The sequence below is a fragment of the Herpailurus yagouaroundi genome, unplaced genomic scaffold, assembly GCF_014898765.1.
Source record: "Herpailurus yagouaroundi ecotype Mexico unplaced genomic scaffold, PumYag 252, whole genome shotgun sequence".
Lineage (NCBI taxonomy): Eukaryota > Metazoa > Chordata > Mammalia > Carnivora > Felidae > Herpailurus > Herpailurus yagouaroundi.
In genome coordinates, this window is record NW_024412469.1 from 299,526 (window position 1) to 371,614 (window position 72,089).

Consider the following 72,089-nt stretch of genomic DNA (forward strand, 5'->3'; position numbering starts at 1 on the left):
CACCAAACTCCACACCTGAAAAACAAATAATCCAGTGAAGAAATGGGAAGAAGACATGAATAGACACTTCTCTAAAGAAGACATCCAGGTGGCCAAGAGGCACATAAAAAGATGCTCAACGTCGCTCCCCATCAGGGAAATACAAATCAACACCACACTCAGATACCACCTCACGCCAGTGAGAGTCACAAAAATGAACAAATCAGGAGACTATAGATGCTGGAGAGGATGTGGAGAAACGGGAACCCTCTTGTACTGTTGGTGGGAATGTAAACTGGTGCAGCTGCTCTGGAAAACACTGTGGAGGTTCCTCAAAAAATTAAAAATAGATCTATCCTATGATTCAGCAATAGCACTGCTAGGAATTTACCGAAGGGATATAGGAGTGCTGATGCATAGGGGCACTTGTACCTCAATGTTTATAGCAGCACTCTCAACAATAGCCAAATTATGGAAAGAGCCTAAATGTCCATCAACTGATGAATGGATAAATAAATTGTGGTTTATATACACAATGGAGTAGTACATGGCCGTGAGAAAGAATGAAATATGGCCTTTTGTAGCAATGTGGATGGAACTGGAGAGTGTTATGTTAAGTGAAATAAGTCATACAGAGAAAGACAGATACCATATGTTTTCACTCTTTAGTGGATTTTGAGAAATGTAACAGAAGATTCCATGGGGGAGGGAAAGGGAAAAGAAAAAGTTAGAGAGGGTGGGAGCCAAACCATGAGAAACTCTTAAAAAACTGAGAACAATCTGAGGGTTGATGGGGGTGTGGGAGGGAGGGAAGGGTGGGTGATGGGTATTGAGGAGGGCACCTGTTGGAATAAGCACTGGGTGTTATATGGAAACCAATTTGACAATAAATTTCATATTAAAATAAAAAAAAGAATGAATGGGCTAAAGAAGAAATTAAAAAGGAAACTAAAAGTACATGGAAGCCAATGTAAATAATAACAGCACAGCCCAAAACCTCTGGGAAACAGCAAAGGTGGTCATAAGAGGGAAGTATATAGCAATCCTGGCCTTCCTAAACAAGGAAGAAAGGTCTCAGATACACAACCTACTTTACACCTTAAAGAGCTGGGAAAAGTACAGTAAATAAAACCCCAAACCAGCAGAAGACAGGAAATAATAGAGATTAGAGTAGAAATCAATGCTATCGAAATGAAAACAAAAACAAAGCAACAACAAAAAAGTAGAACAGATTAATGAAACCGGGAGCTGGTTCTTCGAAAGAATTAACAAAATTGATAACCCCCTAGCCAGTTAGGCACAAAATAAAAAGGACCCAAATAAATAAAATCACGAATTAAAGAGGAGAGATCACAACCAACAGTGCAGAAATACAAACAGTATAAGATAATATTATGAGCAATTATATGCCAATAAATTGGGCAATCTGGGAGATATGAACAAATTCCTAGAAACATAGAAAACTACGAAAACTGAAATAAGAAGAAACAGAAAATTTGAACAGGCACAAAACCTATAAAGAAATAGAATTAGTAATTTAAAAATCTCCCAAAAAACAAGAGTCCAGGGCCAGATGGCTTTCCAGGGGCATCCTACGAAACATTTAATGAAGAATTAACGCCTATTCTTTTGAAGCTGTCCCAAAAAATAGAAATGGAAAGAAAATTTCCAAACTCATTCCATGAAGCCAACCGGATCCAACAATACATTAAAAGAATTATTCACCATGATCAAATGAGATTTATACCTAAGATACAGGACTTGATACTTGCAAAACAATCAATGTGATACATCACACCAATAAAAAAAAAAAAAAAAGGACAAGAACCACATGACCCTCTCAATAGATGCAGAGAAAGCATTTGATGACATAGCTTGACAACAAGCAACCTTTCTTGATAAAAACCCTGAAGAAAGTAGGGATAGAAGGATCATACCTCAAGATCATAAAGGCTGTATATGAAAGACCCATCGCTAATATACATCCTGAATGGGGAAAACTGAGAGCTTTCCCCCTAAGGTCAGGAACATGACAGGATGTTCACTCTCACCACTGTTTTTCAACACAGTATTGGAAGTCTTAGCCTCAGCAATCAGACAACACAAAGGAATAAAAGCATCCAGATTGGCAAAGAGGAAGTCAAACTTTCACTCTTTGCAGATGACATGATATTCTATATGGAAAACCCAAAATATTCCACCAAAGAACTGCTAGAAATGATCCATGAATTCAGTAAAGTCACAGGATATAAAATAAATACACAGAAATTGGTTGCAATTCTATACACAAATAATGAAGCAACAGAAAGAGAAATCAAGGAATCAATCCCATTTACAATTGCACCAAAAACCATAAAATACCTAGGAATAAACCTAGCCAAAGAGGTGAAAAATCTATACACTGAAAATTATAGAAAGCTTATGAAAGAAATTGAAGAGGACACAAAAAAATGGAAAAACATTCCATGCTCCTGGATTGGAAAACAAAAATTGTTAAAATGTTGATACTACCCAAAGCAGTCTACATATTCAAATCAATCCCTATCAAAATAACATCAGAATTCTTCACAGAACTAGAAAAAACAATCATAAAATTTGTATGGAACCTGAAAATACCCCAATAGCCAAAGCAATCCTGAAAAAGAAGACAAAGCTGGAGGTATCACAGTCCTGGACTTCAAGATGTATTACAAAGCTGTAATCAAGATTGTATGGTGCTGGCCCCAAAACAGACACTTCGATCAATGAAACAGAGTAGAGAACCCAGAAGTGGACCCACAAATTTATGGCCATCTAATATTTGACAAAGCAGGAAAGAATATCCAATGGAATAAAAACAAGACTCTTCAGCAAATGATTAAGGGAAAACTGGACAGAGACATGCAGAAAATGACCTTTCTTATACCATACACAAAAATAAACTCAAAATGGATGAAAGAACTAAACGTAAGACAGGAAGCCATAAAAATTCTAGAGGAGAAAGCAGGCAAAACCTCTTTGACCTCCGCTGCAGCAACTTCTTACTCAACACGTCTCCAGAGGCAAGGGAAACAAAAGCAAAAATGAACCATTGGGATCTCATAAAGATAAGAAGCTGCGCAGTGAAGGAAACAATCAGCAAACCTAAAAGCAACTGATAGAATGAGAGAAGATATTTGCAAATGACATATCAGATAAAGGATTATTATTATCCAAATCTATAAAGAACTTAAATTCAACACCCAAAAAACAAATAATCCAGTGAAGAAATGGGCAAAAGACATGAATAGACACTTCTTCAAAGAAGACATCCAGATGGCTAACAGACATATGAAAAAAATGATCTACATCACTCATCATCAGGGAAATACAAATTAAAACCACAATGAGATACCCCCTCACACCAGTCATAATGGCTGAAACTAACAACTCAGGCGACAACAGATGTTGGCAAGGTTGTGGGAAAAGAGTATCTCTTTTGCACTGTTGGTGGGAATGCAAACTGGTACAGCCACTCTGGAAAACAGTATGGAGGTTCCTCAAAAAGTTAAAAATAGAAGTACCCTATGACCCAGAAATTGCACTACTAGGTATATACAGAAGTAATACAAGTGTGCTGTTTCAAAGGGGCACATGCACCCCAATGTTTTTAGCAGTGCTATGAATACCAAAGTATGGAAACAGCCCAAATACCCATTAACAGATGAATGGATAAAGATGTGGTATATATACACAATAAATATGTGGAGTATTACAATCAAAAAGAATGAAATCTTGCCATTTGCAACTATGTGGATGGAACTAAAGAGTATTATGCTAAGCGAAATTGGTCAGTCAGAGAAAGACAAATATCATGTAACTTCACTCATATGAGGAATTTAAGATAGATAACAGATGAATGTAAGGGAAGGAAAACAAAAAGAATATAAAAACAAGAAGGGGGGCAAAACAGAAGAGACTTAAATGCAGAGAACAAACCGAGGGTTGCTGGAGGGCCTGTGGGTGGGGTGATGGGCAAATTGGGTAAGGAGCATTAAGGAAGACACTTGTTGGGATGAGCACTGAGCATTATAAATAGGGAATGAATCACTGGAATCTACTCCTGAAAACATTATTGCACTGTATGCTAACTAACTTGAATGTAAATTAAAAGCAAACAAATAAATAAATAAATAAATAAATAAATAAATAAATATTTTTTTAAAGTGTATTAGCTTCTGGGAAGTCTCACCAACCTCTAGCAAGGCCAAGGGGGTGTGCAAGGGTTTTGTATCCCTGCTTATATTCCCTGAAAGCACTCCTACCCTCTAGATGTGTGGGATACTAAAGCTTGTCCCTCAGGCTGAAGCTCCAGGCTAAGTCAGCCTTTTTCATAGGAAGATTGGGGTTTTTCTGTCTTTGCAGTGCCCAAGGCTAATGGCCTGCCAAGAACTGTCTTTCCAATTGTTACAGTCTTGGTCACCAGGGCCAGGCAATTAAAGTGTGTCCCCTGTGTGGATTGCACATGCCCATTGGTTTGGGCAAGGCAGCTAGAGAGTATAGGGGGTAGGCCACATTCACCAGCTTCAGAAATGCAGCGGGCAAATGTCTTCACTGCATGCCCCTACATACTTTAGGAATGTAGTGCAAGAGTGCCTTGTCTGTGCACACACACCAGCTTTAAGTTGAAAGGTGGAATGTGGTAACTACTTGCTCTTGCTCACTCCAGCCAGGAAGCGGGGAATCACTACAACTGCCTGCGCTCTCTGCCCTAAGCAAGTGCTATAACCATTTTCCTCCTCCCTCCCACACAAGTTGGTGAGAGGGTGCTGTATCTGAGCTCACCTGCCTGTGCTTGCAGGCTATGTGGAGAATGCAACAACTGTATCCACCAGCGTCTCCATTTCCAGGAGGCACCTCAATTATCCCATCCCTCCAGCCAATACTTCCAGATCAGCAAATGGATGTCCTCACATACAGTCTAGGTGCTTTTCAAACTGCTGTGTTTTGTTTTGTTTTGTTTTGTTTTGTTTTGTTTTTTACTGAGTCTTGGGGCAAGTAAGGCCACATGTGAGTTCTCCAAGAAGAGAATCTCAGTTTCTTTTTGCATTTTGGGACTTGTAGATTTCCTGGGGCCTTGTATTTCCCATGTAGATCCCACAGGCTGGAGCACCCAGTATTGGATTCTAACCCTTCACTCTTCTGATAACTCCACATTAATCTGGTGATATCCCTTCCTGTTCTGTGTTGCCATGCCAGGGGATGGGGTTTTTGTGAGACTGTGTCTTTGCCTCTCCTACCCATCTTTATGTGGTCTTTTTATCTTTGTTGTATCCTTTTGTTGCTATTCTTTGTTTTGAAGAGCAGTTCGTCTACTTTTCATATCTATTTCAGAAGAAAATGATCCATATATAGCTGTAGATTTGGTGTGTTCATGGAAGAAGAAGGTAAGTTCAGGAACTTCTCATCATCACCTAAAACTTCTTCCAAAAATTTCAGTATGAACAGTGCTGGGGGTGAAGTTCAACTTTGAAGAGAGCCAAGTTGTAATGTGTGGGGGCAGAGGATTGTGAGTTGCAGATGGGAGTGGGGATTGCATGTGAGATAATTCTGATGTGAGTTGGAAATAAAAAACCACAAAACGTAAAATCCATAATTGTTTAATTAAATTTTAAGATGGAGATGAGGAGAAGGCAGAAAGTAGGGAATCTTGAATGTTGACAGGATTGTAATTCTATTGGCTCTTTACATGCAATTAAAACCTGCCAAAATCTCACCCACTCAGATCTCCCTCCTTTGGTGATTTGATTCTCTGCCAAACTTTGAGTAATAAATAGAATCTGCAAGCCCTCTGAACACAGAACTGCTGCTTTTCAGAGGAGAAATCAAAACAAGATTACACGGTAAGAATAAGACTAACATTCTGGTAGATTTTTTTCTCAGGTTTGGCAAAATAAGATCTTGGGAACCATGGAGAACTATTTTTTATTTTTATAAAGTAAAGGATTAGGCTGAATTGTTGCTATTTATTGCCAAAACTAGTAAAAGTTGATAATAATGATAGTTGCTACTAACTTATAATTCCACTTTGATTTCCTTTGGGTGATTTGGAAAGTCATTAATAAATTGCTAAAATTGGTTATTAATAGTCTTTATAGTAAGTTTTTCTCCCCTACCACAAAACTTCATAAAACAAGTTGATAACTGTACTTCCAAGACAAACCTACTCCCAATTGTTTACCAGTGGTTTCAAAAAAGGAGGACAAATAGAAGAACTGAGAGGGGTCATCCCTTCAAAATCATCTACTCAAAAATAAACAATTTTTTGAAAAAATAAGTAATTTACATCCTAAATGACTAAATGGGTAAATTCAAAAGCTTATTAGTTTTGCTACTATTCTTCATTTAGACAATTTCATTTAAAGGTTTTTTTCTCTTTATTTGTTACTGTCTGCCTTGTGGCAATTCTTTTCTCCTTGCACTTTTCTCTGCCTTATCTTTCCACACATGAATACATACCTCCAGACTATTTTAATAAAGAAAATGGCACAAATCCAAAAGTACTGTTGCTTCACAAAGTTGATTCTAGAAGGTCTTTGGAAGTTTGAGAGTTTAGGACTAAGTGTGGTTGGATCTTCCTGACTCTCACTCCCTCCTCAGCCCTGTGCTTCTTCAGCTTGAATCATCCCTGTATACTGTGGTCCTATGCCGTTCCCAATATCCCTACCTATTGCTTCTCACATTTGTCTTTAGAATACTTGATGCCCCTCTTTAAATTTTGCCCCAAAAGGGCATGGCTCTGTGTTCAGAAAACTTCAGAGTCCTCTATTTCCCAAAGTTTAGGGTGCTTGAGAAGAATCACATAATTGAGTAATATGCTTAAATAGTTAACTCTCTGAACAAGCATAACTCTGCAGCTCAAATTTCACATTTTCTCCATTCTTCTCTGAAAGGATCCTAGATTTCCCATGAAACCTTGGCTGGTAGCTACATAAAGTATTTTCTCAGCAATGACCTAGATATTTTTCGATTTCCCATCACTGTTTAGCTTACAATATATACAGCCAGAATGTACCTCTTTCTTTTTCCCATTTATAGAGAGGGAAGAATTCTTAGGAGAATTTTTACTTAGGGTTTGAAACAGGGCTAAAAGTAAGGCAAGAGACTGAGAAATGGAAACTGCCACTCCTGGTTAGGGTCTGCAGAGGGTTAAAGAAACAGAACTTACAACTAACTTCTGGGAATGTGTCTGAGATTCAGTTGTAAAAGGTTCACTCATGGGGGAATTAAATCATTACAAGCAAATACTGTTGGGTGTGTGTATGTGAAGCACAGAAGGGAGAAAAAATAAACACCAAGGAATATTTATGTGAGTATTTGACAGAACAAGGCCTTTTTTGGAGATACTCATGCAGAATTAAATCTTTACAGGGAAGGGGCGCCTGGGTGGCTGAGTTGGTTAAGTGTCCGACTTCAGCTCAGGTCACGATCTCGTGGTCAGTGAGTTTGAGCCCCGCGTGGGACTCTGGGCTGATGGCTCAGAGCCTGGAGCCTGCTTCCAATTCTGTGTCTCCCTCCCTCTCTGCCCCTCCCCTGTTCATGCTCTGTCTCTCTCTGTCTCAAAAATAAATAAACGTTAAAAAAAATTAAAAAAAGAAATCTTTACAGGGAAGTACTGCAGAAGGGACAGCATTGGGAGGAAGAAAATTCAGGGAATTTTTATGCCAGTAAATCTGATAGCATGAGGTCATTTTTGGAGATGTGAGTGTGACTGTGCCAAAATCTATGTATCTTTCATTCAACAAGTTGAAATTTTGGCAGACATGGTAAGAATCAAGAGCGTCTGTCAGAATCTTTCTTATTTATGTCACAGCTTATAGCAGGGACATTTAGAAACAAGACCAAAAATAATCTCCTTGAAGAGCAGAAAGAAATCTTAATTCCTTAAAAAAAAAAAAAAAAAAGATGCTTGGTTCAAGGACTTCAGGAAATCATGGTAAAAACCTCTAATCTTTTTTTCAGTTTCCCTCTGGGTTCTCTGGTGTTGACATCTGCATGCAAAAGAAAGCTTTAAGAGGAAACAGCCTCACAGGGCAGGCAAAGTTCATTATTGTAGGATAGTTATGGGCAAATAAGGAGTTTGGAGCACTTCCTCCCTGTAACAGACTCCTGGCAGATACTCGCATGCTAGCCTTGTTACTATTGGTAGATCATGCTATATCTGTGAACACTTTTGTTTTTGTTTTTGCTTTAAGAGTGCAATATAGCGTAATAGTAAAAATACACATATTTTTTGAGCCAGACAGGCCTTAAATCCATATCTATCATTGACTACCTGCGTGATTTTGGATCTTAACTTTCGTGACCCTGAATTTTTTTCCTCTGGTGCAAGATATAAAAATAAACAAACCAATAATAATAACAACAAAAAATCCTACCTTAGAGAGGTGTTCTGATACCTATAAAGATAAAGCAAGCCAGAAGTAATCATTAAAGGTAACTTTATTAATCACTGAACATGTACTAAATGAGTTATTTTCCCCCCATTATCCCATTTAATCCTCAGCACTTCTGTAAGATAATAACATTCTCCATTTATAAAGTTAAACAAGTAAGATTTGGAAAGATTGTACTAACCCAAGATAACGCAGTCAGCAAATTTCAAACCAGAGGTTAAAATCCAGAGTTAAGTCCCATGAAGGAAAAGGACCAAGAAGGAAGATGGATTCCAAACAACTTCATTTAGTATGACCTTAATCTTTTTGTAAAGCGATTTTCAATTCAGTTTCCATGATTTCCAAATACAGAAACATTAGTGAGATGACATTAAAACTTTCCACCTATTTTTTTAGGTCTACATTCATTGCCATCTGAAGAAGTTTCCCTGCCAGCCACCATTTTCTTATGTAACTTTCTTTTGCCATTCCCGTTGGTATTGCCAGAACCCTCAAACTTGGCTGATTGCTTTCACTTTTAATTAGCACAACAGTCTACATCTAATTCCTCTTCACAATGAACACCTCAAAAATTAGATGATTGCCACAATTTTCCCTCACAATACTAGTGCATCTGAGACATTTAGCAATCATGTTTTGCTCATTACTTCTCTTGAATTTCCTAGCAAAGATTCAATGCTTTCTTAAAGAGTTTGACAGAGGTTCATTGTTTTGCATCTCTGCTGTGTTCAATATCAACCACTCTAACTTCTTAGCCTGTTGCTCTATCAGTGGCAGTAAGAAATGCTATCAAGCAGTTTATATATTTCTTTTCTTAAAGAGAGTAAGTGATTTTTAAAAGTTTCAAATGTAATGTAATTTGAAAGAAAGAAAGAAAGAAAGAAAGAAAGAAAGAAAGAAAGACAGGAAGGCAGGAAGAAAGGAAGAAGGAAGGAAGGAAAGAAGGAAGGAAGGAAGGAAGGAAGGAAGGAAGGAAGGAAGGAGGAAGGAAGGGAAAGAAAGGAAAGAAAGCTACCATACTGTTAATTTTTAAATTTCTCTTAATAATCAAATTTAATATCATCTAATATATGATACAGTTTATTACTAGGTGGCTATTTGGTTGTGAAAAATATCTCTTGGTTTATCCACGGGTGATGATGTTCATGCATGTTCTGATGTTCTGGTATGGCATAAGCAGAAATAAATAAAAGAACCAGCCACATGGAGCATATTCAGCATGCCCGCTGAATATCAGCATTAGAAGGGACTCTCATTCTGATTTTGGACTATACCAGCTAATCTGAGATAATGTGTCAGTGAGGGTGGTGTGGAATATCTAAAGTTTTACATAAGTATTAATAATTTAGCCAGTATTTCTGTAACTATTTGATAGACATATCCCAAACATAGGAGAAAATTCCTATAAAAGTTATGCAAGCAGTAATTTCAGTCTTTGTACAAGGAAAAACTTTCACATATTATGAGAAAATATTTACAATTAACTTACGAATATAGGTATTCTGAAATGATAATTTGAACAGAAAACAGTTTTTAGTGCTTTTCTCTTTTGAGCATCATTATGGACTCATGATTTTTGTTGACATTGTTGTAAATTTTCAAACTTAACTTGTTTTGATTAGGTATATTTTTTTTATTGTTCTGACTCAAATTGCCACTATTTGGCACATAGAAGCCTTTTTATGCTGGTTCATTTGCTCTTTTATTAATCACCTTAGAACTCTACAAAATGCATCACTGCTTTCAGGCAACAATTTATTCAGGCTCATCTTGCATGTCTTCTACCTGTAACAGAAACCAGCTATTCTCCAAAGAACTTTGATTTCTTTAGTGGAGAACATTATTAGATTACAAAATATGGGCCCTGGGATATATAGTAGATTATTTCATTTTACTACTGACATTAAATTAGTTCAGTTACAGAGATAAGGGAGAAAATCTGTATATATAAAATCACGAGTTCATTTTGGCAATTTCAATGGAGTTCCAACATCACTTTATTATATACCTACTTGAGTTTTTACCTATTTTACTATGTGATGAGCATGTGATATTGAATATAAGGGATAAATCATGAAATTCTACACTTGAAAAAAATAATAAAATTCAAATACTTTAATTAAAAATATATTTTTTATTTATACTTTGGCCCAATTGTTTCAGTTTTTTTAACTTTGAAAATGTTAATACCTTATTGACAGTTGTTGTTTTTGCCCCTTTGTTAGCTACATTAGTTACTGGATGATATGAAAACCTGTTTAAAAGTTCACTTTAGGGGCGCCTGGGTGGCGCAGTCGGTTGAGCGTCCGACTTCAGCCAGGTCACGATCTCACGGTCCGTGAGTTCGAGCCCCGCGTCAGGCTCTGGGTTGATGGCTCGGAGCCTGGAGCCTGTTTCCGATTCTGTGTCTCCCTCTCTCTCTGCCCCTCCCCCGTTCATGCTCTGTCTCTCTCTGTCCCAAAAATAAATAAACGTTGAAAAAACTAAAAAATAAAAAAATAAAAAATAAAAGTTCACTTTATAAATAGAATGTTAACTTTGTTCAAAGTGTTTACAAGTCATTTCATTTTGTCACTATTTGTCCAAGCACAATGACCAATATGTATATGTATATGTAATTTTCATAATCAATTTTACACACAAATTTAGACAAATTTATACATGTAAAAGTTTTTGGTAAACAAATCCAATTGATGTTTTGCAAAAATAATAATATAATAGTATATTGGCAATCTATAGAATTAATTGTAAAAATAGTAATAACAGTACTGCTATTGGCCATCTGAATTTATTTTTTTTTAATTTTTTTTTCAACGTTTTTTATTTAATTTTGGGACAGAGAGAGACAGAGCATGAACGGGGGAGGGGCAGAGAGAGAGGGAGACACAGAATCGGAAACAGGCTCCAGGCTCCGAGCCATCAGCCCAGAGCCTGACGCCGGGCTCGAACTCACGGACCGCGAGATCGTGACCTGGCTGAAGTCGGACGCTTAACCGACTGCGCCACCCAGGCGCCCCTGAATTTATTTTTTAAAAAGCATCTCAGTTACTTATATGTTTTCAAAATCTTGTCCTGATACAAAATATTTTCAGTTTATCTTCTATTTCTGACATACCATGCTTTTTCTCTCATATACAATATGTTATTGTTTATAACATATCGATTTATATATCCATATTATTATGCCATAATTTTTTAAATATAACATTATTTAAATATTAAACTGTTTAGCTGATATGGAAAACAGTATGAAGGTTCCTCATAAAATTAAAAATAGAACTACTATATTATCCTGCAATCCCACTTTTGCGTATATATCCAAAAGAATTGAAAGCAAAATCTTGAAGAGATATTTGTACACCCATGTTCAATGCCATATTATTCAAAATAGCCAACAGGTAAAATCAACCCAAATGTCCATTCACCAATAAATGGATAAAGAAAATGTGGTATATACATACAATAGAATATTATTCAATGTTAAAAGAAAGAATCTTGTCAGATGCTACAACATGGATGAACCTTAAGGACATCATTCTAAGTGAAATAAGCCAGACACAAATACTGTATACTATATCAGTCCACTTATGTGAGGAATCTACAGTAGCCAAACATACAGAAACAGAGAGTAGGACAGTTTTGACAGGGGCCTGGGGAAGAAGGAAATGGGGAATTGTTGTGCAATGAATATAGTTTCAGTTTTGCAAGATGAAAAACTTCTAGATACCTGCTGCAGAACAGACCTAGTAAAGCTACTGAAATGCACACTGAAAAATGGTTAGATGATAAGTTTTATGTTATATATATTTTTACTACATTAAAAACTAAAGGAAAAAAAGAACTTTGAGCATGGCAGGGGGAGGGCAGAGGAAATGCTTAAATAATCCAGCTGTATTTAAAGATATGATTAAGACAATGTCCAGAATACATTAGTTGTTTGCCATTTCATTTTAGGATTTAGAAAAAGCCGATGTAGATTACATTTAGGCAAAAAAAACAAAAAAACAAAAAAACAAAAAAACAAAAAAACAGCCAAAGAGAATTTGTATCACTTGATATGCTTTAGCTGCAAAAATATAATAATGAATTAGATATGGCTTAAAATATAAGGACACTTGGTGCTTACTTAACAAGAAGTTCTGAAGTGGGCAATACCAGAGTTGGTGCAAAGACGTCACCAAGACCCAGGCTCTTCTCATCCTTCTACTCTGCCATCCTCAGACTGTCCATGGTCTCTTCCTTTATGAGATATTGTTGGCCCAGCTCTGAGAATTACATCTTCACAGAGGCAAAGTCAAAAAGTCAAAAAGTTCTTACTCCTAAGGAGAAAAATTGTCCCACAAGTCCCAGATATGCCACCCCTTTGTCTCATTGGCAAGATCTGGGTTACATGCCTAGTCCTAGACACTGTTGGCAGATAGGATTGCCATGAATGGTTTATGTTTCTGCATATCTAAATTTTGTCTTTGGTGAAAGAAAAGAGATTTGTCAGCTAAGAAACAACATTCATCCTAGGTAACAAATAACTTCCCAGGTTGTTGACATCCTCTGATTTCTGCAGAACTCAAACCATTTTTCGTTTTTAAGAACTTCTGCAAAGGGCAGTCAAACTCTTTTCAAAGTTACCCTGAGGATTCTGCCTTACTCCGAAAAACACCTGAAAAATCTCTTTTAATCTGATTAATTTTCAATGTTTTCAGGTCAGAAAACTAAGTCTTTTTTTTTCAATATATGAAGTTTATTGTCAAATTGGTTTCCATACAACACCCAGTGCTCATCCCAAAAGGTGCCCTCCTCAATACCCATCACCCACCCTCCCCTCCCTCCCACCCCCCATCAACCCTCAGTTTGTTCTCAGTTTTTATGTGTCTCTTATGCTTTGGCTCTCTTCCACTCTAACCTCCTTTTTTTTTTTTTTCTTCCCCTCCCCCATGGGTTTCTGTTAAGTTTCTCAGGATCCACCTAAGAGTGAAAACATGTGGTATCTGTCTTTCTCTGTATGAAAACTAAGTCTTTAATCAGGCATATCAGAACCAGTTATTTTGTACAAAGGGAAGAAGAGAATGTGTTCATTTCCTGTCTGACCATTTTCCAGTCAGCTCAATGCATTCTTAAGCACAGACACTGACACTGCTTTCTTTTTAACCACAATATAGAGGGCTTATTTAATTCTGTCAGTGTCTCTTTGACCACCACATTTAAGAATATGGAATGTGTACATTTTAGAATTCACTGATAGTCTTCTCTTTCCTTTAACTTAAAAAAAATTCATTAACATATAACATACACACACAAACACTGCACAAATCTGACTGTATAGCTTAATGGTTTGTTACAAGGTAAACCAACCTCAGTAATTATTTAAAGAAATAGGAGTTTATGCCCTCTTCTAGTCACTACTCTCTACCTCAAGAATAGTATTTTACTTTCTAACATCAAACATCACATATTCAATTTGTGGGGTTTTTGAACTATTTACAAATGAATTCATACAGTATATGTTTTGTGTCTAGCTTTTCACTCAACATTATGTTTGTGAGATCCCTCTGTGTAGTTGCACATATGTTTATTCTTATTACTGGTTAGAATTCCTCTAAATAAATGTGTTACAATTTATCTGTTATAATGTAGATGAACATTTTCCATGTTTCCAGTTTAGAGTTATATAACTAAGACTGCTATGAACATTCCCTTACTATGTCTTTTGGCATTTTTATGCCTTTCATATATACCTTCCAAGTAGAATTGCTTGGTCAAAAGTATGCACATGCTCAGCTTTAGTGAATGCTACCAAATTATTTCCCAAAGTGGTTGTAGCAATTTATACTCTAATCAGCCATGTATAATTCCATTTGTCCCAAATCCTTGCAAATACTTAATATTTTCTATCTTCTTCATTTTAGCCATTTTGATAGGCGGGCATTATGTCAGTCTGGGGCAGCTAGTAATTTTTCCCCAGACTTGAGTTAGCTAGCAGACACACTTTAGAAAAATATATATCTTCCCTAAGATTGTAATTTTGGGGTTGAGGCATTTGTTTTTTGTGTCCCAGTTGCAAAGCAACATTAATGGGTGGGGGGAGGAAGAACCATTATATTGTATTTGGGATTCAGGGGGGAAAAAAGCCAGGAACCACTTTTTTTTTTTTTCAACGTTTATTTATTTTGGGGACAGAGAGACACAGAGCATGAATGGGGAAGGGGCAGAGAGAGAGGGAGACACAGAATGGGAAGCAGGCTCCAGGCTCTGAGCCATCAGCCCAGAGCCCGACGCAGGGCTCGAACTCACGGACCGCGAGATCGTGACCTGGCTGAAGTCGGACGCTTAACCGACTGCGCCCCCCAGGCGCCCCCCAGGAACCACTTTTTTTAAGTGTCCTACCTTGGTAGGAAAAAAAAAAGGATTATTCTCTTAACCCCATGGTCACAAATTTAGTTTCGATAGACTGTGTGGTTGTTTTGTTTTGTTTTATTTTTAACAAACCTACACTTTTATTTATTTGCTTTTCAGTAAATTTAAATCCTTAAGGAGTACAGCATCACAGGGATTCTGTGACTTTATCAGGAAGGTGACTTTGGAATTTGGCATGACTGTACCACTGTTTCCATGAGAGTGAGTTATTTTTACCAGATTACTAGGATTTTTTAGATTACTAAGTTTGTCACCAGGAGTCACTGGGTTGTTCTTTGATTTGTACACATAGATGCATCTCTTGCTTGGTAGAATTCATTTCCATCTCGAGCATAAACACCTTCAATTTTAAGAAGAGCTGTGTGTTCCCTCTGGTTCCAGAGACCCTGCTGATAGCCAGCAAAAATGGCCTTGGACTACAGCCTTCTGTCGTTTTAGGAGTACTGTTCCCAGCAGGTCTCCTCAGGCTCCAAGATGGCAGAAAGAGGTAGTTTTTTTATAGACTTTGAACACAACATACTTTAAGAAAGTTTAAAGTATTGTTAAATCATTATGAGCTAACAATAATCCACCCTGATTATTTTTCTTGATTTAAACATTGTTCAAATGATGTATAATTTAACAAAGTATCTGCTTTGTGTAATTTATCGCATTTGATAAACCAGATCATCTTGAGATTCTGCATGTGACATCAAAATAGTAAAGGCTCATTGGCTGACTGGTTTCTTAGCACAAGGACAATTCTTATCTTCTGGCTGGGTGTCAGGAGTCTGAAACTTATCTTTTGCAACTTATCTTTTATATCTATTTTTGAAACTTATCTTTAGTCTTCATAATGTAGCTAGCAAGCACTTGATTAAAAAGTAGTTGATTTCCATTCTTAAAGAGAAAACTTTTTTAAATGTTTTTCTTATTTTTTTAAAGGAGATCTGCTACATTTATCTTCCACCAATGCAAAGTTTTGTTATCTCAGCTGCTGCTTCAGGCTGCCTTCTCTTGCTTCTAAATTTTAGAGACTTGAGTTCCACTTTCCACATTTCTATAAATATCTGGCTCATCCTTTTAGAAATTCCTCTTGTTATTCCTTAGTTTTCCAAAGCTGCCTTCATATGAAGCCTATTAGTTCCCAGAATCCATTCCAGAAGTATCTAAGTGGCATCCCTGTGCACTGGAAATTGAAGTTAAGTGTAATTTCATTGGCTTTACATATTTATCTGTGGTATCTGGAATAAATGTCTCCTCATCAATGTTTTATGTGTTTTATGTGCCAAGTCGACCTCTTTAGAGCCAAGTTAAAGATACATTACATTTTACTCAGAAGATGTGCTTCAAAATGTAAATCTTTGCCTGTCTAAAACTCATGTATGTTTCTCTTGAATAACAAATGGTAAGTCACTTGATAGAATTTAGGATACTTCCCAAAGACTTGTATCCTTGTTAGGATTTCAAATTTTGAAAATATTAAATTACTTTAGGCTTTGGATTCTGGGGACTATCCCCAGAGTCAAAGCTAATATTAATGGGCAAGTTTTCATCCTTGGTTAAGCAATCTGTTTTGCTTATATTGTTGCCAATTCAGAGATGTTCTTAACACTTGTTGGTACACATTTGCAGAGAATTAGGCAAGACTCAGAAATAAATCTCCCATACATACATATACATAGATGCAATTACTATCTTTTCATGAACAGAGATGACATATTTTAAAATATATACAAATGTTATACACATTTGTCTTGGGACACTAGCTTTGCAAGTTGTCTTCCTTTGTGGATCTAGGTACAAATAAAAATTTAAAAAGTAAAACAAGCCAGGTCTAAAGCAGTGAACTGAAGCAAGACAGATTGTATTTCATCTCCAGTTTTGAGAACTAATTCACAACTTAGTGACTCAAGTCAATACACATTCTGTGGCTTGGCATCTGCTTTTTCCATGTGCATGACTCTGAAAAGCATTTGTCCAGGCTGAGATTTTAGATCTATCTGCTCCCACCTTGTTTTTCTGCCACCTTATACGGAATGCTCTGCCAGAACTATTTTCTGTGACTCAGCTTTAATTACATCTTCTAAAACCTTCCTCATTATTTAATGGATTTCTTTAATTTTTTAAACTTGCTTGGGATTCTTAGATCTGAGGATTGGAGTCTTTCAATAATTCTGGAAAGTTCTTAATCTTTATTTACCTTCAAATATTTTCCCTTCCCTATTTTATCATCTTCTTCTAAAATTCCAAATAGATACACATTAGATTGTCCAATTCCGTCCTTCAAGTTTCTCACCCTCTTTTTCATATTTTCCATCTCTATGTGTCTTTAAATTGTTTTCCAATGAATATTTTCAGATATATTTTCTAATTCATGATTCTTCATCTAATTCACTATGTGTAATCTGCCATTAATCTGCTATTTAATGAAGCTTTAATTTCAACATTGTATTTTTTATTTCTAGATATTCTATTTGGATCTTTTTCAACTCTAAATTTTCCTTATTCATTTTTTCAATATTTTAAAAACTCTACCTAAAGATATTAAAACCAGTTGTTCAATATGTCATTTCTGATTGTTCTAATACATGAATCAACTTTCAGGTTGGCTTCTGTTGTCTGTTCCTTCTGTGGCTTTCATCATGTTGCCAAGTATTTTTATTTGTTTTATAAATCTTGACTGCAAACTATTCATTTGCCCTGGAAATTTTTCTGTGTGGATGAATACTTTATGGCTTGGGCTGCAGCTGAGTTCATCAAGATAGGATTTGTGTTTGCCTTTCCCATTTGTCTTGGGATACTACCAACCTGAAACCATTTGATATTTAATTCTCTATTTCAGGCTTTTGGAAACACACAAGTAGTGTGATTTCAAACTACAAACCCGTGTGGGGGCTGACTTTTCGTGAGGAATCATCCTCAGAAGAATGATTTTCCCTCCATCTAGTGCCAGAGCTTCCTAGCAGTCCCCTTCTGCAGGTGAGGTTTATTTATCTCAACCACCCTTACACTTCAAGTGTAGCCATTTTGGTGTTCAGATTTAGGCCATGCAGTTTCCTATTAGGATCCCCATTTTAGGCATATCCTGGACTTTATCTCCTGGGCTCTGAACTTCATGTAGTTGTCTAACCTGTCTCTAGAATATAGTAGATGAATTTAGGAAAAAGCCAAGGTTTCTTGTCTCCCAGTATTTTGAACACTATACATTCTTTACTTTCATTCCAGTTCAACAAATGAGTTTGAAAGATTTATTTTTTTATTTTTTTTTCAACGTTTATTTATTTTTGGGACAGAGAGAGACAGAGCATGAACGGGCGAGGGGCAGAGAGAGAGGGAGACACAGAATCGGAAACAGGCTCCAGGCTCTGAGCCATCAGCCCAGAGCCCGACGCAGGGCTCGAACTCACGGACCGGACCGTGAGATCGTGACCTGGTTGAAGTCGGACGCTTAACCGACTGCGCCACCCAGGCGCCCCTGAAAGATTTTTTAAATATTTCTTTCAACATTTTAGTAGTTTTAGTAAGGAGGATTGGTCATAATAACTAATCCACCATCATGCTGAAAAGAGAAGTCTCTGGTTAGTTAACATTATAATGAGCAAATATTAAAAATTTAAACATATGAACAACATTTATATTAGTAAATTACTGATTTTTCAAATCCTTTTGGAGTTTCTAAGCAATATTTCTTTTTCAGACAAGGTTTCTACTCACGAAAAAGTTTTGAAAATTCCCTCTTCCAGCCTTAAAGTATAATGGTTTCTTCTTATGATGTTGCTAAATCTCCTCACCAACAAGACCACCAATGATGGTATACGAATTGGACTTTAGTCTCACTCTCCCTTTACAGGGTTAAATAATCCAGGTGTTATGGATTTAGGCCATATTCTTACCCCCTTAATTTGTTTTCTTGTAGCAAAATATTCTTGACCAAGTATACTTTAAGCAGAAACCAACTATGGGTAAGGAGTTTCTGCTCTGGTGTGAGGGATCAGGGGGAAGATGTGAAATCCAAAAGAAACGCCTTTCTAGAGCCCCTCATGAATTCTGAAAACATTTGCTTCAGGTTTTAGCCAAGGGACCTTGGGCAACTTACTTGACCCTTCTGTGCCCCAGTTTCATCACCTGTAAAATAGGGAAAATAACAGTACACTTTTGACAAGATTGCTATGATAGTTGAATTAGTTAACTATATAAAGCATGTAGTACAATACTTAGCACATAGTAAACACTGTACAAGGGTAAATTTCTAAAAACACAGAACTTTTAACTCTGCATACTCCTATTGCATTTTTTATGCTCCACTAAATTTTTACAAAATTCATAATTTGTATATTATTTGTCCAGCTTAGTTAAAATTTTTTTTAAGTAAACAAAAAAAGATCTCAACTTTAAACCTCAGAATTAACTAAAACCAAAGACGTATTTGTTCCATGTTGTTTCTTTCCCATACATTGCTTTCCTCTACACTTAAAAGCTTCCTGAATCCATAAAAAAGAAAATAGATACTACAGACTCTATAGACTTCCTCTTTCCCTATAATTTTGCCCTAAGACACAATGTACCCAAATCAATGGCTTAACTGGATTTCAGATCTGCCTTTGCCAGGACATGACCCCAGGTTAGTTAATTGCCCCCTTGTCTAACCCCATTATGCTATTTGCTGTAAGGTAGTGGAAGGAGAAGAGGAGGGTACAGGGCTGAAGCAGAACTTGTGCAGTTTTCTGAGGCTGACATCTTTTGGGTGGGCAATGGGCTGGTGCAGCTGCTGGTATTGAAGAAGCAGGCCCAGGGAAAGGAGAAGGAAGAGGCTGAAGTGGAATCCTGTATAGGAGCACAGGAAGGAGTCAAAGGGATAGGAAGACACTGGCTTTCATGCACCCTCTTCATTTTTGAGAAGAGGAAACTAAGACCGAGAGAGCTGAAGAGCCCTGCAGAGAGGGAGCAAATCTTGAATGTAAGCTTAGGAATGGAGGTCATTCTTCTTCTGTTTCTTCAAAAATTGTTAAAGATTTGGTTCAACACGTAGCTAGATCTCCAAAGTATGTGAGACATGGGGAGGGTCACTGAAGGGGAATAAAAACAATACATTGAACTGAACAATTTGAAATGTTTGGCCACACTAAAACCACAGGGCCATAGACCAAACAGAAAGTCAGCTTCTTTGAATGCTTTAGAAAGAGCATTGACCCAAGAACAAAAAGACCTGGGTTTCATTAGACTGAGTCATATAAAACTGTCATCTTTGTAGGTCAAAATGTAGTAGTGCCAATTCTATCCTGTTCAACTCACAGTTCCAGCTCTACCACTCAGTAGATGTTTGGGATTTGGACAAGATCTCCACATTTCTTCAGTGGGTAACACCTGCCTTACCTATTTTTTCGGGTTTTTGCAAGGACAGATCCAAAGTACACAACATTTACTGAGTGCCTGCTATCAATAACTTCTTGGGAAACAAAGATGACTAAGGTACAACCCTTATTTCTAAGGAGCTAGCATTCCAGCAGAAGATATAGGAAAACTAATTTAGTTGGATATGATAAGCAAGTAAGAAAAGGAAGCAATAAATTCTGTTTGATTGTGGGTGGTTAGGGAAATGAAGGCATTTGAACTGGGCTCTAAGGGTTAAATAGAAGCTTCCCAGGCAAAGAGGAAGAGGCATCTCTAGCAAGAGGAACAGCTTGTACAAAGGCATGGAGGTATACAAGTGTGTGGTGAATTGAAGAATAGTAAGCAGTCCAATGGGTATAAAATGTACAGTGTGTCTATGTGGCAGTAGGGGGGTTACTGTTGTGTGAGGCTACAAAGGTTGAAGGGGTAGGTAGTGTCAGTGAATAAAAATGACTGGGTAAGAATGCATCCAGGAATACTGTGGGAAAGCATAGAAGTGCTTTACAAATGCTAAGTAAAGAACAAAAGAAAGTTTTCCTAAAATCTCAACATCCCTCCCCTCCTGTCACAAGGAGTTCTGCTTGAATCATATACTGATTTGCCAAATTTCTTTGTAGTGTTTCCTCTCCTTGGGAGAAATGTTCTCTCCTGGGTCCAGGTAAGAGGCGTGTAGAAACTTTCAGAGTGCCAGGGAGTCAGGGACAGGAAGTGATTCAGTTTGAACAAGGACAATGCTATCTCATTGTTCCCCAAATTTCAACCTCCCCTTCTGCGACATCACTTTTTCTGACCTCCCCCAAGAAAGAAGTGAAACCACTATACCCAAGGGAACAGAGGATAATGTGATCACCCTCCCATCTCACCCTCTCCCTCCTGCTCCCCTGTGAAATCTCCCAGAATGAAATCATATAGCGTTGTCAAACTTAATCATTCTCCCCATTTCCTGTCCCTCCTACCAGCCAAGACAAGTTGTGGGGCACTGTCTTCTTCCAGTAATTTTCTAGTACCCAACAAGAGTTTTGATGACCCCTCTATACCTTCATAGATCTTCTGCTCATGCAAAAGTATGTAAGCTTTACAAGGTGGTGAATGCAATTTAAAACCCAAAATTTAATTTCACCTCATTTTACCAACGGTTCCCATGGAATAAGAGAAATAACCAGATGGACTTAAGTTCAGATCCTAGCTTTGCTACTTACTAGCTATGTGGTCTTTTGCAACACACTTAATCTCTTTGAGTCTCTATTTCCTAAATTTTAAAATGGCACTCAAATACCAGGGTCATGGTAACAATTAGAGATAACATATGTAAAGCATCTGGCCCACAGATTTCCAAGACACTGTAAGTGCCATCACCATTATCATCACCACCACCATTATTAAGAGCTTGAACTAATGCAGACTCCTTGCTGATTTCATTTCTTTCCTCTTCCTACCCTCCATCTATTCCTTATATGACAGCCAAAGCAGTCTTTAAAACATGAAAACCAAGTCACATCCCATATTACTTAAAAACCCTTAATTGGCTTCCCACTGAATTTTGAATAAAATCCAAGCTCCTCCTTCTGGTCTCCAGGGCCCACCCCTACCTGGCTTCTGTCCTCTTCTACTGCCAACACCACTACATTATACTCTCCTCATTGTCCACTGTGCTCCAACCATACTAGCCCTCTCATTTCCAAATATGACAAATTCTGTAAGACCCTTTGACCCTGGGGTTTTCTCTGCCCAGAAAGCACTCTCTGTCCCCTCCCTTCCATATATTCTTCACACCCTTGGAGTGCAACATAAATGCCACTTTCTGTGACCACACTACTTTAATACTACTCTTTATCTTCTTATTTATTTATTACTGTTTATAAATGATTTATTTGTGGGGTCATGATACTACCATTCATGAGTTCGAGCCCCACTGACGGTACACAGCCTGCTTGGAATTCTATATCTCCTTCTATCTACCCCTCCCCCGCTTGTGCACACACTGTCTTTTTCTCTCTCTTTCTCTCTCTCTCGGTCTCTCAAAATAAAAATAAACTTTAAAAAATAAAATAAAATAAATGATTTATTTGCATGATTATTTGTTCAACATCTATTTCTCCAAAAGAGAGTGAACTGCAGGAGGCAGGAAAAACTTTGTTTTGTTCACTGCTATACCCCAGCACCTAACGCAGCACTAGACAAGTGTTTGAGTTATTACTGTTGTTATGATTACTCGGCAGCACTCTGTGGTATAGTATAGACGTGTACAAATCCAACATCATTTGGGACTTTTCTTGGGATATTAGGAGGGCAGAATTTCTTTACAATGATTACTAGGCATGTTTCTTTTCTTTCTTTCTTTAAAAAAATTTAATATTTATTTTTGAGAGAAAGAGACAGAGTGAGAGCAGGAGAGGGGCAGAGGGAATAGGAGACACAGAATCCAAAGCAGGCTCCAGGCTCTGAGCTGTTAGCACAGAGCCTGATGTGGGGCTCAAACTCAAGAACCAAGAGATCATGACCTGAGCCTAAGTTGGACACTTAACCCACTGAGCCACCCAGATGTCCCAAGACTTTTTTTTTCCCCCAAAGCATTTAGCTCCTTCTAGGGCATCAAATATTGAACTTTATATTTTGTATTCCAAAATTTCCATGATTAGCATGTATTTTTAATAAAAATTTCTTACAAACTCTACATGTTAATGACAAGCGTCTTCACAAGAAATCAATCTAATCAAATGAATTTATTTTACAAGTAAAATTCACAATCAGGAAAGAAAAGCCAACAGCCAACTTAACATTATAAAGGGTATTGGTATTTTAAAAAAAGGAAATTGCTTATCAAAGGGCATTGCCTGACATACGAGAGGTGGTTGGTAATTCAATAAATGATTTTCCAGTTGATCAGATGTAGATAAGAAGACACAGTGAAATGAAAATTTTCGTGTAGTGTCCCATGGGTTAATGGGGTTGGAATACATAGTCCTTGGCAAGTAATGGGCACTTGATATTTGTTGAATGTGTAAGTTTCTGGAAGACTGCCAGGCAAAGAGACAAACATAACACTGCAGTTTGAGAAATGACTACACTTCATACATTTTTGTTGTTGTTGCTCAGATGTGAATCACCAACTAATGAATTTCCATGCAAGATATTATTTCTTGATAGATTAAAATCTTCTTTCAGGTTGTTTGGGTTTTTTTTTTCTTTCTTAATTTAAATATGTGTCATTTCCTCTGGAATGTCATCTCCCTCCTTTTTTTCCTTAAAAAGGTCCTTCTATTTTCCTTTATTAACTAAAATGCAGCTTCCCTTGGTGACACCACTATTCTCAAAACCCACACTCTTTCTTTGTGTGCCCATCTCCCAGGGACAATAGAGAAGTGACACATTTCTTATTTTTTACTGCTCTTGCTAACCCTCACCATGGGTCCAACTACCTACTTATGTTAATTCCTTTCCATTCAGGTTGATAGAGACCCTAACGTCCTTTTCTGTTTGATGGGGCCTCTATTGAGGTCACCTTTGGTGACTCCAGTGCCTGTTTTGATGAGTCTTTAATATTCTTCTACAGTTCACCTGCAAAAGCTAATCTTGACTACCATTATCATCAGAACTTTGCAATCTCCAAGATAGAGAACATCCCTCGGAATTCCCCCAAATTCCTCAGTTTACAAACAACCTCCAGTCTTTCTACTTCTCCCACTCCAATTTTTAAATTCTTTGTAAAATCACTTTTTTTTTTAATTTTTTTTCAACGTTTATTTATTTTTGGGACAGAGAGAGACAGAGCATGAACGGGGGAGGGGCAGAGAGAGGGAGGCACAGAAACGGAAACAGGCTCCAGGCTCCGAGCCATCAGCCCAGAGCCTGACGCGGGACTCGAACTCACGGACCGCGAGATAGTGACCTGGCTGAAGTCGGACGCTTAACCGACTGCGCCACCCAGGCGCCCCTGTAAAATCACTTTTTAAATTGTGGTAAACTTTACCATTTTAACCATTCTATGTATATAGTGCAGTAGCATGAAGTACATTCATATTGCTGAGTAACCATTACCACAATCCATCTCTAAAACATTTTTCATCTTCTAAAACTGAAACTCGATATCCATGAACAGTGGTTCCCCATTTCTTAGTAAATTCTTTTTTACATTCTCTAAGGAACTGTTTCAGACTTTTCCTACTCATCCTCAGAAATTAAAACACATGCTTACTTCTCTTAATTTCTGTAACTCTCCTCACAACTTACTTTCTGAAGATTCAAGCCATTTTTACAAGACTGTCAAGTTCTTGTCCCTTAAAACTTTACATCTCTACCATTCTTTTGCTTTCCCTCCTCTACTACAGAAAGAAGAATGCCTCCTCCTTTTCAAAGCCAACCCCTCCACTACTGCTCTCTCCTTTCACTCTGTTTCTTCTGGGACTTTATTATATCAGTTTTCTCCTTTTCATTTCTCTCTTTCATTTTCATTTTCTCTTTGCATTGTAACATCCCCAAGAGTCCCATATTCCAATAAAAAACATCAATAATAATAATAATAACAAGTATTAAGTTCCCACTATGTGCCAGGTACTGTCCCAACTGCTTAAAATATACCTTCTCATATAATTCTCACAATGACCCACTGAGTTCAAATTATTATGAAGAAAATTATTATGATGAAGAAATTGAGAGTTTAGAAATATTGAGCAACTTGCCCAAGATTGTCTAACTAGTATTTTCCCTTCTCCATGCTACTCTGGCAAGATTCCATTGTCTCTTTGTTTCCCTTTCATTACTGTATTTCTTGAAAAAGTCTCAGTTCCTCCTCTACACTATGCAATCCACTGCAGTTTCTTGGAGAGTCCCACGCTTAATGGTCTAAAAGGTCTCTAATCCCCAGCTGGGTCACTGTAGTGCTCATCACCAAATGTTGCTTTTTTTGAGATGGTCTTCTCTCTTAGTCTTCATAATATATGACCTCTTTTTTTCTGGTTTTCTTCCTAGTCTTTTCTAACTCCTTATCTTCTCTTACTCTTTAAATGTAAGATTTCCTATAGTCCCATCTAGACATAGCCTGCTTCCTGTTCCACATTCAGCTGAGACATTCTCATTTGCTCCTACATCATCAACTCTCATGCTGTAATGAAAAACAAATCCACACAGCTAATTCTGGCCTCCCCTACCCACCCACAACCTAATTCCAGCTCAGTGCTGAAATTTCCATGTAAGTGCACCTCAAGTATCTCAAACTCCATCTGCCCCACATTATACTCATTACCTGTGCTTGACAATGGACTCCCCACCTGAGTTTCCTACCATGAACCACGGGCACCACCTTCAATTCCCTTTGCCTCCCCGCTACCCCAGTCCAGAGCTGATACAAACACATCCAAAAAGAGCTATGGAGGCTCTGTAGTGGACAACTGAGAGTGAAACTTGGGTTTTAATCCTGACTCAGTCACTAAGAAGCTAAGTGACTTAGTGGAGCTAGAACAGGGATCTCTGGGGCCTTTTATCACTCTAATATTTAAGGACTTATGACCTTCATCCCCTCCTTACTGGCCTCACTAACATTGCCCTGACCCTTCCCTCACTGCTTTTTGCCTGGGCTATTTTAATTGGCCTTCTGACTGACCTTGTTTCCTGTCTTTTCTTCTTTCATTCCTCCAGACACAACCATAAAATTACAGTTCTTATAATATAATCATAAAACACAGTTTTTATAACACTTCTCACTTATTTAAAAAACTTTTAGAAGATTCCTGTTGGCTATGGGATAAAATTCAAACTCCTTATTTCTGCATTCATAGCCTTTTGCATGTTAGTTCCAACATAACACATGAAACATCACTTTGTCTAAATTGGATTACATGTGAGGTTGGAGATAAGCACTGTAGGAAAAAAAATACCTTATTCTTCATAGTAAAAGTAATAGTGTATCAAAGATTTAGGTGTTAAGTAGTAAACGATATAATTTTAGGAAATGGTATAATAAATTTATTTATAAGTTTAGAAGACAGGAGGTATTTTGAAGCAGGATGCAAAATCCAGGAATTCTAAAACAGTGATTAAATTTGACCACATAAGATTTGAAAATTTATGTACAGCAAAAAATGGAAAAAATTTCAACTCACACAGAGATAAGGCTCTCATTTCTTAATTTACAAAGGATTCATGTAAATCAATAATTGACAGAAATTGAGGACAAATAGATTTTTAAATATTTATTTTTGAGAGAGGAGAGAGAAAGAGAGTACACATGGGTGTGAGTGGGGGAGGAGCAGAGTGAGAGGCAGACAGAGGATCTAAAGTGGCCTCTGTGCTGACAGCGGACTCAGACTCACAAGGTTCAAATTCACTAACCATGAGATCATGACCTGAGTTAAAGTCTATGCTTAAATGACTGAGCCACCCAGTCACTCCATAACAAACACATTTTGTTAAGTTGCTTAATTTCACTAAATAAAATTCAAAACCATGAAATATTTTCCTTTCTTTAGACAAGCAAATATTTTTTTAAGTTTTTATTTAAAGTCCAGTTAGTTAACATGCAGTGTAATATTAGTTTCAGGTGTACAATATAGTGACTCAACACTTCCATATAGCACTGGAAATGATCTCACGTGCACTCCTTAATCCCTATCACATATTTCACCCATTCCCTCTCCCACCTCCCCTCTGGTAACCATCGGTTTGTTTTCTATAGTTAAGGGTCTATTTCTTGGTTTGCCTCTCTCTCTTTTTTTTTCCCCTTTGCTCGTTTGTTTCTTAAATTCCACTAGAAAGGCAAATATCTTACAGGTGATGACACCATTGCTGCTAAGACAATGATGAAAAGGCATTACTTGGATTGTTGAAAAAATTTGGAATTCAATGGGAAAATATCTATCCACATGTAAGATGCAAGAACCCTTTGATTCAGCAATCCCAGTACGAGGAATTTGTGCTACCAATGAACGTACAAAGGTTTACCAAAAATCACAACACACACACACACAAACACACACACACAGATGTCAGCTGCAACATTGGTGATATTAGAAAAGAAGAAAAGAAAGGGGAAAAAATAGAAACAACCAAAGTGTTAATAAAGATAGGTTATGGGATATTTATATAATTGAATGCTAATTATAATGCTTCCTGTAAAAGAATATTTCTGACACGTAGTACAACATTTCATGATGTAGTATTATTGAAAAATCAAAAAAGCAGCTTATAAAATAAAATTTGTGGAAGATTCTATTTTTTTGGAAGATTCTATTTTTATGAAAAAATAGATATGCATAGTATTTCTACATTGGAAAAAGAATGTCAAGAAATACAACATATATGCTTTCCTATCATTTACCTATCTTCTGAGAGCATGTACATCATTTTTATAATCAGAAAAAAAATTACCTAAAGTTTTCAACTTCCCAAAAGAAAAGAGAAAGGCAGTGAAACAGTCTGTGACCTTGTATGATCTACATTGAGCAATAAACAGTACCTAGAGTCCATGTCATAGAGGTTTCATAAAAATTAATGATTAACTGAGTATAACTCATTGAAATTGCTGCAGTTAAAATAATCTAAAAGTTCTGTTTAGGATTTGGCTGTGGGAATAAAATATACTCCCACTCATTCTAACCCATTCAACTAGCACTATTTACACTGCCTCATTCATCAAAAGCTGTCACCCAATGTTGCTTAATCCAAGTGTGTATATATAAGTGGAGTTGAAATATAACTGCATCAACTACTACCAAATGTTGATGACGAGAAACTTCATCATTTGAGAGCAGCCCTTCACGTTTATAACTAAGGTGAGTTATCATAACCGGTGTATAAGAATATTTGCCTATGTTTTTGGGAAAGGCAGCATGAAAGAACCAATGATTTTTATATTGCTATATTTTCTGAAATATTTCTGATTTTAAAATAGGAAGATAGAGAGTAAATTTTAAGTCTGAAAAAAAGGTGAAAAGAATGCTTGTATTTTTTAGAGTAAAGATATGTAGGTTGTTTAAAGAAATGCTTTTTTTCTTTTTGAATAGGATTTGAAAATATTTCCTGACTATGCTTTTGACTTACCATTTGATTCTTAAAAAGCAGCTAACTTTCTCTGTGTCAATGACTGCATTGTAAAATTGGTATTTCAGTTGCTTATCTATGTTGCTTAAATCAGAAAGCTAATTTTGGTTTAAAGCAGAGTTCCTCCAAGTATGTATCTCAAATTAGCCCATGCTAAAAGATAGTCCATGTTAACAGGGTTGTTAATAGAGGTGGTGGGGGAAGTTACAAGATCAAATAATTACCCAAAATAATTAAACTAAAGTACATATGAATCTTCAATGAAAGACTGCTTACCTCTTCACTCTGGTAATGTGGTTCTGACTTCACAAGAGGTGGAATATAAATAGGGACATTTCCTACATTTATTTGAAACAGTTTGTTTTGGGTTTTATTTTTTTTATGTCCATCCAGGAGTAGTTTTTTTTCCTGGAATGTAAGGATGCTTGGATAAAAAAGGAAACAAACTTAAAAACGAGTGTTATAATTTTCATTTTATCAGTATTGTCTGCACACCTACTGTGTGCAAGGTATTATTTGAACTATTTTCTATAAATTTAAAATTTAACTACAATAATACCAAACTATTCCACATGTTATGATTACAAATTAACTACCATATTTAGAAATTTATTATTTTCAAAGAAGTTGGACAACTGGCCAAGCATTTGAAACTAAATTCCCAGTTTTGATTATTTTCTTCTTACATTTGGAGGAGGAAGAGAGGAGATAGGGTGGGAAACTCTGGCATAAAGAAGGAAATCAGGAAACTAGATTCTGGTCCCAGTTTTTCTTTTGTGATCCTGGGCAAGCCACTTAATCTTTCACTCTTAGCCTACTCATCCATTGTTTTAGGGGCTCAGGAAAATGATATCAAAGATTCTCTGCTTCTAAGTGTTCTTACCATTGAAGAATTTTGCTCATGAAACCCAGTGTAAATAAGATGGTTGTATGTAATGTTATCCATCTAAACAATAACAACAACAAAAACAATGGAATTTCAACCCATGTGAAGTCCAGAGACAAAAACAAAGTTGTATGAAGTTTATCTTCCAAGGAGTCCTCTAATTCAGAAACCCAATGCTCATTCCTTACCCCGCTAGAAGAACAGATTCATATAAAATTTCTAAGGGATTTAAATAATAACCACTCCTGGAATAAACTGATTTTTTTTTTTGTAATCTAGGAAAAAGAGGGCAATGCTTAATACAAGTAGAAATAACTATTAGCAGAGTTTCAGGCAATATAAGGGAGAATTTAAAGCTGGAGAAATGCTGCTCTCTCCACAAATCACAGCACCACTGCCTTACCTTGATAATGAAGCCAGTCTGTGGTACCTTACTGAAAGAATTTGAGTTTTTCTGCAATTTATAATAGAGAACACAATATTCTTTCAGTAAGATATTGCCACCCAGTTTGATAGTCAAGGTGCAGCAACCATTGATATTCCTTGCCTGAATCAAGTATTAAATTGGGAGCTACAAGACTGTTTTTCTAATTCTACCATTCTTTCTATAATGAATAAATCCCTCATTCATTCATTCTTGAGAAATGCAAGACTGGTGGGTTTCTTTTTGCATTAAATGCTTTATAGTAAATTGCTCATTTTTCTTTTTGATGCTCAGATTATGCCAAATTTGGCCAGTGGGAAACCCTTTAAGGGGACTCCTGTGTCCTTTTGACACAGCCTCACAAATTTTTGAATGACACGTGGCTTTTTGGCATTACTGAATATTCCATATTCACTTCTACATTCCCAACCCATATCTAGAGTCCTGGTTCCTTTTAGTGTAAAAACTGTTTAGAAACTAAGATGGGCATACTGATACTGCTGATTCAGATTTAACACAACAGAGATTTTCCTTTGGCTTCTTATATTTTATATTTGTATCTCCTTTCCCCTGTGGTAAAAATCCTGTAACATTAACATATCTACTTATTTGTTCTATACTCTAGTATAGAAAAAACTGTTTCAGAATTCCAAAATCAGTAATACCACCAACAAAAAGCCCAGTAAGTAAAGTTTAAGATTTCTTTGCAGTTCTTTTTGTCCTCTGACTATATTCCAATATAGATATATTTTCAGAAAACTATGTTCAAATATTATTGAAATAATTACTTTCCTTATGTGGCTGTTATTAATATTGAGTTTGCCACAGTTGTTTGTTTATTTTCAAGTTGAGACAATTGAACTAATATTACATTTTAACCTACAGAAGCCTGAAAAATGAAGACTAAAATGGAGTATTCAACCACCAAAATCTCCCCAGCAAAGATGAACAGCTCAGCAGGCAAGGCTTTGGTAAAATCTCCCAAGTTGGGAAGTAAGAACTTAAGCATTTCTGATTGTTTTACACACTATATTCATCTGTTATCAAATCTTTATGATTCTGATGTTCATACATGATATCTTGCCAAAAGCTACTAAGAATACAAGAGCTGAAATTAGGAAGGATGGCTCATAAGTTTGTAATACAGCAGTCTTTGGTTGTAGACAAACTATATATAGCCAACTTTTGCTTATTTGATACATACCAGGACAAGAATGGTTTAGGTAATTTAAACCTGCTAATAGTGATAAACATGAATAACCCTTAATATCAATCCCTTCTTTCTACCCACACCTCTTTCTACCTAACCCAAAATCTTTTTCCCAGATCAATAAAATTTTAAACTGATTTTCTTTCATTCAACAAACATTTATTATGTATAAAACACCTTTGGTGTACTGTGGTCTTGACTTGCAACTTCTGATAAGGGAGAGAATAATAAGTGAAGCTATTTGAATAATACATGCCCCAAATAAAGCTGAGTTGATCAAATGATGCTCAACTCTATCCAATTGAAAACTCAAAGGAATTGGCATAAATTGAAGGGTAAATAAAGGCAGGTAGTAGCCATAGTTTTAAGATGAAAGAGCTAATATCTTTGATCCTGAAAATCCTCCTAGGAAAGAATTATGCAAATTTACACTCATGTTTTCCATACAAAAGAGGTAACACCAAAGAAAGTTAATAGAAGTCTGGCAAGACTGGAGAGAAAATAGAGGATGAGGAATGATAGTGGGGACTGGCATATCTTTGTTCTTTGTTCTCTTCATCTCTTTGAACATTGTTAAGGCTAGAAGAGAGCAGTGGTAAATAATATCGTTTTCTGTCTTCCCTAAAGCTGTGGCCCACCCGTGCTGTTTTTAGTAACCAAGGAAAACATTAATTTAAATGTAGTTTCTGAATGGCCAGAAAATCGCAGTTAAGTTAATCCTTTTATTTGTGTCTGAATCAAAACTCTCTGTGTAGAAACAGTGACTCAGTGGAACTGACTCTATGTCCTCTTAATAAAGAATGTGTTTTCTTTGTACACCAGGAGATGTGGCCACTTTATAGATACTGGAGTGGAGGAGCAGGCTGGAGTTTATGCCAGAGTTGCTGGCATTGATGCAAAAATTAAAATGTAGCCTCTCCTTTAAGGGTGCAGTGGCCCTAACAGCTTACTTATACCATTTAGAAAAACATGATAAAGATAATCCCCAAATCATGTATATGGCTTTGGAATACAGCACATTATTCTCATTGTCCCTTAACAGATCTTCTTTTCCAATAATATTGCTCAGTTTAACACTAAGATTTTCATTATTTAGACACTGTTGGATAAAATTTCAACAGATATCTATAAAGTGTGTGGCAGGTGCACTTCTCAAAACTCAAGGTGCAAGTAATATTGTATCTTATTTTTCTAAATTAACTGCTTTGAGCCTCCAAGCAACAAAGCAAGAAAGCTCATTTTTGTTCCTTCTCCTTTGGACTAGCAGGATCTGATACAATCACAAAGCCAGAAAACTCAATATCTATCGGCTAGAAGTATACATACAATCAGGTTCCATATGAGTTTGGTCACCACTAAAGTATTTCATCCCTAGTACCAATAAGATACAGGACTTAATGAGCTAGAGAAAAGCCCCTCCCCAAACTCATTTCCTTCTTAGTTTCAAGGAAACTACTTGTAGAGTCAGACCATTTTCCTCTGCTACTTCTCCCCTACATTCATCAACACTTTCTCTGTCCTGACAATCCAGCTTCCTAGTGAATCTAGCCACCAGTCACAGTATGAGAGCCATGGGACAGATCCATCCAGCAGAAGTATTTTATCTGGCCTGAACAGTATATTGTTGTTTTTTAATTGAGGAAACATTTAAAAATTAGAAGATTGTGCATAAAAATCTCCATATCTTGAAAAATCTGAAAATCTAGCAACACTGGGCCCATATCCCTACATGGCAATAATTGGCAATAGAAGCGAGTAGAGGTCACACCCTTTAATTTGAGTTATGTCCATGGAATATCTTCTGTTACAGTGATGGAGCTCAACTTTATCCTATGGACAGTAAGAAACCATTGAAAACATTTAATTGGGGAATAGCAAGATTTTTTTTTAAGGTAGAGAGAGTGCATGAGCAGAGGAGGGAGGCAAAAGGAGGGTGCATGAGCAGAGGAGGGAGACAGAGAGAGAGAGAGAGAGAGAGAGAAAATCTCAAGCAGGCTCCATGCTCAACGTGGAGCATGATGCTCCCACAAACCTGGGATCATAACCTGAGCTGAAATCAAGAGTCAGATGCTCAATCAACTGAGCCACCCAGGCACTGGATATTTTTATTTTAGAGAGATCAATCACATTGATGGTGGCATATAGAGTGAAGGGGCAAGAATAGAAACAAAAATGGGTTAGAAGTCCACTGAATTAATCTAGGGGACTGATGATGAGGGCCTAACCTAAAACAACAGAATAGGAAGGAAGAACTAAATTTCAGATACATTCAGAAAGTGAAATCAATAAGATTTAATGACAGACCACATAAATTGAGGCATGGACAGAGATGGAAAAATAGATGATTCTCAGCTTTCAGGATGATTTAAGAATGAGCAGACAATGGTAGAAAGTGGTACTGTTTTTCAAGATAGGATTTCAGGAGGAATATATTTTGGGTAGAAAAAGATAACGAAGGGTTGATTTTTTTTTATGAGTATATTTGAATTTGGAGTAGGTGTTGGTCATCCAGGTAGAGATGTCTAGAATTCTGGTGGCTCTACATAGATAGATACAGAGATGCTGTAGGATAACTTAAGTCAAAATACCCTGAGAAGAAAGAGCAACAGATAGGAAACTCAGGAGACAGAACTAAGGGACAGTTACAGTTTGGGGAGTCATCAGTGTATAAAAAGATGTCATTGGAGCAGGCTTGCCCAGAAAGAAAGTCTAGAGTGAGAGGAAAGGCAAAGGACAAATTTTGAGGAACACCAATATTTTAGAAGCAGTCAGACGAGGAGAAAACCAACAAAGAAGCAGAGATGGATGATCAGAGAGAAAAAAGGAGAACATAAGAAGACTGGTGACATGACAATAAGAAAAGAAAGAGTTTCAGAGAAGGATGTGGTTGCCAAAGTCAAATGCCACAGATAAATCAAGGGTAGTAAGCAGTGAGGAGAGACTTTGGTGAAATAGGTGTTTCGGGAAGAAATGAAAGATGAGTGATTCACTTATGTAGTTCCTGTCAGCCATAGTCTGGCTCTCTTAGTGACAGAAGTACAGAAAGATTTCCAAGCCCCTTCCCATTTACTCACCAGAAATGCGTGAAGGATTTCATCATGTTGCTATGATGAAATTACTTATGAGAATTTCTTTAAAAACCATCTGAGACACTGCCCTCATACATCAGGCAGGATAGAGACATAGGAAGTGGCAACAGCCCTTACATAAGCTTGAGTTGGCCTTTTGACCCCAGCAGAGAACTCTCTCCCACAGAGTCCCCAAGGCCATGCCAGCTTTGTGCTTCTTGTCTGAGAACACAACCCTCACAACCATACTTTCAGCTGCCCTGAACACGAAAGTATACCTTCTTACAAATTCTCCCAATGTAAATTATCTTCACTACTTCAAAGAATTTTTTAAGTTTATTTATTTTGTGAGAGAGAGAGAGAAGGAGAGGGAGAGAGAGAGACAGAGACAGCATGAGCAGGGGAGGGGCAGAGAGAGAAGGAGACAGAATCTGAAGCAGGCTCTGAGCTCTCAGCACAGAGCCGGATGCGGGGCTCAAACCCACGAATGGTGAGATCATGACCTGAGCTGAAGTCAGATGCTTAACAGACTGAGCCACCCAGGTGCTCCGTCTTCAGTATTTCAAATGTAGTCACCCCTCAATAAATTATACTAGTGTTCGTCCCACTAGATGATAGCCTCTACATCAATATCTTTAGCTCCTCTCTTCTACACCCATAATACTTCCTCAATATCATGACTGTTACTTCTAACTACCCAAGACCCACATCCTGCTCCCTACAGGGTCCACTCTCAATGTTAGACATGCCTGTCAGTTATGTCCAATGGGATTCTGAATATAACATAAAGATAAGCATGTAAAGACTGAGCATGCCTTCAGTATCATCTTATGCCTTTTAGTTCTGGAGAGACAATGTGAAACATTTAATAAAGTATTTTATTAAATTAGTCGTCAGGGGGGCGCCTGGGTGGCGCAGTCGGTTAAGCATCCGACTTCAGCCAGGTCAGGATCTCGCGCTCCGTGAGTTCGAGCCCCGCGTCGGGCTCTGGGCTGATGGTTCAGAGCCTGGAGCCTGTTTCCGATTCTGTGTCTCCCTCTCTCTCTGCCCCTCCCCCGTTCATGCTCTGTCTCTCTCTGTCCCAAAAATAAATAAACGTTGAAAAAAAAATTAAAAAAAAAATAAATTAGTCGTCAGGAAACGAAGTTCAATGCTGGCATTGGCATAGGTTTATAAATTATCCTTGCAATTGTAAAAGCATTACGTAAATGTGATACTACAGTTGATATTTATAAATTTGATGCAATGTTAGGGAGTTCCAATGTAGATGTTAGTATAATTAAGTGGACTTGTCCCATTCAGAGTGTTGAAGATACCTAAAGGCAGATGCCCATCTGAATTGGAGGTAAGATATAGACAATTCAAAATAGTAAGTTACAAAAGTTTACTTAACTTTCAAAAGTATATCAGGAAGACAAATCTTCTAGAGAATTAAAAGGAGGAGGGGTGCCTGGGTGGCTCAGTCTGTTGTGTCTGACTCTTGATTTTAGCTCAATAATGATCTCATGTTTCATGAGATCAAACCCCACATTGGGCACCAAGCTGAGTATGGAGACTACTTGGGATTCTCCCTCTCCCTCTCTCTTTCTGCCCCTCTCCCACTCACTCTCTCTCTCTCTCAAAATAAATAAGCAAACAAAAAATATATATCATAGAATGGATCCTAAAATCATAATTTTCATTTTCTGAATCACTGAATAATTGAAATTTGGCTGTATTGATACAAATTGCTTGATAATTCATTTACCAAAACACTAAAAGTTGAGATGCCATGACTCAAGTGTTACAACTTTCTTTTCCGTTTGACTCTGAAAAACCTTTTATGAATTTGCAAGTAGAAAATTTAATTTTTTATTTGAGACTTTTTCTTTGACTAAATGAAAGAATTACTAAATAGGTGATTAAAATTTTTACTTTAACTTAATTTGGATTTGTATTATGTTAGTTCCTAAAATTGCAGTGTAGCATTTTCTTAGATGGAAGTGGATGGAAAGAGTAGCTTTGATGCTAGACATACTTGAGTTACAACTCTCACCAGATCTGTAACCTTGGGCAAGTGTGTTTGAAAATCCATGATGGGCCAGGAACTGGGCTTTACTTAGTCATTTCACCTAAACCTCTTAGCAATTTTCTGAGACAGATTTGGCACATGACCCAAGGACCAATGAGCTTAAGATGCTTGGCCAAGATCACACTAATCTAGTGTTGAGATGTGGATATAAATAGCAGCTGAGTTGCTCTTTGGTTTTGTTTTCATTTGGAATGGGTGAATGAAACCAACAACTGTCTTCTAATCCAAATAGAGTATCTCCTTAGAGAGACCCAGAGTCCACCGGTTTGTCTTTCCCAGACTCCTCATAAAGGTAACTTGATGCCTTCCAAAGGTTCACAACATGCACTCTTGGAAACACAGTTTGGCCTCTGGGAAGACCAATAGCTATTCTTTAATTGCAACAAATCAGACAAGAATCTGCCCCTAATTCTAAGATAAAATAAAAGACAGAGAAATACCAGGAAAGTGAAGAGCTGTGCCCTGGAGCTGTGTGTGTGTGTGTGTGTGTGTGTGTGTGTGTGTGTTGTGGGGGGATTCCCTTTACTGCTTAAAAAATAACCAGCAAAAGCCAAATTTGTCATTCATATTTTTTCATGACTCACTAATTCCTCCTTCTGATAAGTATCAGAGTCCTCTTAAGAGTTTTCAGAGCCTCTGATCATCATTTGGAAAATGAGGAGAATAACTTCCTTGTAATATTATTGTAAAGGATTAAATGAAACAGTAAGTAAAATTACTAGCACGATGCTTGGCCCACTGTAGACATGCTAACATTTGAGAAGGGAGCAAAAAAAAATACTCAAAGGAGAAAAGATGGTCTCTTCAATAAATGGTGTTGGGAAAACTGGGTATCCGCATATAAAAGAACTCACAAAAACTGACCTGAAATGGATTAAAGACTTAAATGTTAGACATGAAACTCTTAGAAGAAAATAAAGGAAAAAAGCTTGAAGACATGGGTCACTTATTTTTAATATCAATAACCTCTAGAGACTATAGCCATTCTTCTAAAATTATTAAAAGTGTATTCTAGATAAGTAAAAGAAGATTATAGATTTCATGTGATCACAAAAGTTAGGCAAAGATTGATATATGCTTGATGTAGATCCACACTCCCTTATATGGAATTCTGAAAACCAAATTTTTTTTCTAAGGACCTAAAATTTTTCATAACTCATTTGGTAATAAAATACAATCTGAACTCATGTGACAATTAAATCCTGACCTGAACCAACATGAAGTCTTTATTTATTTCACTTTAAATCATGAATTAATATTTGGTTATGAGTGCTGCCCTAGTCCCTGCTGGGAGTACTACATATATACAGCATATACTCTACCTGACAACTCTAAAATCTAAAAAAAACTCTGAATTTGGGGGCACCTGGGTGGTTCAGTTGGTTAAGCGTCTGACTTCGGCTCAGGTCATAAGCTCATGGTTTGTGAGTTTGAGCCCCATGTCAGGTCCTGGGCTGACAGCTCAGAGCCTGGAGCCTGCTTCAGAATCTGTGTCTCCTTTTCTCTCTGCTCTTCCCCTGCTCATGCTCTGCCTCTCTATCCTTCAAAAATAAACATTAAAATTTTTTTTAAATAAAAAACTCTGAATTTTGAAACACAATTGGCCCCAAGCTTTCTGATAAGATACTGTGGATCTTTAGTTGCTTTCGTGGACTGCTATGCTCAGGGTTTGTAAAAAGATAAATATGGATGGAATGAAACAGTATCAAAATTTTTCAATTGTTTAGAATCCCAGCAGAAGGCTGAAGAAGTTTGCCAAATGTACTTTATGCAGCTACGTTCTGGCCTTATAAAAAAGACAGCCTGTTATTTTAAGAAAGAAACCACCAAAAGACATTCAACAAGAAGAGGTAAGGGGAAACTACATTTCCTGGTAATTTTTCAATATAGTAATGAGCATCTATTAGCCTTCATTTACCACATCTTAGATATATAATTTTTTCCCTCGACCAAATTTTCCTTCTGAAAAATAGTAAGGATGCTGAACTATTTTCTAGCCATTTTCAAAAGGACATATAAAGAGTTTTATAGCATGGTAGAAATAGTCATGTCATAATAAGTGAAAACAGAGGATATTAAATTATAAATATATTTACAGTATTTTACATTTTTTTTTCATTTAAAGGTATTAAACTAAAATGTTAATAGCAGTTGTTTTTTTTTGGGTGTTGAGACCATGGGTCACTAGTTTTCTCCCATCTGGACTCCAATGAGTGTACCCTACTGTGGTATAAGTGTGCCAGGAAATATTGATCCCTTCAGACTGTGGGGTGGCTAAAGCCCTGGGGTCAGTCATCACTGTCAGCAAGCAGCTTTGACTCAGAATCCTCAAAGTGAGGGTAAGGGGTTTGGGCAGAGTGGGTACTGACAATCCACTCCTTATCCTACAGCTGGAAAGTATAAAGAACATCTAGTATTCACTGCCCGTCATCAGCAGCTGGAATGGCCTGTGGAGGGCTTAGCCTTTGGTGTGCCTATGGTCCAGAAATGCTTTGGAACAACTGATGTTCCAAGTATCCAAGGTATGCCTGGTGATGGGCATGGTGTGGGTGTGAGGAGGGAGGTAAGACACAGGACCATGGCAAGTGCCACTTCAGGAAACAGCTTCAAGTCCATGCCTACTTGTGTAACAGAAACTTCTGTCCATTTTCTGTCATTGTACCCATTTAGTGGTATCCAAACTAGTCACAGTGTAGCTGCTCTAACAATATATGTGCATTCTATAGTTAGCCCTCCATCATTATTTTGAAATGCATGTCATGGGTTGGAATCCCATATACATTATTCCTGGGGAAAATACATAATCCTTCAGGGAAAAAAAAACACATTTCCTCCCCAAATTTCAACATTTTGACAATGAAAGAAAATGAAAAACTATTATATTTTTAAAATATAATTTCAGCTCATAAACATTTTAAATAGTTGTTAAATTGGTTTTAGGTTGTATCACCTACTTGTGCAAGTAAACCCCAAGTTGATGGTAACTATCAAGAAATGAGGAGATCATTAAGAAAACTTGACCAGGAATGGCATATTGCCATTTCAAGCATAACTCCTGATATAAATATCTTAAGTTTCCAGAAACATACTGAAGTTTCTCATTAAGAATTTATGCTAAGCAAAATAAGTCAATAAAAGAAAGACAAAAAACCATATGACTTTACTCATGTGGAATTTAAGAAATAAAACAGATGAACATGGGGGTAAGAGAAGAAAGGGAAACAAACCACAAGAAACTCTTAATAATAGACAACAAACTGTGGGTTGATGGAGAGAGGTGGGTGTGAAATGGTCTAGATGAGTGATGGGTACTAAGGAGGGCACTTGTTGTGAAGAGCATTGGGTATTGTATGTAAGTGATGAATCACTGAATTCTACTCCTGAACCCAATATTGCATTGTATGTTAACTAACTAAAATTTAAATAAAGACTTTTAAATAATTTTACTTCAGAAATTCATATACACATTCAATATTTAACATTCTTCTATTTTGTATATTATTTCTCTTAGCACAATTCTATAATATAAAGAAAATGTAATGATTTTTTTTCTTCAAGGACCAACATAGGTCCTAATTCTACACCAGTTTACCCCAGCGTGCCATAGAAATACTATCATTTTCTATGTGTGCTGGGACATTGTTTTAAAAGTTGAGAGTGCTGCTGTAAATGTCTCTGTTATTTAGCCAGAAGACAGAATGGGTCTCCACACCTTACAGATGGGTATTCATTTAACCATGTCTCTCAAAATACAGTCCCTTCTTGTCCACAGTCCCCTTGACCATAAGAAACAAGGAAGCCGGCAAAGTCTGTCACTTTTCCAGCTTACTTCTCTCCATCAAATACTCCCATAAGCACACTAACATGACCTCCTATAGTCCTCATGAAGGAGACCAGCATTTTTAATCCCATTCAAGCGACATACCTCCGCCTTTGAGCTATGTTAAGCTTGCACCAAAGGCTTTTATCTATCCAACAATGGTGGACAAAGTACAGCTCAAATTGGAAAAACAAAAACAAAAACCTTAAACAAAGTGGTTTTTTTAATTGCTGAGGATTGTTCATGGGAACAAGATATTTTGAATTTTTAATGGCAAGCTTTTCACTTGTTACAGAATATTCTGCTTCCCTGAGCACATACAATGATCAATCTATTACTTTCGTTTTTGAGGATGGAAGTTATGAGATCTATGTAGAAGACTTGGGAAAAGACCAAGAGAAAGGTAGAATATTTCCTTTTGTCTATAACGATATAATGATGACTAGTAAAGTAAAAAATAAATTTACCAAGCCATAAATAATGTATTACTTCAGACATGACACATAGATTTCATACTGTGTGCTAACTCCAATACATTGGCGGACATGCCTAAATATCACTAAGTTGAAGAGAATTCAGAAGCTTAGTGAGGATTTAATAGGAAAGGATGCTGATATTGAGAAGCGGTATCTGCTGTGAAAGATGGAAGAGGGATTCCTGGGTGGCTCAGTCAGTTAAGCATCCAACTCTTGGTTTCGGCTTAGGTCATGATCTCAGCGTTCATGGGATTGAGCCCCATGTCAGGCTCTACACTGACAGCACAGGTCAGCTTGGGATTCTCTCTCTTTCTCTCTCTCTCTCTTTCTGCCCCTCCCCAACTTGTGCTCTCTCTCTCTCAAAATAAATAAACTTAAAAAAAATGGATGAACAGACCACATATATTTGCTACTGCTAATTACCTGCTATATCTTTCCAGTCCTATCAATATCACCAAAGTACAATCTCAAATAAGAGAATATACCAGTGTTATGGACAATTTGTTAAATATTTTAATAATAACTGTGTTAGAGAATTCATCAGAGCATATTCATACATTTTTGAGACCTTCCTTAAAATCACAAAATTTCTTTAATTGATGTATAATAAAAGAGAATATTGTCTGACGTTATGTATTTGTTAAAACTGAAACATTTTGATAAAATTGTATCTCACTGAAGGGATTTTATGCATTCTCTTTCAGATAAGGTGTTATTCCGTTATTATGATTTCCAACCTCCCTCATGTGAAACAGGTAATTTGGAAGACTAGGTAGCTGTAGTACTTGAATTCTTGAATTTGGGGCAAGGACAAATCCAAAAGGCCCCATAAAAAAGGAAGGCAGTCTCAGAAGATTCTCTCCAGCCCACATTCATGGTTATCTCTTAGATTCTTAGAGGATTTATTCCATCCCATCCATTTGCAGTTTAATAACTAGGATGAAGGTTTACATTTAAAAAAGATCCAGAATAATAGTGGTTTAAGCTACACAAAACTTCATTTCTATCTTAGCCAGGGCGAGAATGGCAGTACTGCTCAACAAGTTGTCCGGGGACCAAGATCCTTCTCTCTTTGTCACTCTGCCAACATCTACATGGTTCAAGATTACTTGCTACCTCAGCAATGCCCAATCAGCAGGACAGTGGAAGACAGATGCATGAATTATCTTTCCCTTTAAGGACAAAACCTTGAAGTTGCACGTGACACTTCCATTCACCTCACATTGGTCAAAACTGAGTCACATTGCTACACTTAGTTACAAGAAAACAGACTGGGAAATGTTCTATTACACAAGGAGAGTAGTTGGGATATTGAAGGAAAACTATCAGTGGCTTTACATGGAGACAGGGAAGCTGACACCCAGACAAATAACCAATAGAGTCATAATTCTACAATTAGAAACCAAATAAGAAAACCAAGGAGCTTAAAAATACCCCCAAATTGTCCAATGACTCTTTAGGAGCTTAACATTACCCCCAAATTATCCGGTGACTTTTTAGTTTCATTTGGGTACAAATACTTCTATAAGACATGTTGGTTAATGAAGCAATTATTTTACATCACACCTTGGATTCTTTTCCTAGGTGTTAAATTCATTTCATTAAATTGAACTTGTTCAATTCTTAGCTTTATAATTTAGATTTTTAAATTAATTTATTATTTTTAATTTACATATTTTTTAATTGCAAGGTGATGCTGATGATGGCCATATGTTATTGGTAAATCTGAGTCCTACAAAAGACAAAGACTTCCTGCTGCATGCCAATAACAAAGAACACTCTGTGGAGGTAATAGAAATATGCACTTAACTGTCATAATTGACTCCACTCGTGCAGATTTGGGTGTTTGGCACAGTTCAAGGAAAAAGTTTTGTTTCTGCTATTGTACATAAAACACAGTTACTACTAATAACTTGCTTCTGGAATAAGGAAGGGAGGGAAATGGCATGTATAGCCTTGCTACTGAAAGTCTGGGCTCTGCCAGTAGTGCAGAATCAGCTGCGAATTTGTTAGAAATGCAGAATATCAGGCTTCCTCAGAACTGAATGTGAATCAGTGTTTTAACAAATCTCCAGGAGACTCATATGTGCATTAAAGTTTGAAAAGTGCTACTATGTAGAATGATCTGAAATTCTATATACTCAGCTTTAGGAACTACTTTGTTTTTCCAGGAAGCATTTCTTAATAAAATAGTTTTCTTAGGCAAATGCAAAAGTAATTTTACACTCGAAGCCTGCTAAAGGGAAAGTCATAAATATTTCCATCTGCCAAGATTTACAATTATCATTATAAATAATAATCTACATTCTAATCATAGGATTCACTACTCAGTCTTTTTCAGTTAGTAAATGTTAGTATAATATTGGTTATGATGAAGAGTTATAAACATTTTGAGGAACAAACAAGCCAAAGATAGAGACCAGGAAGAAAACATAAGAGTATAATATAGATGACAAATTACATAAATACAAAATTATAAATCTAACTAATACAGCCATGTAAGGTATTAACATAAACACTGGATGGTACCCCACATCTTCCTTAACAAATGCTCCTCAATGTATATAACAGTGTTTGGCATACATAATTACTCAGTAGTAAGAGCTAACCCATACAGAACTCTATTATATGCCAAATACCATGCTAAATGTTTTACAAGCAGTCTCCTTTAATTCTTGTAGTAATTCTATGATGGAATTATTGTTTTTGTCAGATATTACTGCATAACAAACCATTCCCAACACTTACTGGCCTGAAATAATAATCATTTATATCACTCACATGTAGAAAACAGATTAGGCTAAAAAATTGAGGCTTGAGAGGTAAAGCAATGTGCACAGGACTCAGAGATAGTACATGGCAAAAGTGGGGCACAAATCCTGAGCTGCTGTATCCAAATCCAGTCATTCTAAGCTACAAAGTATCTCAAAGTATGTAGACCATCAGTAAATTAAATTAAATCCGCCCCACTCCAGCCCTCTACTAGCTTCTTCCTACCCCATTCCCATCCCCTACTTGGTAAGTAGCCTTGCTAGAAATACCAAGTTATAATTATTTCTCTTTAGTTTCTAACACAGGGAGGTGAGGTTGACTATGGATTTCCCACTCACGTACTGATTGCTTTCTTTCTTGTTTCCTCAGCTACAAAAATGTGAAAAACCATTGCCAGACCAGGCCTTCTTCCGCCTTCATAGGAAGTCTTCCAAATGTGTTTCATTTGAATGTAAGAATGACCCTGGAGTGTTTATAGGAGTAAAGGATAACCACCTTGCTCTAATTAAAGTAGAGGATCAAACTGAATATTTTAGTACAGAGAATATCATATTTAAACTCTCTTAAACTTAATGTTGTGGAAAGCTGTGGATCTTGTGTTGGATAACTCAAATAGCTACCACTGGAGAAATGATCGAGAAATAAAGAAAGAGGTAACATTCAAGGGAAATGGAGGGTACTTAGTATGCTATGGAATGTTTTTCTCATTATGTGTAAATACTTTTTTATGGTCTTTCATTTCTGCATTTTGTTTCCTTCTGTATCATTACATATTCAATAGGGTATTGCTAAAGAGACCTCAGAAGAGGTACAACCTGAACTTTAATTTTTTCTACTTTCAGTACAGAAAGAACTTCATATTTAGAGCTGAGACCCCTGAGGAGAAGCAAGGGCCTTAATCCAAGTCTCATTTTAGACAGGGATCCATTTTAAAGAGCTACATAAAGACATAATTTTCCCTGGTTCCAAACAATGAGTTCAAACACTAAAGCTATTGGTGAAAAGACAACCAAATCTATTTGGACTGACCATTTCACAACTGGAATAAAACACCAAATTTGTTTGAAGATGTCCAAAACTTCAGATACCTACCTACATAGGTAGGCAGATAATATAAATATATGAAATGACAAAGACAGTCAAAACATTAAGAAAAATAAATCCAGTATTTGTAAAGTAAATAATTTTACCTCTAATTGTTTGTAAACTGCTGATTTTTTATAGACTCAGTTAAGTTTAAGCAAAACATTCTTCTATTAGGAAATGAAATAAATTTTAGTTCAGACATATAATTGAAATCATTAGGAATATCCAACAAATTAAAACGTTTTTTTAAAAGCACTGAGACACAACTTATTTTAGGACATCCAAGTACCATGGGATCCAAGTACCACAGTGAATTCAGAAATCCTCTAATCTACTAGAGCCTAGATAGGACACAGGATTAACATCACAATTTCAATAACTGACTCTTCCTGATGTTTGTAGTATACTATGTCCTTCTGACCCTATTCTCCAGGTATCTATGACTTTTGATATACATATCACCCTGGACCAAATTTCTTCTAATACTTTCTTCCCATGTATACAAATGTTTTTCTTGTCCAGCTTTCCGATTACCCTACTTATTATGGCATATTTGTTTGAATTTTATTACTTCTTTATTCTTTTGACCAAATGTGTTCTTGATATACCTTTTGTGACTCCTGAGCTTCATTACAAATCACCTGATATCTGGATGCCATCTTTATTTTACTTCATCTATCTGATGTTGTAGAATTTCATATAAGCCTATTAAAGAGCAATATTTTTTTATTAAACATCTTTGCATTTTACATTACTAAGGTAATAAAATTCATACTCAACCATATAAGATTTTTCAACTACTAAAGGAATAGTTTTGCTTATTTTAAGGCCTTATTTCTACTATAATTTTTCCTAGGCTTAACACTGACAATAAATGATAAAACTAATGACAATACTTATAAAATGCAACTTTTTCTGAAAGTGTAGGCTTTTTAATTTTTAATTGTTGAGATCTATTAGATTATAATGCTGGTGGAACATAAGATTAAAAAGGATGAGGGGCGCCTGGGTGGCGCAGTCGGTTAAGCGTCCGACTTCAGCCAGGTCACGATCTCGCGGTCCGGTCCGTGAGTTCGAGCCCGCGTCAGGCTCTGGGCTGATGGCTCAGAACCTGGAGCCTGTTTCCGATTCTGTGTCTCCCTCTCTCTCTGCCCCTCCCCCGTTCATGCTTTGTCTCTCTCTGTCCCAAAAAAATAAACGTTGAAAAAATAAATAAATAAAAATAAAAAAAATAAAAAAATAAAAAATAAAATAAAAAGGCTGAGAATTACTGTGTGAGGGTAAGCAATTATAAACAATAATAAATCTTTCATTACATTGCCAATTTTATTTTTTTTTGTATATTGTTTCAAGTTTCTTTTTTATTCAATGTATGAAGTTTATTGTCAAATTGGTTTCCATACAACACCCAGTGCTCATCCAAAAAGGTGCCCTCCTCAATACCCATCACCCACCCTCCCTCCCTCCCACCCCCCATCAACCCTCAGTTTGTTCTCAGTTTTTAAGAGTCTCTTATGCTTTCATTGCCAATTTTATTATGGAGACAAAAATAAACGCAGCATCTATATCATCCGCTCTGAAAAACACTAAATGTTAATCATATGCATCTCTATGATATACTTAAAATTAATTGTTTTTAAGTAACCAGATATATCTATTACATTGTTTAAGTTCTTGAATAAATTGTATTTTTCAAAAGTCTGTGAGGCCACGTTTTTATCATAAAATGACTCAATATTCTGAAGTTTTTAAGTGAAAGTAAGTACACTTTACTCCACAAATGTTGGTATATGAAGTAGGTCATTTTTCTGATATTTTTGGTCATTCAAAATTAAGTAAGATATTCCAGAAAAGGGATTGTGTCTTTTACACCTTTATATTCCCAGTGCCCATTATACTGGCCAGCACAGATGAGCTATTTGGTGACTTTTACCCCAAATCAAACAGCCAACATATACCTGCCAAAGGAAATTTAACCTGACCTCTGATCATTTAGGTATCTTTCAACCTGGTTATCTTACTTTTCATGTTCAATTCTCCTTTTCTAAAAAATACTTTGTACCATCACTATACTGAGTATTATTTAAAATATTTAAATGTGTGATGGTCTTTTGTCACTTACTTTCATGTGTTTTGATGGTCGATAACACAGACATAACTGGAAGGAATTTTTCCATTTCATTGTATCAGAATAACAATTATGCCAAAACTTACTTTTCCCTCATTTTATTTATATTCATTAGATTTTTATGTATTTATTGGATACCTTGAAATACTGTCAAGAAAACTTTATTTGAATAAGTAATATAACTTAGAATTGGAAAAAAAATGAAGTAAGAGTTAAGATTCAGGGAATTTGAAAAAATAATTGCTAACTTAATTAGAATGCAACAGCTTGACGGGATGCCTGGGTGGCTCAGTCAGTTAAGCATCCAGCTTCAGTTCAGGTCATGATCTCGCTGTCATGGGTTCAAGTCCTATATTGGACTATGTGCTGACAGCTCAGAGCCTGGAGCCTACTTCAGATTCTGTGTCTCCCTCTCTGCCCCTTAACCACTTGTGGCATCTTTCTCTCTCTCTCTCTTTCTTTCAAAAATGAATAAACATTTTTTAAAAAAAGAATGCAACAGCTTGATTAAAATCTTAAAAAATTGAATTATAACCACCACATCTGCAAAAAAAAAAAAGCCAAAAAATAAAAACAATTTCAACCTTTATGCCTCATGCTGAGAAATTGCATGATGGATGGAAAAATCTTAAACAAGGGTACTCAAAATTCCTCCCCCATCACCATCATACAATGACCTATACAGCCCAGAAGTCTTGTCCTCTAGCAGTTGCTCCCTTAATACATGTCATGCATATTGGACTTTGCTAGGTAGTGTGAAAGCACCTCCCCCCCCCAAAAAAAACTAAACTATGCTCCTTGTCCACATGGAACTTAAAACATGTACAATTTATGTATTAACCTCCAACTCTGCAGTACACATTTGCACAAAGGTAAGATAGATCAGTGTGAGTTTCACATTAGAGAAATAAGAGTGAATTCTCTACCCTACTACCCACCCTGATCTGTTCATGTATCCATCCTCAAGGTTATGTTACATAGGTTCCTTCTACAGGTTCCAGTCAGGGTTGGGATTAGGGGGCTTAGGACTCTGAGAAATGGATGCAAGAGATAAAAGTTAAAGCCAAATTGGTAGAGATAGAATCAATGAGGTACTTCCTGTTGAGGTGCCAAGATGATGAAACACTTGTCCAAGTCCAATTATAGTCCCTAGCCCATATGGTATTCCCATAAAAAGAATGCATGAATCACTACTCAGCATAGTAAGAACATAGATTTGGGGGCACTTGGTTGGCTCAGGTGGAAGAGTCTGCAACTCTTGATCTCAGCGTCATGAGTTCAATCCTCGCATTGGGTGTAGATGTTACATACATACATACATACATACAGAAACAAGGAAACAAAACAATTTTTTTTTTTAAAAAGAACATAGGTTTGGTTTACTGCTTACAGGCTGTGCAACTTCAGCAAATTATGTGAACTCTCTCAATCTCTGTTTATTCTCTGTAAGGTAAGAAGGTACCAAATATTGTAGTTGTTTACCTAATATCCAACACCACTATCCCCACTTTCTTAACAGGATTACGCCTTCCCAGACTCCCATGTAGTAGATATGGTAACCACTTGACACTGTTCTGAACAATAAAATATAGGCAGGATAAAGGTTTGAGAAAAACTTTTGTTTTTATTTATTTATTTATTTATTCTAGAGAGAGAGAGCCAGCTCGAGTGGGGGAGAGTGACAGAGGGAGAGAGAGAATCTTAAGCAGACTCCATGCTTAGCACAGAACTTGACATGGGGCTCGATCTCACAACCTTGGGATCATGACCTGAGCCAGAAATAAAGTCAGACACTTAACCGACTGAGCCACCTGGAGCCCCAAGAAAAACTTTTTTAAAGGGACATATTCAACTAAAATGCACTTTTTGTCTTTCACCCTCCCTGCCTTCCTCTTACCTAGACCTAGACCTAGACCTCTTACCTATATGAGGCTGAATGTAGAACAGCCAACTTCTGACCATGGGGCAATGAACATGGGGATAAAGGTCAATACATCAAAAATGGTAGGAAGGAAATATGGAAAAACTCTGGTGTTGTTAACAATAATGGTGTTCTACCCAAATCCCCTTGGATCCCTTTATATTGAATTATTTTATTACATTTCTGTGTGTACCATACACCCATATAAACACCACCACCACCACCACCACCATCTTCTGTGCACTTTCAATATCCATCACTTACAGTTTTTCTTACAAGAATTGTTTTTATGGTACTGATGTTGCTTTGCCCTCTTGCACAGAGAGTTGAAAATTTCTGCTAGTTTGCATTCCTCCCATCAGCCTCACGAGACTTTTGGAAGTTTTTGCTTGGGTCAAAGAACTCTATCTTAAATTTCACTCAAAAATTCTCTTAGAGGCTTCATGCTGAAGCTACCCTCTGCTGGACATAAGCATGAGATCACATTCTTACTTAGATTCCTGCCCATCCCTGTTCTGCCCAACTCCCTTAGCAATCTTTCTTGGGAACATTTCCTTAGTAAATTGCATGCTCATGAATCCCTAACTCAGGTCCACATCGAGGGACCCTAATGTAAGACAGCGGGACATGTGTGCCATTGTTTTCTGCTGTGCTAGTCTTGTAGTATTAACTGCAAACTTTCTTTTTTTTCTGTTTATATATATATATTTTTAATATGAAATTTATTGTCAAATTGGTTTCCATACAACACCCAGTGCTCATCCCAACAGGTGCCCTCCTCAATAGTCATCACTCACCCTTATCCTCCCTCCCACCCCCCGTCAACCCTCAGTTCGCAGTTTTTAAGAGTCTCTTATGTTTTGGCTCCCTCCCTCTCAAACTTTATTATTGAGAGAGAAAAATAAATCCATGTGTGCTTAAGCTAAAGTTCGGTTTTCTTTTTAATGTGGCTTCAAGCAAACTTCAACCACTAGGAGATGATGGGAACACCTGCTTCTTAGGACACTGATAAGAATTGCCTTGCACATTGCAAGCTCTCAGTGAATGTTAGCTTTAAAAGGCAGGAAAACCTGACTGATATTAACTGAAAACAATGTTTCTTAGGTACAATTAGCACATAGATAAACATGCTCAAATTTCTCTACAACTTTAATAGAAATTACCCTGTAAGAGATAAAGTGTGTGTGTTGGGGGAGGATAAGAATCAGAATTAAAGAGATCTGACAGGTATAGAAGTAATCCACCAACTTCATAGGTGTTTATTTTATTATACTTCTTTACCTACAAGTTACATATAGTATTTTATAAGTATAAAATATTACATTATAAGTAAAAAAGTTTAATAGTAAAAATGAAAAGACCCATATTTCTTCAAAAGATAATTTGATAGGGGCACCTGGGTGGTTCAGTCGGTTAAGTGTCCAACTTCAGCTCAGGTCATGATCTCACAGCTTGTGAGTTCAAGCCCCACATCAGGCTCTGTGCTGACAGCTCAGAGCCTGGAGCCTGCTTTGAATTCTGTGTCTCCCTGTCTCTCTCTGCTCCTCCCCCCTTGTGCTTGCTCTCTCTCTCTCTCTCTCTCTCTCTCAAAAATAAACATTAAAAAGTATTTTAAGATAAAGTACAGATGTTTCAAGATATAGGAAAGAGATGACTATAAAATTATGTAGTAATCTATTAAGTAGATTGGAAAAATGATAGAGGAATCAATGAAACCAAACGCTAGATATTAGAGAAAAATTAATAAAATTGATAAGCCTCTAGCCAGACTGATCAGAAAAACAAAAAGAAATAATACAAATTACCAATATTAATAATAAGAGAATTGGCATTACTATAGACTCTAAAGATATTAAAAGGATGAAAAGGAGAATACTATGGACTACATTTTGGTAATTTCAGTGAAAATAGACAAAATCCTTGAAAGGCACAAAATATTAAGACTTGCTCAAGAAGAAACAGACAATATTAATAGCCCTATATTCATTTTTTAAAGTGAATTTATAGTTTAAAATGTTTTAACAAAAAAACTTCAGTTCAGTGGTAAATTCTTTCAAACATTTAATGAAGAAATAATATCAATTCTAAGCAAACTCTGTCAAAAAATTAAAAAGGAGAGAATTCTATTGAACTTATTTTATGAGGCAACCATTACACTGATATCAAAACCAAAGATATTACAAGAGAAGAAAAATACAGATCAATATTTTCATGAACATAGATACAAAAATTCAAAATAACAAAATTAGTTAATCAACCCACAAATATAAAAAGTAGATATATAATATATATAAGGATATGTATTATATGTATTAAAGGGATATAAGGGTATATAATGATCAAGTAGGGTTCATCCCAGGAATACAATGTTAGTTTAATATTCAAAAATTAATTAATGTAATTTACTATTTTAATAAGCTATAAGAGAAAAACCATATGATCATCTCACTAGATGCAGGAAAAGCAGCTGACAAAATCTAACATCCATTCCTGATAAAAACAGTCTATAAGGGAACTTCCTTAGCCTGATAAAGGGCATAGACCAAAGCAAACTTACAGCTAGCATCATAATAGTCTAAGACTGAATAGAAGACTGGTTAAGATCAAGAACAATAAAAGGAAGTCAGTCTCACTACTTCTGTCCAGAATTTTTCTGGAGGTTCTAGTAATTGCAATAAGGCAAGACAAAGAAATAAATAATCCAAATTGGAAAAGAAAAAGTAAAACTGCCTTTATTTAAAAATAAGATGATCATCCATGCAAAAAATCCAATGGAATCTACCAAGAAGCTAATAGAACTAATGAATTTAGCAAGGATGCAGAATGATACAATATCCATACACAGAAATCAACTGTATTTCTGTATAATAAAAGAAAACTAGAAATTGAAATTTTTAAAATACTATTTATAATACAATTAAACAATTTTAAATACTTAGGGAGAAATATGACAAAGATGTGCAAGACCTATAAACTGAAAACAACCAAACACAACTGAAAGAAATTAAGGAAGACCTAAATAAGTGGAGGGATATACTTCGTTTATGGGTCAGAAGATCTAATATGGTTGGGGTGCCTGGGTGGCTCAGTCTTTTGAGCATCCGACTTTTGATTTTGACTAGGGTCATGATCTCACAGTTTGTGGGATTGAGCCCCACATGGGGCTCTGTGCTGTCAGCAGAGCCTGCTTGGGATTCTCTCTCTCCCTCCTTCTTCCACTCCCCAACTCATGTGCTCACTCTTTCTCTCTCTCTGTCAAAACAAATAGTAAACTTAAAAAAAAGAAGACATAATATGGTTAAGATGTCCATTTTTCCCAAGTTGGTATATAGGTTTAGTGCAATCCCAATCAAAACCCCAAGCTGATTTTTAAATTTATATGGAAATTCAGAAGGCCTAGAATTGCCAAAACAATTTTGAAAAAAAATTTTTTTGTCTACTACTTACTTGCAAGGCTTGCTATAAAGCTACATTTATGTGGACAATGTGGTATGTCCATAAAGATAGAGCATAGACAGTTCAGAAATAGACTTAATCATATGTACACAACTGATTATTTACAAAACTGCAAAGACAATTCAATGGGAAAAGGAAGTCTTATCAACAAATAGTGTTCATACAATTGGATATCCATATGCCAAAAAAAAAAAAAAAAAATGAAGTGGTCCAAGATGGTACATAGGAAGACCCTGAACTCCTCTCCACCCACAGAAACACAAAATCTAAATGCCTACATATACAGCAATCTCTTCTTAAGAGAACTGAGGGCTGATTGAACAGTTTCTGTATAACAAATGATAGAGGGACCACAGAGAGAAGGGTAAGACAGATGGTGACACAATAATTATGGGAACACCACCCCCCAGGCAGCAATCTGAAGTAGGCAGGGACATCAAGTCAATAAGGCTTCCCCATCTTGGCACAGCAAAACTTTCAAGGAGCACCTAGTTTAAAGGGACAATGAGACTATAAGTTAAAGAAACCTATTTACTAACTCTAGAGCATCTGCAAAACAAGGAACTGCTGGAAAGCTCTCTCTCCTGGGTTGGGGGTGCTAGCAATTGCCATTTTTTACATTCCATTTCCACCTTGATAGCATGGACTAAGCATGATCTAGGAGCTCTAGAGGGACTAGTAGGGCCACCCCAGCTTGCCCTGGGCCCTGGCCCATACCAAATCCAGCTGTCCCCCCCAAGGTAGTTCTGTTGCAGCATGCCCTAGTCCTTCCACACACACACACCTTTGCCAGCCCACTCCATCTCCAGCCCTCAAGCTTAAAACAGAAAATCTATAGAAATGAAAAGTAGATTAGTGTTTGCCTGAAATGGACCAACGGTCTTTTTAAGGTGATGGAAATTGCCAAAAGTTGGATTGTGATTATACAACTCTGTAATATTAAAATTCATTGAACTGTACACTTATAATGAATGAATGTTAAAGTACATAATTTATACCTCAATAAATCAATTTAAAAAAAGATGTTTAAAGTAAGTAAACATACATCTATCATATGATCTAGCCATTCCACTCTTAGGTATTTACCCAAAAGCAATAAAAGCATATTTCTATACAAAACATGAATGCTATTGTTTGCAATAGTAAAAAACTGGAACCCAAATATCCATTCACTGGTGAATGGATAAACAAACTATAGTGTATCTGTACAATAAAATTACTCCTCACCACCAACAAGGAATAAACTATTGAGATTCACTACAACATGGATGATTCTCAAAATAACTAAGCTGAGTGAAAAAGCTGGATTAAAAAGAAAGAGTACATACAAAATGATTCTATTTATAAAAACTTTAGAACACGCAAACTATAGTAACAGAAAGCACATTAGTGGTTGGTTGAGGATGGAAGTGCACAGGAGTGGGGAAGAAAGGAGCAATTACCGTAGATCAAGAGGAAACTCTGGGCATGATTGATATGCTCACTAACTTGACTGTGCTGTGAAGGTGTCTCAGGAGCATTCATATATCAAAACTTACCAAATTGTCCATCTTAAATTATGTTTATTGGTTATCTATTAAGCTTCAATGAAACTATCAGAATGCTTAAAGATATTTAATAGGCTACCCTATCAATAATTAATAACTGTATTTTTGACATATTTTCTCTTATTCAGTTTCTTATTGCATTGTCCTTAAAGTTATTCACCACTAACTGCTTAAAATACGTGATTAACTGAATTAATAAAAACTGCAATAGAATAAAGAAGTAACCCACCAAATGATGTTGCATGTTGAATTGAACAGCAACACAACAACACGAAAAATAGTTTTTTGGTTCTCAGATCCAGGTTGGAAAATCATGGCCTTAGATTTATCAGTAAGTTACTTTTAGTATATGTGCTGCCGAAGCGAGCACATCAGTAAGTTACTTTTAACATCATTCAGCATCTGTTTCAGTTTGTGAAGGGGAATGACAATAAGATCTGTCACACAAAGCTGTTCTGAATATTAAATAAGGTAATACAATGAAGGTGTCTTAATGCCATGCCTGTTGTCTCACAAAAGTTCAATACATGGTTATTCTTCTTCTCACTTTTCAGACATAATCTGGATGGGAGAAACATTTGACTAAATAAAACTGTTTCTAAGCAATTATCTCAAGATTGTGTAAACAGGAGGTAGGGGTGGAAATGGATAATTTCCAAAAATTGGGTAGTATTTATTTAGAACTCTGGCAAACAAGAACTTCAGTTCATACAGAGATATATTCCACAGTGTAGGTATTTCCAAGACCTAGATGAGATAGCACTTCAAACTATTGCCCTCCTCCAAAAGCTAACAGTTGCTATCATTGGATTGATGGAGTTGTGGACAGTTTTTATTTTTATCTTGATATTAGCTTATCTTGATAGCTAACTGCATTACCTGAATACATTACAATGAGCAAAGATAGTGAGAAAAATAGTTTTTTCCATTTTGAATGAAATTGATTGAAAAAATTAATAAAAAACACTTTATACCTATCAAGGCGGGGGGGGTGGTTAAAAAAGGAAAATAACAAGTGTTGGCAAAAATATGGAAAAATTGAGACCTTCATACAATGTTTGTGAAGAAGTGAAATGGTACAACCAGTATAGAAAAGTTTGTTGATTCCTCAAAAAGTTAAACATAGTTACTATTTGACCCAAATTCTACTCCTAGGTGTATACCATAGAGAAATGGAAACATATTCACACAAAAAACTTGTACACAAATGCTCATAACAGCACTGTTTATAGTAGCCCCAAAATAGAAATGTCCATCAACAGGTAATAACCATACAATGGAATATTATTCAGCCTCAAAAAGGAATAAAGTACCAATAGACGCTACAACATAGATAAACTTTGAAAGCATTATGCTAAGGGAAAGAAGCCAGACACAAAAGGCCACATAGTATGTGGTTTCATTTATATGAAATACCCAGAATAGTCAAATCCACAGAGACAGAAAATTAGTGGTTTGCAGTGAAAGGGGGTGTGGGCCAAGGCCAGTGGAGAAGAGAATGAGAAGTGATTGCTAACAGGTATGAAATTTCTTTCTGGAATGATAAAAATGTTCTGGAGTGAGACAGGGATGGCTCCACAATATTGTGAATACAATAAAAACATCTGAAATGTACAGCTTAAAATTGTGAATTTTATAGTGTGAATTACACATAGTTTCTAAAAATGACCCTGTTTAGTATTTGTCTTTCTCTGCTTGACTTATTTCACTTAGCTTAATACTCTCTGGCTCCATCCGTGTCACTGCAAATGGCAAGATTTCATTCTTTTTTATAGGTAAGTAATATTCCAGTTTGTGTGCTTGTGTGTATGTGTGTGTGTGTGTGTGTGTGTGTGTGTGTGTGTGTGACATCTTCTTTATCCAGTCATCCGTCAATGGACACACTTGGCTGTTTCCATAATTTGGCTATTGTAGATAACACTGCTATAAACATCAGGGTGCACGTATCTCTTTGAATTAGTTATTTTTGTATTCTTTGGGTAAATACCTAGTAGTGGAATTGCTGGATTGTAACAATTTTTTAAACTTTTTTGAGGAACCTCTATACTGTTTTCCAGGCTACCTGCACCAATTTGCATTCCCACCAACAATACAAGAGGGTTCCCTATTCCCACATCCTCACCAACACCTGTTCTTTCTGGTGTTGTTGAGTTTAGCCATTCTAACAGGTGTGAGATGGTATCTCATTATACTTTTGATTTGCATTTCCCTGATGATAAGTGATGTTGAGCGTCTTTTCATGTGTGTGTTGGACATCTGGATGTCTTCTTTGGAAAAATGTCTTCTGCTCATTTTTTAATTGGATTATTCAATTTCAAGGTGTTGAGTTTGCTAAGTTCTTTATAGATTTTGATTACTAACCCTTTATCAGATATGTCATTTGCATATATCTTCTCCCATTCTATAGGTTGCTTTTTAGTTTTGCTGATTGTTTCCTTTGCTGAACTTGTGATGCACACTGGGTGTTGTATGGAAGTGTTGAATCACTATATTGTACACCTGAAACTAGTATTACTGTATGTTAACTAACTGGAATTTAAATTAAAACATTAAAATTTTTTTAAATTAAAATGACCTTGTTTAGAAGTAGTAAGCTACTTAGTTTGCCACTACTAGTATAAATAATAGAGCAGGGATTAAATGTTTTAAATATGAAGATTAAGGCTCAGAGGGATTAAATGTTGACTCTCTTCCTTTCAGACCTAGTTTGGCCATTAGGAATAAAAACTTTCTCAAAGTTGTTCAACAACAACAACAACAACAACAACAACAACAAAAAACTGGTATTGGTTCACATTCTTGAGAGAGAATCATATTGCACCAGTATATCTACCTATCAAGCTGTACTTGATTGCTGGTCCATCCAGTCACTATGGCCATGGGGTCGCATTCTCATAATATAGATACGAACACCTTCATCAGGGACTACCAATTGAAATGGCTGAGTTGTAGGCATCCTAGAACACATCTCCTAGTTTATGCCAGGCTCACAGTCAGTGAGTGGTGGAGTCAGAGAACCTAATGAGAAAGAAAAATCAATGCACCTGATGGCTGAAGAATCAAGATTAATTCCTAGATATTGAGCCTGAGAGACTGGGAAAAATGAAGTCGCCAGAAACAGAAATGAGGAGGTGGGAAACAGGAATTAGTGGTAAGGAAGAGAATGGGTTTGTTGGAATAGTTTGAGTGTGAGCTGAAATGATCATGATAAGGAAATAAAACCAGAAATAAAAATGGTGTAGTCCACAACCTTAAGTATAATTGGTGATCAAAACATTAGTTGTCTTCCACCATCCCTTAATTCAATCCTGCCTCTTATACTTTTCCACTTATTCTTGATAGTCCTATTGTCATATTACATTGCAAACAGTCTCAATACAATAATTAGAATGTCCAGTTCAGTTCAATACTCAAATCTCTGAACTTAATTTAGCATCACATCTTTTCCCCACCCCTACCCTTCCTACCACCCACCCCAAAATCCTGCTTCAAGTTGGGGTGAAGAAAGGGACTTGGCCTTCTGGTCACATTCTCCTTCACTTGCTACCTGAAGACTTGCTCTCCCTAGGGATTAAAGTTGGGTGGGTAGTGGGGAACAGACAGAATGAAGAAGAGAGGAGAGGTGAAGAGATAAAACAGTTCTTTATTACTTGTATGGCTTCAAGTTTGCCAGTCTTAGTAGACAATTAAAGCTGATATATCCCTGAACCAGACTGGCAGATGATTAAAGTTGATACTTTCTTTCAAAGTGCCCTTTAAAGATCTCCTGCTGGGCTCCTCTCTACTGCTGCTCTCCTAAAAAGGCTGTAGGGTTAGAAGTGTTGGAATATATTACAGTTTCTTCCTCAGCCCCTTGTCATTAGCTGATACACCTTTATCTTTTTTCCACTGGGGTCTCCTTGCCCTCTCACAAATGTCCCCTTGATGACTTTCTCTCCTGCATGGCCCCTTCTGGTCCTCAAGAAACACTCAGACATTTATTATTGACCATTTCAAACACATCATAAGCTTAAAAAGTAGTCTCATAATAGAATAATGAGGACCCATCAGATAGCTCTAATGGAGAATAATCAATAATCCTCCATTCTTATTTAGTTAATTCCCCATTTCAATCCCACTAAATTTTTGATGTTGTTGCTGGAGTATTTGAAGAATGTATTTTCTCCCATAAATACCTTAGTATCCATTCTCTCTGAATTCACTGTTCTATGGTTTTATCTTTCTTTCTCCTACCCCTCCCCTTACTCTTCCCCACACATATCTTTACACACATATTCTATCAAAACTGTTCTAGGGGCGCCTGGGTGGCGCAGTCGGTTAAGCGTCCGACTTCAGCCAGGTCACGATCTCGCGGTCCGTGAGTTCGAGCCCCGCGTCGGGCTCTGGGCTGATGGCTCAGAGCCTGGAGCCTGTTTCCGATTCTGTGTCTCCCTCTCTCTCTGCCCCTCCCCCGTTCATGCTCTGTCTCTCTCTGTCCCAAAAATAAATAAACGTTGAAAAAAAATTAAAAAAAAACAACAAAAAAACTGTTCTAACAAGGTAGCATGAATACATCTGAAATGAAAAATCCAATATTCACTTTTCAGTCCATTTCTTCCACTGCTCCCAGCAGCATGTGTTCTTCTCAACCACCCCATTCTTATTGGGTAGTCTCTTTTAGTTTGATTTCTCTGATATACCTCCCAGCTTCTCTTCCAACTTCTCTTACCACTCTTCTTGGCTTCCTAAACATGCTCTTTTTCTCTCTGCCATCTTGAGTATTTGTGTTTCTATATAAGAATATGAGACCCACTTTCTCAGATAAGCAAGAGCTTACTTATATCCTAGACCCAGGCTGGGAATACCACGTCTGAGTATATGGATCATTTAAGAAACACAAGGCACTTTCTTCTACAGTCTGGGGTGGTAACCTGCCAGCTGAATTTACAGCCCGGAGTGATGTGGTTTGAAGTGTTGGGGTTCAGACCCAGTGACCAAGAAAGAATTCTTGAGATGTCTTTGCTGCAAAAAGGTGATTTTATTAAAGCACAGGGACAGGACCTGTGGACAGAAAGAGCTGCATGAGGTTGTGAGGAGTAACTGATTATACATTTGGGAGTTGGAGGAGGTAAAGGCAAAGGGAAGTTTCAAAAGGGGCTTTCATATGTTAAATAAGACTCAGAGGATCCTGAAGGCCTAGATATTGTCAAGCTATGGTTGTTTTTCCCTCTAGCAAAGCATTAACATTAAGACAGCTGGAGTTCCTGGAAGAATGTCATACTCTGCCTGTCTCAAGTTATACGCCAATGGGCTGTGGGTTAAATGGAAATTTAATTTTATCTACAGTTCCTTTTGCCTTTGTTTCCCACATCAAGGAGGACTATCCAAACCTATTGTCAATATAAAAGTGTGTGTGTGTGTGAGAGAGAGAGAGAGAGAAAGAGAGAGAGAGAAGGCGGGTGGTGTTGTTGGAGAAGTGGATAAAGTACACTAAAGATGGCTGATTGGACTAAAACAAACTCTGGTCTCTAGCTTAGAGACCCCTCCTCTGGGCTCTTCTTCCTTTGCTGCTTGCGCGGTAAAACCATCCCCCCCCCACACACACACACACAAATATGGAGGCTGATAACTATAAATTACCCTTCCCGCTCGCATTCGGAGCTCAGATCTTTGGAGAAAAGGTCTCCTCTGAGCCCGCTGGTGTTAAATAAATCTCCAATCCACCAAGGTCTCTGAGGGCCACTTGGTTTTTCTGCCAGCGTTTCAGCCTGATTCCATAACAAATTTGGTTCACTGACTGGGAAACCCAACCGCGCTGCCCCATTGTTGCCACCAGTTTGGGAGAAGAGCGAGGCAGTTACAGAATGAGGGATCACAAGGGAGAGTGTGCACCCTGCCTAAATTTCAGCAGTCTCCTTCTCTGTCCCCTTTAGGCCGCCCCGCTCCACCGTTCCCACCAGACTTGAGGATACTTGGCAGGTGAGGACCTGGACCCGACATTGAACCGTAAGGCTGGGGCCCAATCTAGTCAGGCCCACTTGCAAGAGTGGAAGGGGGACCTGATCACTCCCTGAGACTTCAGAAGTCTCACAGGTAGGGATTTTGTGGTAGGGAATATAATAACCTCGGATGTGTATGTGAATGTGAATGTGTGACTCAGTCTAACTTGCCTGCTGAGTTAGATTCTGTGGCTCCACAGGCAGGTGCCCTTGGGGTCCCCAGGGGGCCATGGAGTCTGAGTGGGACCATCTGTGATTCCATGATGGATGGCACTCGGTGTGGCGATATCAGAATGGTTTCTGATCGTGGGTGGCAGGGCTAGGACCTGTGGGCTGAGCGTCACCTGGGTTCCTTCAAGACACAGCCAGGCGGGCATCTGGCTGGTCTCCTCATTGGAGGGGATGCCCCTGTCCCTCTGTCTTTGTGACTCTGCCTCACAGGAGCATTGTGGGGTTGGGACAGAACAAGGAGAGCCAGGTAAAGTTTTAGCTGCTTTATCTGGAGACTCACCCAGGGAGCCAACAGAGCGACCCACTGCTCCCCTAATGTTACCCTCTTCATGACTCTTTAGGCTCCCTCCCCCCTCCCCTGAGCTTGAAACTCCTCCCCTGGTGGACTGCTGCCACTGCTGCCCCAGCCAGAGCGCTGCTGCTGCTGCAGCAGCAGCCGCCCATTTCTCTTCCCCTTCCAGGCCAGAGAACCCTCCCCCACAAGGCTCATGGCCACATTGCATCCTAGGCCAGGCACAGGCGCCCTCCATCAGGGGCAGGCGCTCTCCAGATGCCAGTCCACATCCACTGATATCAAGAGGCTCTCAGGAAGATCAGAGCAGGGGTCTGACAAAGCCATAAATATGCCCAGTAGCAAGGGGGGATGCCCAGAACATCCTTAGCAAGGGGTCAATGAACCTACTGCAAGGGGAAAGGACATTAAAAAGAATAAGTGTCCCAACCAGGGAAAGTCCCAAAAACCCAGTGGAAATCAGGAAGAACCTCCAGAAGGGGACCTTGTTGGTCTAGCTGAGACAGAACCAGACTAAAAGGGGACACTGACTCTCTCTCCCTGTTCCTCTGCTTAATAGATGTGAGGGATTCTCCCTCATTTCCCAGGTTAAAAGTTATAGTTGGAGCCAACTGTGGTTAGTCTACCTGAAGACAGGGACTTTAAGGAATATTCCCAAGCAGCTGCTGCTTCTGCCTTCCCCTTCCCCTCATGTTTCTGCACCAACTTGGGTGTGGTCCTATACCATCCTCAGTGTCTCAGGCACCATTGGTTCCTCCTCCCACCCTCCAAGTCAAGAAGCAAAGTGCACCCTATTTGGACCACCCATTTCAGATATCTCCACTGGTGCCCCAAATGAAAATTGACAATGGGGAAAATTGATTGACTTTTAGGTGGATGCAGGTTAAACATATTCGATGTTTAAACTAATTTAAGTTTATTGGACCTGTCTTTAAAGTTATCAGCAAAGGTCAAATAAGCTCATGTTATTTCTGTTGCAGTTTGTTAATGATAGTTAATTTTGTTTGTCTCAAAGTTTTCATGGGTAATTGTTAAGATAACTTTCAAGGTCCTTGGCAACCTGAAACTTTCCAAATAGTATGGAATGCTAAAGCTTTGATTATTGAACATAGGTTTGTGTTTTTAACTTCTTATTGCTGAGAAATTAAGGCTATTCAGACCTATTGGAAAGCATGCTTTGTACTTAATTGATTCATGAATTTACCATCTAAAAAAATTCTGATTAAACACCTCTTAATTGGTTACCAAGTCCTCATTTGGAGACTAAAGTTTCCTAAGAGTTTAAATTTTGCTAAATATACTTAAGACTGATGAAAATAAAGAAAGCAACTCTGTATGTAGGAAAATAGGAGGTATATAAGAAAGATATAAGGAATGGAAATACAGTTTCGTCGAGGGTAGAAGAAAATAATTTTGTCCTGAATGAAACTGGTTATTTGGAGAGAAATGGCTTTGGGACAAAATTTAGAAGCAAAAGAAAGTTATAGAAGGTTGAGATGAATGGAACTTTAAAAGTACACTAGTACAAGGTTGAAATCCTGCTTTTCTCTCTGCTCAAATGACAAAGTTTTCTTAAACTGTTGATCTGCTTTTGATAAGACAATGCAAACAAAGGTTTATCCTCCAGGAAAATCAAAGTTTTAGGTCTCATCTCTATCAGGTCTTTGATTACTTAGTTAAAACTTCTGAATGTTAAAGGAGCTAGGTTTTGATAACAACTGTATAATGCTATATATTCACCTTTGGGATCTTTTATTGCCACTTCGGTTGAATATATAAAATTGTAAGATTTGTAATGATCTGTAATCCTATTTAGGATGCACTTATGACTTTGGGGTTTTAACAAACTTCTCAAGATTTAAATGGTAAATGAAGTCTTCTTGACCAATTAGGCTCTTTTATTTGGGATGTTAAGTTACTTGGAAAAGCTCTGTCATACAATAATAAACCTTAGATTGTAGTGCACAGGTAAATGCTGTAACTTCCTGAATATATGCAATTCCTAAAATTTTAATGTTTTGATATAAGGTTATCACTTAATTTTCTGATTACTTGAGGTGTTATGTGTCACAGAAATAACCGAATTTCTTTGTCAATTGCATCATAATGAACTCTCATCAGATCTTTAATGATGTCTATTTCTGAGATTTTGCCATTTATAATTGTTCTTATTCTCTCACAAAACATGTCTCTTCTTCAAGGAGATTTATAAAAAGGAATTTAGGGACAAATACAGGTATTCAACATCCTTAAGATTAATACTAAAATGGGTAAAAATTTCCAGAACTAAAAAGCTGCGTTCAAATTGAATAAGAATTAGGAACATGAGATTAAATGAACTGAGGAAGATTATAGTTTTGTGATTCTTGTTAAAAATATTGCTGGTTCCCTAATGTTTCCTCTTCCAGATTAAGGAAACTTTCTCTTAAGATAACTATGATATATAAAAATGTCATAAAAGTATGCATTTGTAAACTGAAGCATTTATCTTTTCTCTCTACATAATTCCCCTGAAATTCAAAACTCTCAATGAGTATTCTTTCTTTCATGGCAATTACAATTGTTTGCAAAAGTTCAATAAGAATCTGTTCATCTTATAACAGGTCACCATTTGGAAATACTGGTTATTTTACCAAGGCTTTGACTGGAATGTCATATTTGAGGATGACATTCACAGACTCAGATATGACCAGACAGCTTTAAGGAATTAGGGTTGGCCTTATAAAACATGGAGCCATAAAGCCCCTTGGAAGTGTTGGCCTGGTCCCTGCTTACAGAGTTCCCAGCAGTCTCACCAGGTAAGTAAAGAAGGTCACTTCCTGGCAGGTGCAGGAACCTCAGGATATCTTGGGGACCTCATGAAGAGGAATTCGCCCAATTCTACATGTATTGCAGGCCTGTCTGATGGCATGTATTTGGCTTGACTTGTGGCCTGGAGAGGCTACTAAAAGTTCAACCTGAGGGTTCCTTATAAAAGGTTCCAACAAAGCAAACTTTAAAAGATCCTCATGATCAATCGCTATTCTTGCTGAGCTTATGTAAATAATTAGTCCAGATTTGTTAAGACTGGATTTGTTCTACAAATGCATTGGTCTCAATTTGGCTATCTCTGGAAGGGGGGGGGGTGTTTAGAGAGAACAACTATGTTTCAACAATGCACCGTTATGGATGTTAAATTCTAGTTATGATTGCCTTTAAATGTTTGTTGTTTGCCTAAACTAGACAACTTGAGATAAACTTCAGAAAATTGTCACAGTATTTCATATATAGGCAATCTTCTGTGCTTGTTATACTATGGGGATAATAATAAGACCCCATGGGCATATGATTATTTAAACAACTGAAAAACACTATGGATCTCTAAATATGCAAACCATATCTTCCCTAAACCTGATCTGACAGTTACCAGAAACCGATCCCTTTGGAAGACTTGGAGGTGGACTTTACAGACATACAACCAAATAGAGGATTCAGTTTCAGGTATCACCCCATGGGTCCATCACTCCAGAGCTAAGAAGGCCAACTCAGAGGAACCTTCAACCTGGCGAAGTGATCCAGATCCAGGCAACCTGATTAAACTGACCCTCAAAAAGACACTGGCCCCTGAGATCTCCAGCCCTGCTCCAACCACACCCCGGAAGTTGGCTGGCCTGTGCATGGCAGAAGCTTGAGGAATCAATATATGCACCGAACCCAGGGGTTTGGATACAACTCTGCCAGCCCTTGCCTCTCACTGGTGTCATAGCCCTGATCTTACTGTTGGGCTGATAGAGACTGCACCAACAAGCTGGACATGGGACAAAAGATGTATGCTGGATCTCACATATCTCCTCTAGATGGGAGGATTATTAAGTATTGTCTGTATATTATGATAACCTCTCTCACTTTCACAACTGCCACTTACCCACTTTGCCCCCAGGATTGTTATATGACAATAAGGGGGTCAAGGTCGTTCAGCACTTTCACCTCCCTCCACAAAGATTGCTACAAGGGAAAAACACCCACTCTCTGTCAGGCCCCCCAGGTCCCCAAGGACTAAGGTTTGGACCATGGGGATAACCCAAAATGTCAGAAACCCATGTCACAACAAGGGCTTCCAGAGAGGGAAGCTTGCTACACTTAGCTTCCTCAATGGGGGATCTCAGACAGGGGAGGAATGCAAGACAGGGCCCTTCAAAAGTTTATAAAAGATACCCAGGATAGGGTAATATAAGCCATAAAGGCGACCACTCCCCCAGCAGCCTACCAGGGTTTGAGGCTTTCAGCCCTCAGTCAGATGCTTACCAATTCCCCACTCCAGCATTGGACTAACACTACTCTAAAGTCCTCCATCAAATAGATGATCACACCCATACCTGCTGGATGTGTTTGCCCCTCAGCTGGAGGGCTTACTTAGCCACTCCTATCCCTTTGACCTGGGAAGCTCCAGAAAATCTCACATCCAACATTTAATTGGACCCTGACCACTGGGCTCCGTTTCACAAATGCCAACAATCTAATCTGTACAGTCCCTGAGGGTATGAATGGTACCTCTCTATAACGAAGAAATATAACCTTAAAGAGGAATACAACCCTATGGTCAACCCCTAGGGTGTTCTATCTATGTTCTACTTCAGCCTACCGATGCTTAGAAGCCAACTGGACTCAGATATGTTATTCCATCTTCCTAACCCCAGAGATATCCGTATACACTGAAGATCAGCTCCTAACAGCCTTTAGCCCCAAGTCCCAGACTAAACAGGTAGTCCTGCTACCTGTTCTGATACGAGCAGAAATAGAGACAGGAATAGGAACTGGAATAGGGGGCATAGGTTCATCCATGGGACTATACCATAGACTATCTCAAGAGCTAAATGAAGACATGGAACAGGTGGCAGATTCTCTGGTAACCTTACAAAGCCAAATAAACTCTCTGCCGGCAGTGACCCTCCAAAATAGGTGAGACCTCGACCTCCTCACTTCAGAAAAAGGAGGGACTTGCATCTTTCTGGGGGAGGAATGTTGCTATCTCCTAAACCAGTCAAGAATAGTTACAACTAAGGTTAAGAAATTCAAGGAAAGAATTCAACATAAACAATAGGAAAATATCAATCAATGGAAAGGATGGGATCTCACATATTGGGCATCCTGCTTCCTGCCCTGGCGGGGCCCCTCCTCTCCATAATTTTACTTGTATCCATCGGCCCCTGTATACTGAATGCCATGGTATGTTTTATTGAAAACACAGTTGCTTGCCAAACTACTGCACATATCTTAGCCTTCTGAGAGTACCAACCTGTAAAACTGAAAGGTGATGCCTATTAAAAGTTTTTTTTTTTAAAGGCATCAAAGGGGGGAATTTTGGAGAAGTGGATAATGTACACCAAAGATGGCTGATTGGACTAAAACAAACTCTGGTCTCTAGCTTAGAGACCCCCTCCTCCGGGCTCTTCTTCCTTAGCTGCCCGCGCGAAAACCACCCCCCCCACACACACACAAATATGAAGGCTGATAATTATAAATTACCCTTCCTGTTCGCATTCAGGGCTCAGATCTTTGAAGAAACGATCTCCTCTGAGCCCGCTGGTGTTAAGTAAATCTCCAATCCACCAGGGTCTCCAAGTGCTGCTTGGTTTTTCTGCCAGCGTTCCAGCCTGATTCCATAACAGTGTGAGAAGGGAGATGATTCATTTTCAGAAATACCAAATAAAAGCTGTGCTGTCTAGTTAACAGTAGGTTTACAACCGATTGGAAATATGTACAACTTCTCCCCACCACAGTGGAGTCCCAAACCCTTAGACTCTTCACTTCCTGGTTCTTCTTCCCCTCTCTGTTTCGTGGACTTATTTTCCCGAATTTATTTTCATGGGCTTTGCAACGAGCATGCACCAAAGAACAAAGGGAGGAAGGACTGAAAATCTCTGTGTCACCTTAGTGAATGTACATTTGTTCCAATCAGACTACTTTTTGTCTTACATGGGCATGGGTGACATTAAGAGTCCTCTTTAGCATATCAAAGTCCCTCTGGAAGCCTCCCTTTTGACTTTACCTCCCCAACTCCATAGTTTAAAACCAGCCATTCTTCACAACCCCAGCGCAACTCTTTCTGCCCATGGGTCCTGTCCCTGTGCTTTAATAAAATCACTTTTTTGCACCAAAGACGTCTTCAAGAATTATTTCTTGGTCATTGGCTCTGGACCCCCCACCATCACCCCAAAACCTCATCATGGGTAAGGCTGTAACCTCTGTAGTACTCAGCCAAAGAGGAACCAGGGGAGGGACTTGCATGCTAGGAGATAAATTGTCTGCTGTAACTGCCCTAAGTGTGCCTGTTCATCAGGCACCTGCTCTTGCAAGAACGTTGATTAAAGCCTCCCTTCACTGTGCTCCCTCTGTGTCCCTTGTTTGGTTGTGTCGATGGGCTTATTTCTAACAGGTGGCAGAGAGATATCAGGCTGTGGAATGAAAACCAAAAGAGAACAAGAAGGCTTTAGCCCAGATAAACTCCCTTAAAAGAAGACGGTGTTGAAGTGCACTTCCCATGTATGCTGGTGAATTGTAAAATCTGAAATTCCATGTGCTGCCTTGACAGCTTTAAGCCTCACAGAATCCCAAAGGCCTACCATGCATTCCCTTGCTCCCCTCCCAGCTAGCTCACCTGTCAGCCCAGCTAGCTACACACTACCCGGCTCTCCAACCTAACAGGTTTCATCTCTTTGACAGCCCAAGTTACTATTCAAATAAACCACACCCTCCAACAGGGATCAAGGGTCACCTCACTCTCTTGTCATTATAAATCTTGCCTCCCATAGCCCCTGCTTGTTCACTCTGCTCCCAAGAGAAACCCCTGTGGGCCCTGGCATATGGTGTCCTCCTCTCCCCAGGCTGTGAGTATATGTGACTAATAAACTATTGCTGATCTCATCTGATCATGTCAGGCATTGCGTGTTTGGGCATCTCATACTACTTAGGGCAAGGAATAATCTCCCCCTTTCACTAATAGAGTAAATAGAAGGTAGAACATCTGGCAGGGAATCTGGTTGGGAATGGAGTGGTTAACAAGGTCTCAAGGAATCTCAGACATTTGACCCTCTCATTCCTTACTCCACATTGCCAGCCCCCAACTAGACCCCACCCCACACAAGGCCATTAGCTCCCAGAAATTTAGCTCTTCTTTTAAGGACTGGTAACTTTTTAGACAAGATATCTTTTCTGATTAAAGGCCAACTGTGCTTCCTATTGCCTATGGGACACTACCATTTAGATGTACTTTAGATCGTTCAAACTTAACACAACTCTGACTAAATGCATTCTTTTCCTCTATCTCATCAACAAAGTCATTCTTATGCTTTCATCTCTGTATAACCAGTACCTAACACAGTGCCTGGCACTTTTAATAATTTTTTTATTAAGTATATGAAGGAGTGAGTCAAGGCTCCATGACTAGTTTATTCCTTCCTGCTACTTGATGCTCTGCACCTCTAGTTCAGAGGTTCCTAAATATTAACATGAATAAGGATAATCTGAAAAGTTTGTTAAAGCACAGTTTCCTGTGTCCCAGTCATGGAAATCCTGATTCAGTAGATCAAAGTGGAACTCATGAATTTGTATTTATGAGAAGTTAATATGTGATGGCAATACTGCTGGTCAGAGGATCATATTTGAAAATCAATGTTTCAGTTCATACAAGTGCATGGCCACTGGTTAATGGGGGAAACAAAGGCAGAAGGACTGTAGATAAAATTAAATTTCCATATAACCCACAGCCCATTGGCGTATAACTTGAGATAGGCAGAGTATGACATTCTTCCAGGAATTCCCAACTGTCTTAATGTTAATGCTTTGCTAGAGGGAAAAATAACTTTAGCTTGACAATATCTAGGCCTCCAGGATCCTGTGAGTCTTATTTAACATAGGAAAGTCCTTTTGGAAACTTCCCCTTGCCTTTATCTTCCCCCACTCCCAAGTGTATAATCAGTTACCTCTCACAACCCCAGTGCAGCTCTTTCTGTCCACAGGTCCTGTCCCTGTGCTTTAATAAAACCACCTTTCTGTACCAAAAACATCTAAGAATTCTTTCTTAGCCATCGGCTCCAAACTTCAACACTTCAAACCACATCACTGATGACCTATGCTTGGAATCATTTCTCTGCATGATTATTCTTTCTTGTAACAAGTTCTTTTGGGTCTCTGATATCTGTTTTGCCTTGAATTCTGATACCTGTACTTGCCTCCATGCCAGCTTTCTCATTTCTACTGACCAATATTGCTACACTCTTTGAATTTTCCTAGTTGTCCCTCCTTGCCTAGACCAAAGGCCCTAAACGGCCCTCTGCTCAGTCCTCACATTAAGCCTAACATTTTCAAAGACTGAAGTCTAAATAGATGTCTATATTGTATAATGTCAAATTTATCAAAGACCAAAATATCAAGTTCTGTTTAAACTACATGGTATGATCAAAGCTTTCCTAATACAATGAATATAAAGAGAAAGATCTCATTCTATGCCAACTACAATTAGATAAAACCATTTCAGAAACCACAGAACTAATCAGTAAAAACAGCAATGGGTTACTTTTGTGTCAGGCCTCCATATTAATGAAAGCATGATGGACAGCAAAGAGTATGAATTTTGGTACTAGAGAGATCTTGGTTCTAATCTTAATTTCTGCCATCTATGTGACCTCACACTGCTCTGTATCTCAGTGTCATTGCCTGTTAAATAGAGCTAATATATCTCCCAGATAGGGATCTTGAGAAGATGGAATAAGGAAATGGTTGTAAGCACCTAGCACAGTGTCTGGACTATATTGGGATCAACAAAAGTTAATCCTATTTCCTCCTTTCGACATACATTTGCAATTTAATATCCAATAGAACTTTTTTTTTTCCTCAAGGGAGGCATACTTTTCAAAGAACCACACTCAAAGAAAACAAACAAAACTTGTTAAATCAGGTCAGAATTTTGCAGTTGAATGGGATCCTCATTATTAGCTTGCCTCATTATTAGAGGCATTTTGTAAAATTAAACAAAGACAAGAAGAAAAATAAATATATTTCTGCTTTTTGCTTTGCATTGCACCATACTGGCTTTTTCTTCTATTAAAAGAATGATTACTCTACATTCTCTAAGGAAACACTTGGGAATTTTGGAATGAGTTTCAGCTTACACAACCACCTCTTTGACATAAACAGTCCTTCCTCAGTGAGAAGTCTTTTTTTTTTTAATGTTTATTTTTGAGACAGACAGAGACAGAGCATGAGCAGGGGAGGGCATAGAGAGAGGAAGACACAGAATCCTATGTAGGCACCAGGCTCTGAGCTGTCTGTATAGAGCCTGACGTGGGGCTCGAAACTCACGAACCATGAGATCATGACCTGAGCCAGAGTTGGATGCTCAACCAACTGAGCCACCCAGGTGCCCTGAGAAGTCTTGTTAATTGCAATATAGGATTTTAAGCAAATCAGTATGAACTGATTTGGTATTCCGTTCCATGCAAGTGTAACTTATTTAACAGAACTTTTCGTATTTTTCCTTGAATTGTCATCAAGACCCCATGGATGGAAAGAAAACCAGTAATTACCCAATATTTGAAATTCAGTTATTTGAACAAACCATTTCATCCATTTCAATGCAAAAGAAGACTGATAAGGGATGGAAAAGTCAAGTGTTCAAGGAATGCTAAACTCGTGAAGAAAAACAATCCCCTCCCTTCATCTCTTAGAAACCAAAAGTAAACATTTCCCATAAAATCGCTGATAAATTTTGGGAGCCTGCCAGAGGAGACTGACATTTAATTGCCTGGCTGATGCCTGCTCTACTACAGGCCCTGCCTTTGTACTGCTGAGCCAAAAAAGGCACACTTGGGAAAGAATGTAGGATGATCACAGAGTTGAAAACATAAGACTTCTCTCTCAGTATATGACAGAGCAAGCAGACCAAAAGAAAAAAAATAAAACAGTAAGGAAATAGAAAATATGCAACACTTTCAACTAAATTGGCCTAATTTATTTGGGTGTTTTGTTTTGTTGTTTTGTTTTGTTATAGAGAGAGAGCAAATGCAAGTAGGGAAGAGGGGCAGAGAAAGAGAGAGAATCCTAAATAGGCTTCTTGCCGAGTGGAGCCTGATGTGGGGTTTGATCCCATGACCCTGGGATCATGACCCAAACCCAAATCAAAAGTCAGACACAACTGATTGAGCCACACAGGCACCCCTCTGTTTTCTGTTTAATAAGTCTAGTTAGGGGGTTATCAATTTTATTAATTCTTTCAAAGAACCAGCTCTTAATTTTGTTGATCTATTCTACTGGGTTTTTTTGTTTGTTTGTTTGTTTCTATATTATTTATTTTTGCTCTAATCTTTGCTATTTCCCATCACCTGCTGGCTTTAAGCTTTATTTGCTGTTCCTTTTCTAGCTCCTTTAGGTGCAAAGTTAGGTTGTGAATTTGAGACTTTTCTTGCTTCTTGATTAAGACCTGTATTGTAATATACCTCCCTCTTAACTGCCTTTGTTATATCCCAAAGTGTTTGGACTGTTGTTTTCATTTGCATTTGCATCCATGTACTTTTTAAAAATTTCTTCTTTAATGTCTTGGCTGACCCATTCATTCTTTAGTAGGATGTTCTTTAACCTCCATGTATTTGTGGTCTTTTCAAATTTTTTTCTTGTGGTTGACTTCAAGTTTTATAGTGTTGTGGTCTGAAAATATGCATTAAACCTTTCAGGATTAAAAGTAAAGTTAAATCTGTTTTGTGTAGATATTTTTTTATCAGGTTGAGGAAGTTTCCTTCTATTTCTAGTTTGCTGAGAGTTTTAAAATCTTGAATAAATATTGAATTTTGCTAATGCTTTTCTGTACATATTGAGATTATGATATAATTTTCTTTTTTATTCTGTTCATATAGTAACTTACAATAATTGATTTTAAAATGTGGAACCAACATTGTATAACTGAGATAAGTCCCACTTTATGATGTATGATCTTTTTGTATATTACTGGTTTTTTTAAATCTGGGTTTTTTCCTTTTGCTCAAGTATTTTTTTATATGAAATTTATTGTCAAATTGGTTTCCATGCAACACCCAGTGCTCATCCCAACAGGTGCCCTCTTCAATGCCCATCACTCACTTTCCCCTTCCCCCCACCCCCATCAACCCTCAGTTTGTTCTCAATATTTAAGAATCTCTTATGGTTTGCCTCCTTCCCTCTCTGTAACTTTCTTTTCCCCCCTTTCCCTCCCCCCTGGTCTTTTGTTGAGTTTCTCAGGTTTTTATTACTCATTTTAATTTACCAGTACTTTATTCAGATTTTTTTAAAAAAAATTATTTTAAAAAGGGGGGCCCTGGGTGGCTCAGTTGGTTAAGTGTCCAACTTTGGCTCAGGTCATGATCTCACGGTTCACGGGTTCAAGCCCCATGTTGGGCTATGTGCCAACAGCTCAGAACCTGGCCTGCTTCAGATTGTGTCTCCCTCTCTCTCTGCCCCTCCCCTACTCAGGCTCTGTCTCTCTGTGTCTGTCAAAAATAAATAAAACGTTAAAAAATTTTTTTTTAAGTTTTTTGAGTTAGGTTTGGAGGCATATTGGTTAGTATATTTTCTTTATACCTTTATTTGACTTTGCTACTGGGAATAGTGCTGTCATCATTAAATGAGTGGCTAAGTGTTACCTCCTCTTTTATTTCCTGGAAGATTTTGTATAAATTATTATTTTTTCCTTAATTCCATGGTAGAATTCACTAGTGACGCAATCTGGGCCTGGAGAAGTTTTGTGGCAGCATTTTGGACTATGAATTCAATTCTTTAATAGATATGCTGTTATTCATGTTATCTTTAGTAATTAACTTATTTCAAGAAATGTGTTCCTTTTATCTATCAAATGTATCAGCAATAAGATGTTCAAAATATTCTCTTATCTTTTTTTTTTTAATTTTTTTTTCAACGTTTTTTTATTTATTTGTGGGACAGAGAGAGACAGAGCATGAACGGGGGAGGGGCAGAGAGAGAGGAAGACACAGAATCGGAAACAGGCTCCAGGCTCTGAGCCATCAGCCCAGAGCCTGACACGGGGCTCGAACCCACGGACCGCGAGATCGTGACCTGGATGAAGTCGGACGCTTAACCGACTGCGCCACCCAGGCACCCCTCTCTTATCTTTTAAGATCTATAATGATGTCCCTTCTTTCATTTCCAATATTGATAATGTGGGTTTTCTTTTTGTTGTTTGATTAGTTTCATGACATGTTTATCAGTTTTACTGAGCTATTCAAAAAACCAGTTTTTAGCATCTTTGATTTTTCCTTTTTTTTTTGTTTTCTCTTTCACCGATTTCTCCCTTTTATCTTTTTTAATGTTTATTTATTTTGAGAGAGAGAGACAGCATCCATGCAAGTGAGACAGGGATATAGAGAGAGAATCCCAAGCAACCCATGTTCTGTCAGTGCAGAGCCCAACTCGGGGTTTGATCTTACAAACATGAGATCATAACGTGCCAAAATCAATCAGATGCTTAATTGGCTGAGCCACCCAGGCAC

At 37.6% G+C, this 72,089-nt stretch overlaps 1 protein-coding gene across 9 annotated transcripts; it reads left to right on the plus strand.

The window, feature by feature from the left end:
• The first annotated feature begins 5,768 nt into the window (after positions 1–5,768).
• On the plus strand, positions 5,769–44,758 carry IL33 (interleukin 33). Of its 9 annotated transcripts, none has more exons than XM_040460856.1 (10): positions 5,769–5,840; positions 17,629–17,765; positions 30,147–30,203; positions 30,407–30,514; positions 37,598–37,720; positions 38,261–38,392; positions 39,986–40,093; positions 40,871–40,921; positions 41,857–41,954; positions 43,308–44,758. In XM_040460856.1, exons 4-10 carry the CDS (start codon positions 30,418–30,420, stop codon positions 43,503–43,505), a joined length of 807 nt encoding a protein of 268 aa, XP_040316790.1. In that variant the 5' UTR covers positions 5,769–5,840; positions 17,629–17,765; positions 30,147–30,203; positions 30,407–30,417; the 3' UTR covers positions 43,506–44,758. The 9 variants fall into 9 exon arrangements, with proteins under 9 accessions (XP_040316790.1, XP_040316796.1, XP_040316794.1 ...); XM_040460862.1 differs by having other exon boundaries at positions 30,407–30,481; XM_040460860.1 differs by lacking the exon at positions 30,147–30,203.
• The last annotated feature ends 27,331 nt before the right edge of the window (positions 44,759–72,089 follow it).

What these genes read in the sequence shown, in the direction of transcription:
- IL33 (XM_040460856.1), top strand. Translation starts at nt 30,418, where the DNA reads ATGAAGACTAAAATGGAGTATTCAACCACCAAAATCTCCCCAGCAAAG. An exon ending in AAGACATTCAACAAGAAGAG is followed by an intron (nt 37,721 to 38,260) that starts GTAAGGGGAAAC and finishes CTTATCCTACAG; the next exon opens with CTGGAAAGTATAAAGAACAT. An exon ending in GGGAAAAGACCAAGAGAAAG is followed by an intron (nt 40,094 to 40,870) that starts GTAGAATATTTC and finishes ATTCTCTTTCAG; the next exon opens with ATAAGGTGTTATTCCGTTAT.